Raw genomic sequence first — 68,278 nt, forward strand, 5'->3', positions numbered from 1 at the left:
GGGTCGAAATAAGCGCAGGGAGATCACCCAGCCATTACCGTCACCAGCAAAACAGACTTGACTTAGGGAAATTAGTTTATTACCAATCAAATTAGAGTAGGATAATAAGAAATAAAACCAAATCTTAAAACACCTCTGCACCCCTCCCTTCTTCCTGGGCTCAGTTTTACTCATGATTTCTCTCCTTCCTCCCCTCCAGTGGTGCAGGGGGCAGGGGATGGGGGTTGTGATCCGTTCATCACCCCTTGTCTCTGCCGCTCCTTCCTCCTCAGGGGCAGGACTCCTCACACTCCTCCTTGGCTCCAGCGTGGGGTCCCTCCCACAGCAGACAGTCCTCCATGAACTTCTCCAACGTGAGTCCTTCCCACAGACTGTAGCTCTTCACAGGCTGCTCCAGCGTGGGTTTCCCATGGGGTCACAAGTCCTGCCAGCAAACCTGCTCCAGCCTGGGCTCCTCTCTCCACAGGGACACAGCTCCTGCCAGGAGCCTGCTCAGCGCGGGCTTACCACGGGGTCACAGCCTCCTTCGGGCATCCCCTGCTCCAGCGTGAGGTCCCCTCCAGGCTGCAGGTGGGATCGAGTGCACCCTCAGCAAGTTTGGTGATGACGCTGAGCTGTGTGGTGCAGTCAACACGCTGGAGGGAAGGGATGTGCCATCCAGAGGGACCTGGACAGGCTGGAGAGGTGGGACCGTGCAAACCTCATGGAGTTCAACAAGGCCAAGTGCAAGGTCCTGAACATGGGTCTGGGCAATCCCAAACACAAACACAGGCTGGGTGAGGAGTGGATTGAGAGCAGCCCCGCGGAGAAGGACTTGGAGGTATCAGTGGATGGAAAACTGACTGTGAGCCAGCAGTGTGCACTCACAGCCCAGAAAGCCAACTGTGTCCTGGGCTGCATCAAAAGAAGTGTGGCCAGCAGGTGAGGGAGGAGATCCTCTCCATTTACTCCGCTGTTGTGAGACCCCACCTGTAGTGCTGTGTCTAGCTCTGGAGAAGAGAAGGCTCCAGGGAGACCTTACAGCGGCCTTCCAGTACTGGAAGGGGCTACAGGAAAGCTGAGGAGGGACTCTTGATCAGGGAGTGTAGGGATAGAATGAGGGGAAACAGTTTTAAACTGAAAGAAGGTAGATTTCGACTAGGTAGGAGGAAGAAATTTTTCACTGTGTGTTGAGACACTGGCCCAGGTTGCCCAGAGCAGCTGTGGCTGCCCCCTCCCTGGCAGTGTTCAAGGCCAGGTTGGACGGGGCTTTGGGCAACCTGGGCTGGTGGAAGGTGTCCCTGCCCATGGCAGGGGGTTGGAACCGGATGATCTTTAAGGTCCCTTCCAACCCAAACCATTCTGTTATTCTCTGATACCTGCTCCACTGTTAACGTCCACGGGTGCAGGCACAGCTGCCTCACCATGGTCTTCTTCACGGGCTGCAGGGGAATCTCTGCTCTGGCACCTGAGGCACCTCCTCCCCCTCCTTCTTCACTGACCTTGGTGTCTGCAGGGCTGTTTTCCTCACATATTCTCACTCCTCTCTCCTGCTGCAATTGCACGTTTGGTTTTTCTTTTTCTCCCTTCTCAAATATGTTATCCCAGAGGTGTTGTCACTGTTGCTGATGGGCTCAGCCTCGGCCAGCAGTGAGTCCGTCTTGGAGCCAGCTGCCACGGGCTCTGTCAGACACAGGGGAAGCTTCTAGCAGCTTCTCACAGAAGCCACCTCTGTAGCCCTGCTGCTACCAAAACCTTACCACGCAAACCCAGTACAGACACCTATAGGTACTTCAGAACTGAGACTTTTTAGGATGTTAAGAGAAAGAGCCAAAAGTTCTCACAGCTGCTGTTCTCAGGACACTGATCAGTGAATCTTTCAACCTGTGCTCACCAGTAAGACAAAGTGAAAACTATACCAATGCTTAGTGGCTGTTTGTCACACCAGCTGTTGACCTTACTCTGTTAAGGAAGAACTAACATAAGCAGATTGTAAACCACTTCTTTAGATTACCTAGTAAATATACTTCTGCATTTCAGGAGTAGGGAACATTCAGGCTTGGGAAACACCCCCATAATAGCCTGACTGGACAAAATTTTTATCTTCCTCCACCAGAAAGACAATGAGAAGCACATCTTTCTTACAGAGAGCCAGATATGACTGCTGCCACAGGCTTGTTCCTCACCTTCTTGGGGTCAGACTGGAGATTATCACTTCTCAATTCCAAGGTTTTACCAAATGGCTGGTAGTCCAGCAGCCACGTAATCTGGTTCATCAGTGACCACAGTTGCTCAAATTCTGCTTATGTGTCATCTCAAAATGCAGTAGGTACATTTGGATAATCTCAGACTGCTTCCTAAAAGGAGGATTTGGGACTCTGGTGGGGAGGCAGTGAGTGAGTGCATGCTGACAAACATGTGCACTGGACCAGTTACTACTGTACAGTGATGGATTTGCTGGGACAATGAAATATCTTGGCCATGAAAATCAGTTCAACACAGCTGACTGGGGCAAGTGCTGTTCTAATGCACTGCTGTAAGAAAATCTGGCACCAACCTCTAGGGAAATCGTCAGAAAAAAACCCCTCAGACCCCAAGTATAGTTAAAGGAGAGGAAAAACAGAATGACTGATTCCAAGGAGAGACATCAAAGTTAGTTTCATCTGCAGTTTATCGGAGACAGGAAATATAGAACATAGACATATGCAAATAACTCTAATGACATTCTCATCTAGCAATTAAGAGGTTAAACTACATAATCCCACCTGCAAGCCTGCTTTCTTTTTTAAAGATTTAAGTAGTCTGTGTCTTCTGCTTCACCAGTCTTCCCTCAGATTATTATTCCTGGTACTGGCAACTTCCCATCTCTCTGAAGTAGGATATAAAGGGGGTTAGCTGTTCTGATCCAAACCATCTCAGTGCCCTGTGTGAAGATCTGCAGATTAGTCAAATGTGTTAGAGAAAAAAAATCTTTTTAAGTGGTGAGTGATTGATGCACATGGCCCCAGCTCACGCTCTCTACAGTGGTGATCAGAAGTCCTGCGTTACACTGTGCTGCTAACGTCCTTCTCTGTCGAAGTCTTGCTTCTGTCAAGGGAGTAAGGGCTCGAACGTGTTGGTTCCTCAGTAAAGGCACCTTCCAAGATTCCTTGCACTGTCTGTCGTGCCTTTGCCCTGAAGTCCCGCCCCACAAAAACATAGAGCAGAGGATTGATGCAGCTGTTGGCGTAAGCAAGTGCTGTAGAGAGGTGATCCCAGAGGACTAATGACTCCCTCAGTTCTATTCCAAGAGTAGATACAAGGGGCAGGATCCCAACTACATGGTATGGAGCCCAGCAGATGAAGAATGCAGCTACCACAAGCACAATTGTTCGCAGCATCCTGTTGCGTGGCTTGTGAAACTGATTTGCACGTGTTCTGAAAGCAATAAGGGCATAGCAAACTGCCATTATGCCAAAGGGCAGTACAAAGCCAAAAACAGCCCTAGTGATGTTTATTACCAGTAAGGCAAGGGATCCAGAAGAGCCTTCATAGAAATTTCCCCAAGAGTAATTACCATTGTAGGCTAAAGGTGAGTATTCTTCCAATGGCACATTTACAGAAGCATTCATATAAACCTCGTCATAATAATCCATATAAACCTCATCATCTCCAAAACTGTACCCACATTCAGTTTTGCCATCACGAGTGCTAGTCTCACGGTAGTGGAAGACAGGACAGCAGAAAATGAAGGCCAGGATCCAAATGCCACCGCATATTAGTGATATAAATTTCACTGTTCGATGATTTTGACACCAGACCGGTTTCATCACAAGGAGGCACCGGTCAATGCTGATGGCCATGAGTAGGAAGATGCTAGCAAACATAGTGAAGATTATGACTGATGGAATGACTTTGCAGAGGAACCAACCATACGGCCAGTGCTCATGGAGGATCAGGTGAACAATGGAAAATGGCAAGGACAAGCAGCACATGAAGTCAGCCACGGCAAGGTTTAGGAACCAGACAATGTTCACAGACCTTTTCATTTTCAGACCAGCTACCCAGATCACCAGTCCATTGCCTGGGACACCTATGATGAAAATGATGATGAAGATAGCAATGGAGACAATGGACTCTGATGCATAATTTGCAGCAGCCTGTTCATGTGAACTGCTATTACCCAGGAGTTCAGGCATTCTGTAGCTATAAAACAGAAAACAAATTAGTAGGCAATTCACACCCTCCTCCCCAAATTCTCTTTATCTGTACTGAAGCATCTCTGAGAGTACAGAGCTGTCAGTGTACAAAGACATCGGACTATGCAAATTTGTGCCAAAGGCTTTGCTAGTCTGACTATTAAACACCTTCATCATACTCATGGTGGCTAAACTACATAAGCCCCACTATTCAAACAGGGGCGATGTAGACACTTAAATTCTCCTATCTCTGCCACCCCCTTTGATTTCAGTCTGGTTCTTTTTTAGTCTCCACTCTATAAAGTGGAGACTCTATTCACAAGCCCACACTGTCACCAGGTGTCTTTCCTGATTGACTCCCAGCTTTGTACACACTTTTCTCCAGAAAGGTAAGTCAGTCAGCATTTTAGTTACTTTTCCCTTTAAAATTAGTGATTCCTTCTGACATAACCAGTGAAATAGGTTAAGTTAAGAAAGCAATGCTTGTCTTAATGAAATAACCCTGCTCCACTTTCTGGACATTATAAATAGATCAGACAGGACAGCAACTCTGTTTGCTAAGAGATATTTTTAGGGAAGACTCAGTAAGCATTTCCTTCTCCCTGCTTTTGTTCTGAGCTCTCTGCTGGTTCCTTGGAAAGGCAGAAATTTAGTTGTAGAAAGAAAAAGTAAAATACAGAGTAATAGCAGTAATGTTCTTGAGCCATTCTAGGTATAAGAAAAGGTGTCTTAGAGCAAGACAATGAAGCTGAGACACAGAATGCTGTGACATTTTAAAACTATGAGAATAGTAGTGGAAAAACTTTATTTTTCCATTCAGTTATTCTTGGACTTAGTAAATTTAGAAAGGAAAGTAGAGGAACTCTAGCAAAGTTAATACAGAACTAAGAAAAAGAGCCTGATCATCCTTCAGGCATTAATAACATTGTTTATAAAATCCCTGTTAACTAAACCCTTGTCAAATCAATGAATACAGTTGTGTTGCTGAAAGGTCCCTAAAAGCATTACCAGGATGCAAGCAACCTGCATAGGTAAGAGCTGAATACAGCCTGCAGAAGCAGCGGAGGAGACGTGAATAAGACAAACCAGACTGATTCTATTTTAACCTCTATTATGCCAGTACTTAAATGCCAGTCAGGGACTGCTGTGTGCAGGACTAAATATCAATATTATTTAAAAGAAAGAGAAAGAATTATTTCTTGCTTAACACATAGTCTAAACGTGGGGCAATGCAGAAGTGTTAGAACGGCTTCACCATGAAGGAAATTAGCTAAACAGTTGTAACAGACATTGTAATTTACCACTTTTTGGTAACATCTGCTAAGAGGCTTTTAGGTGAGGGTGACCTGCAAGGAAAGCTAAGAAAGAAGTCACTGGAAGGCAGATGGGGCTTAATTTAAAATTCTAAGAAGTTCCTTCCATTTCCTGTGGTCTTACTGATATATGCAGAAGTGACTTTTACAGGCACAACTGGAGAAGAATGCTGCAAAAGCTGAATCTTGCTGCATTCTCATATAGCTACAGATGATCGTATAAAGGGGATAGGGAGTCAAGGAACGCTGTAAAGATAGTAATACAAATACTACTCCAAAGCAAACTGAGGGATGAATCAATATGAAGATACTGCCCACGCAATGTTTTCAAGAGTGCTAAAAGGGCTGCTATGTGGTTATGAAAATGGAAGGGGGAACTGGAGGGGAGAGAGAGGTTTTCAGGAGTGAAGAATAAGAAATTGCAAGTTGAAGAGGAAAGCAGAATTCTGCAGTTTGTTATACCTACCAGATATTTCGGTGTCTCAGGGAGCAAGTACCATTATCGGTCCTGTCTCTAGAGTGACTGAAAAAAGAAGCTCACATGACATTTTTAGGAACTACTTTTTTTTTTTTTTTTTTTTTCCTGTATGTGTGTGTGTGTGCTAAGTATGTTCTTCCACCCTGACAGAAACCTTAGAAAGATTCATAATTGAAGTTTTAGATATGACTGGTTGACAAAATAAACAGAAAAGAAAACCACAAGAAGCTGTCCCAACAATGACAAAATAATAGTGCCCTGAGTCAAAGAACGATAGAAAGCCAGGCAATGATAGGCACAGACATATACTTCACGACAGTTTCCATAGGACAACTGAATCAGATGTCTTGTCTGTTGGCATAGCGCTGACCTTTGCTTGATGTAATTCATAATTCCAAACCCTGCCATGCCACCATCAGGTGTCTTGTAGCCACTTCCATGTTTTATCAGATCAGCACGTTCACAGCTAATCCCATTTCTGGGATTCTTACCCATCCAGATCAGCTTCTGTCCCAGTTTGAGATAGTTTAGTTCATCAGATACACTGTACACCAGAACACTGTACTCAGCAAACCATAACTGGTCATGTCAAAGGGATTTTAATCTGATTTTTGGCCTTTCAGGGTATTTTTTTTTTTTTTAAGAAAGACGGAACTTAACTGATGAAAAGTTTGAAGTGGTTAACTGGAATAGCACAAAATGTGGCAAGACTATAAAAAGAAAAGACATCTAGGGCAAGGCATTTCAAATGTGCAACAATGGGGCTCCCCCTCACTCCTCCCAGTCTGGGAAATGAAGACTGCTAGCAGAAATGACAAAACCCAGACATACAAGAATCAGCCCTGGTTTGGTTTGGAAAATGAACTGGGGTGGAGCAGAGTTCTCCTCCTGAGTGTGTCTTTGTGAAACACACAGATGCTTCCTCCAACACAAAACTAGTGAAAACAGAATCAGGAAGGCAGGCCAGGGCTGGGATGTACCCCCAAAGATGGATGGGCTGTCAGCAGCCTACCAGGAAAATTACTCTAGCTGCATCTTATCCTCAGCTATCCCCTTTCCTGGGGGACCCCTCAGACCCAGATGGGAAGTGTTGATACTTCTATTGGCTCTTGTTGATCAAGGGATGTGCCACCTTTTCACCACCTTGTGACTATCTCTAGTCAAACTCTCCTTTGCAGGAAGGTCCTTCTCCACCAGTTGGCCAGCTCTGATCCTCACAGTTCAAACATCTCCCCTGCAGCCAACCTTGACACAGCAAGCACTTGTCTTTAGTCTCACCCTGGACAAGGACGAGATGATGTGGTACCTCTCTGTATAGGTTTGCAGATCAAGGAATCTTTTAAACAGTTTGACTAGTGAAGCGTTTTGCACCTCATCAAAAAAAGCCTAATGATGTAGACACTCAAAGGAGATGGTAAGAGGAGGAAAAAAAAGACATTTTTGTTTCATAAAAATGGTCACTTAGATCAGACCAGACCTTTGACAGTAATCCCAAATTACCACACGGCATTCTTCTCTTCTGGATCTCTCTCTTCCCCTCATGACAAAAAAAGTTAGCTTAGAAAGACTAATTCAGAGCATCACAGAAGAGTTTAAGTTGGACAACTGTCTGGACACTGCCTAGCTCAACCCCACTGCTCAAAGCAGGGTCAGCTAGATTGCCCAGGACTGTGTCCAGTCAGGTTTGAGTATCTCCACAGAAAGAGACTCTACAAACTCTCTGGGCAACTTGCTCCAGTGTTCAACAACCCTCACAATAAAAAACTGTTTTACTGTGTTCAGATGGTTCTTCCCGTATTTCCGTATGTGCGCACTGCCTCTTGTCCTGTCACCAGGCACCACTGAGAAGAGTCTGGCTCTATCTCCATTAAACACTGGGTAGAGGATAAACTCCCCCTGAGCCTTCTCTTCTCCAGGCCCAACAGTCCCAGCTCCCTCAGACTCTCTTTGCATGACAGATGTACCAGACCTTTAATTACCTCCACGGCTCTCCACAAGTTTCACTCCACTTTGTCCATGTCTCTCTAGTACTGGGGAGCCCAGAACTGAACCCAGCACTCTAGATGGGGCCTCACCAGGGCTGAGGGGAATGATCATTTCCCTTGACCTGCTGGCAACATGCCTCCTAATCTAGCCCTGGCAGTCATTTCTTTGCTGCAAGGGTGCATTGCTGGCTTATGTTCAGCTTTTTGTCCACCAGGACCACAACATCCTCATTTTCTGCCCAACTGTTTCCAGGTGGTCAGTATTAGTGCGTGGGGTTGTTCCTCCCCATGTGCAAGACTTGACACTTCTTGAATTTCATGAGGTTCCTGTCTGTCCAGTTTTCCAGCACATCTGTCCAGGTTCCTCTGGATGGTAGCACAGACACCTGGTGCATAAGCCACTCCTACCAGTTTTGTAACATCTGCAAACTTGTTGAGGGTGTACATTCCTTCATCATCCAGATCATTAACAAAGAGTTAAACAGTACTGGAACCAGTGTTAACCACAGCTGGACACCGCCAGTGACTGGTCTCCAGCTGGATTTAGTTCCCCTGGTCACCACCCTCTGAGCCCAGCAGTTCAGCCGCTCGCTGAACTCCACCTCGCTGTCCACCTGTCTGGCCCATACTCCATCAGCTTGTCTCTGAGGATGTTCACATTGATGTTTATCTTGATACAGACTCAGCTGGCCACACGACAAGTTGGCTAAAATCTTAATGCAAGTTACCATTTATATTGCCGTTTCAGGTTTGTTATTACAAAACTGCACCAGTCTATCAGTTATTAGTTACACCCATATACAATTCTAAAAATGTGATCAGTATATTTACAAAAGCCTTCCTCATGCAAGGGTATGCAGGTTGTCTCCAAAATACTTTAGCAAGGACTAAGAATTCCACTTGTATTTCATATTTCTACTTCTTCTGCAGAGCTTTGCATCCCCTCTCACACCTCCCATTTGTTTCTCTGCCTGTGGTGTGACTAGCTAGCTATGATCTCTTGCAGACCCTGAATATTCCTTGTGTAGATGGCAAACCCATCTTCCTTAAAAAACCTGTCCAGAACACTCCCTATAAACCTTAGCCATAAGTAGCCCAGCTGTTTCTCTAGGAAGCATACTGCAGTGGCCTGGTGGCTGGTCTTTGCCACGTGCTTGTTTTCATCGTCACAACTGCACACTTGGTTTCATAGGGACTCCCTAGCAACATCAACTGCCTGCAGGGTTGCCCTGCACTGTTATTCCTCAGACTCTCCTCTTCAGAAAATCTGCTGAATGACACCAAGGCATTTTTGTGCACTGCTGAATAAGCTCAGCTCAGCACAAGCTTTGGACACCACGCAGGGAACAAAGCTTGGCAAAACTGGTACATACATAGATCATATATAATTAAAAAGTGGCTCTTCACAATAACAGGTTCTCAGTACTGGGTAAGTTTTTGGGTCAGATGTTTTGCCAGGGCATTTTCAATGAATGAAACAGCATTTGAAATAGTATTTGGACTGTTTTGTAAAAATGTCCATCTTGGGATTAACCATTATTTAATGAGTATTTTTGTGAGACTGGTTTCCCCTGTTCCTTCTGTGCAGAGAAGGAAAATTCCAAATGTTGGGTCCATCCATTAAGTACATTCCCGGAAAATGCCTTATTTGTTTTCTTAAATAAGCAAAGTAAAAGCCCAAATAATTATTCTGCATGTTTTATTATGAAGCTACCTGCTGATTGGCATGAACTGTGCATTTTTTCAGAGTAAACATTTAGTACTTTTAGAGACTCAGTCACTGGCTGCTGCATAGCAGTAAACTTCAACGCTAGTCTTTACTGAGAAGTCACTATTTAAAAAAAATAGCAGTTTAAATGCTACTAGTCCTGTCATAGTTGATAAATAAACTAGTATCTATACACTTATTTTGGACTCATTTCTGGGAAACCACACTCCCAAAATTAACCTTTATGTAGCAGGCACTTTCAACACTTCCACCTGCTACTTCCTGTAATGGTTTGTGCTGTTTTATCTTTGGTTTGCTGTTTTACCAAAGGCCTGATCCCAGAACCACAGGCCACACAAAATTCCATTTTCACTTAAAACCTACATATTGGCCCAAGGTGTCAGGGAAGAAAACTATGTCGGGGAGAAGCACCCAGGCCCACTGCCGAGGGCACGCAGGGATCCACCCCTGCCCCCCCCCCGATATTCATGTGGCAGCACAAAACCCAGCCCTGTGTTTCGGCATGGTGTAAAAGACTGCCAATATTACACAGCCAGACTGCTGGAATTAAGGCAAAGAGGTTAATGAGAGGCAAACCTTTGAGAAAAACAGACCTACCTAAAGAAAGCCTATGAAACAGTACAGATTTACACTTTCCTAGGACACCAGCCAAGCAATCGGTAGTGTAAGGGCTTTATGGGCCAGGGGTTTGGGGTGCATTTGTTAGCAATATTTTACAGACTTCCCTTCTACGGATTCATCTAATTGCTTTTTTAAAAGTTATTTATATTTTGTTTACCTGTACCATCCCTGGAGCCAGGAATCTAATTGTGCAATATAAAAAAGTGTAATTTTTGTTTTCAAACTTCTACCTGATCATTTCATTTGATACCTCCTAGTTCTTTTGCTATAAGAATTCATGTCACCTTCTCCATGTGTCTCTCATACTACCGCTTAGATATGTCTTCCCAAGGTGAAGCATTGTCGCCTATTTAGCTTGTCCACCAAAAGAAGCCATTTTCAGCCATGGCTGTCTCATCATAATTTTCTATATAATTTCTGATTCTATAATTAAGATTGAGGACCACTACAGCATTCAGTATTCAAGAAACAACTGAAGACTCTTATATTTACCTTTTGAATAGCATCGCATGTTGACACGGTTTTTCACAGTGACTGCTAAGTTGTTTGATTTGAATGGTAATAACTTATCTAGAGTACATTGCTCTGTATGTATAGTTATGGTTGCTTTTCCAAACTCAGTAATTCACAATTACCAATATTAAATTTCTCCAGGCTCTTTATTGTGCTGCCATTCAGATTGCCACAATCCTCCTACAGTTCTTCTAGGAGAGCATCTAAGACATGAGCATGGCAAAGAGCCAACTTTTATAAGGCATGTGAGGAAAGATGCACAAGCAGCACCTGAACACCAGGAATACATCTCCCATTCAATGTCACTGAGACTTAACCAGCAGAGAATGTAACACCCTTCTGTCTTTTTCAAACAAGCATCTCTGGACCAAGAAAATACAAAGCACTGCCAAGAACAGCTAATTTTTTGCTTTTTTTTTTTTTAAGGATTAAGCAGTGAATTAAATATTTCCTTGAAAAACGTATTTAAATTCAGACTATGAAAGCAACGGAGGATCCATATTCTACCCACACAGAAATCTTCAATGAGTGAAAACCAAGCAATAGGCGAAATCTTGAATGGAACTCCCCAGTGTGCGAATAAAAAGGGCTACACAAGTAGGGTAAAATGGACAGTTCATGACAATCTGCAGGTAGCCTCTTAATAAGCCATGCAATAGAATCTTTTGGGGTTTTGCTTTGCTTTTTTCTTATTTAAGAAAAAAAAAAATAAAATAAGGCACTGTCCAGGAATGTGCTTAACGGACGGACCCAAGCTTTGGAACTTTCCTTCTGTGCACAGAAGGTTCGAGGGGAAACCATCTCGGCGTGACACCGGCGCCTCCTGCTCGGTGCCACCGTGGTCTGGAGCCCCCGGCTGGCGCCGCCCCGCCGCGCACCGGCCTGGCGAGAAGCCGGCAGCTCAGGGCCTCTCCGGGCCCAGCGCCCCCTCCGCCCGCCGCTGTGCCCCCAGCCCTGTGCAGGGCGTCCCCACCACCCAGGACGGGAACCTGGCCTCCCCAGGGGCGCGTTCGCCCGCCCGGCTCTGCCAGCTCCCGACATGGCTGTGCCCAGCTCCAGGATGGCGCCCGGCACCGCTTCACCAGCCCAAACCAGAGATGGCCGCGCCAGGCACTGTGAGGGAAACTGCCAGGGCCCAAGATGGCGCCCCGCCCCGCTGCTGTGTCAGAACCGGCTCCAAGATGGCCGCCTCCCCGCTCCCGCGCTTTGCTGCCAGGATCTAAGATGTCTTCTCCTACGCCTTGACGTGGCTTGTTCCCCGCCCAGCCGCCCCCGCGCCCCTAGGCGGTGTCTGCCCTCATCAAAGATGGCGGTCGGAAGCGCTCCTGGTTCTTAGGGTCCCACCCCCCGCTCCTCGCCGGGTTGTTGGGGTTCGCGGCCGAGATGGCGGCGGCTGAGCTGGAGTACGAGTCCGTTCTGTGTGTGAAGCCCGATGTCAACGTCTACCGCATCCCGCCGCGCACTTCCAACCGCGGGTACAGGTGAGGGAGCGTGCGGCGCCCGGGATGGCCCCGGCCCGCGGGCAGGGCGGCCGGGAGCTGGGCCCGGGAAGGGGCGGCCTCGCCCCGAGCGGGGCCTCGGGAAGCCATGGCCTGCGGCCGCGGGCGGGTCAGGCTGTCCCCTGAGGCCTTTCAGCCCACGGGCTGCAGCTCTGGGGGATGTACCGGCTCTCGTACGTGGTCTGCGCCTGAAAGCGGGAGGCTTTGCTCCGTGCTGTGGCGAGCAGGGGCTGCTCTGTTAATTGTGTGTGGGAGGCGAGGGCACCTGAGCACCCTGCGCTTCCCGCAGAGCTGCCCTCTGCTCCGTTTGCCCGGTTCCCTGGGATGTGAGACTGGTGTGGTATAACGGCATGTTGAATTCGGCCTGTTGGCTCTTGCAGTAGCGGGGAGAAAGCCTGCAGGGGTTCAGCATGATTTTTAAGAAGAGGTTGGAGGACCAAGAATTAGAAATGCTTTCCCTCTCTTTGGCTGAAACCAGTGGAGTGTCACTTATAAGCTGTGCCCACAGACTTGCAGGAGAAGGGGGTTTGTGCTCTGAAGTGCTAATGGGTGTTGGTGGTACTTGCTGAACTTGATAAACTGCTACTGCCCTGGATGTTTGCGCGGGGCCACTGGATGTTTGCGCGGGGCCACTGGATGTTTGCGCGGGGCCACTGGATGTTTGCGCGGGGCCACTGGATGTTTGCGCGGGGCCACTGGATGTGTTTGTTTCCAGTTGTAAAATCCTGTAGGTTGGAGTTTTTATCTCTTTTCTTTTTTCTCGCCACAGCAGTATGTAGCAGAGAGTTTGATGGGCTAGTCAGGATGGCTGTGAGTGATGTTTTACCTAGTGTAAGCTAGTTGCCTCTAGGTTCAGAGGTACTTGATACTATTCTGGAACAATAGGGTAGAATAGTGGAGAGGTTTTTCAGCATGCTCTTAACTAATTTTTGAGGTCTGCCTGATGCTCACAAATCACTTAGTTGCTTTTGGGTTTGCGTTCTAGGTGAGTTTCTGTGTTTCAGTCTTCCCTTTTCTACAGGCTTATACAGGTAAAAACAAGAGTTGATGTTCTCTGCTCTGTGTTATTTCTCCTTACCCAGAGAAAAGAAAGGCCATGTGTATCCATTGGCAGCAACAGACAGGAGCTGAGACCTCATATATTGTTTGGGGAGAGAAATGGAATAAGGCAGCTGCAGGTGTTGAAGGTTTGCGAGTAGAGACTTTTGCTGAGATGGTCTGGCAGAAGTGGAGGTGTTGATGTATGGTCAGTGAACAGTTGCTTTTCTTTTCAGGGCATCTGACTGGAAACTGGACCATCCGGACTGGACAGGGCGGCTTCGTGTCACCTCCAAAGGCAAAACTGCATACATAAAACTGGAGGATAAGGTTTCAGGTAAGGGAAAGGCTGGGGCTTGGCAAGGCTGTGACTGTGATTGCTGCTTATGAGCCGTGCTTCTAAGCCTGCTCAGAGCTGTGCATAAAGCCTTGGCCACGCTTTAGTAAGAGGCTGTTCTTGTTAACACCCAATTCTCTGTCTTCAGGAGAACTCTTCGCCCAGGCTCCTATAGATCAATACCCTGGTATTGCAGTAGAGACTGTGGCAGATTCCAGCCGCTATTTTGTCATTCGAATTCAGGATGGAACTGGTGAGTTGAGGAATCATGTACATGCCAAGTGCTAGGGGTGGAGGAGACTTAGCCTAATGGAGCTGGGTGCATGCTGGGTGGGTTGAAAGGGTGTTGGGAGTGCCAAAAAGTCTGGATAGGGTGCCTGGAGGGGTAGGAAGGCAAGGTTAACAGAGGAGGGTTCTCTACATTGCACAGAGTCTTGGGGCTGGGAAGTAACATTGAGATTCTGAGAGCTCTGCATGGGAAGAAGAGTGTGTCCTGAAAGCTAGGAACAATGAGCTGCTGGTGTCCAGCTGCAGGTGTGTCTGAGGGAGGTAGCACAGAGTGGTTTAGGAGAAGCAGAAGGATTTTGGAGTGAATGAACACAAGGGCCCATTTGCAGGGCACCTCCAATGACTCCTCCTGTCTCCTTGCTAGGACGAAGTGCTTTTATAGGCATTGGCTTCACGGATCGTGGTGATGCCTTTGACTTCAACGTCTCTTTGCAGGATCACTTCAAGTGAGTGGTGCTTTTCTGGAATGCTGTCTTTCCTCTGGCCTGTAGAACATGGCGGGTGGTGGTGCATGTTCATTTAGCGCAGGCTTCCTTGGGATGGTCATGAAACCCTACTCTGGCTCCATCAGGGACGCTTGAGTGTGCTGCCAACTGTCATGCAATCTGAGAGTCCTGCAGGGTTAGATCTTAAGTCTTAAGCTTAGGTTCTGTGATGCTACAGGTGCAGTGCTAGACAGTCTCTTGGGTTAGTGGTGGTCCCAGTTTTTTGCTGTGTTATGTTGGGAGTAGGGAGGTAGCTGATTTGACAAGGCAAGGTAGTTCTTTGGAGGGATGGGGAGAAGAACCATGCATTTTTCTAAAACCCTGTTCCCTTTTGCCACAGGGTGTTATGTCTTCCTCTTTTCTTTTTAGGTGGGTGAAGCAGGAGACTGAGATCTCCAAGGAGTCCCAGGAAGCTGACACACGTCCCAAATTAGACTTAGGGTTTAAGGAAGGGCAGACCATCAAACTGAACATTGGGGTAAGCAGCCCAGATTACCCTGCTTCTTTCTCTGCATATGCCAAAGGAGACTCTTCCTCACTTATCTTTTCTTTTTATATAGAACATGACGACAAAGAAAGGAGGAGCAGCCAAGCCCCGTGTGCCTGGATCGGGGGGCCTAAGCCTGCTGCCACCTCCACCAGGAGGCAAAATTGCAGTCCCTCCTATACCTCCCCCTTCCTCCACAGCCATTGCCAACCATGTCACACCACCACCCGTGCTGAAATCCAGTAATGTGAGCAGTGCAGGTAAACATTAGTGCAGAGCAAACAGTCTGTCAGACACTTGCAGGTGCGTAGAGAGGACTGAGGGGACTTCAGGGAACCAGTGTTCAGTGTAGTGCCAGCCTTCCCCTGTGAGACATGTTGTGTCCTGAGGGGTTTGCTCTCTTTGACCTGAGGATCTCCATGCTTGTTTAATAGTGCCTGCTTGTTCTCCTTGCAAGGAGGACAGTGTTGTATCTCCTGTCCTTGCAAAAGGAGAAACCAAGTAGCTTGATCAAAACAATCTTGGTGGGCGTGGGTATGAAATTTAAATAGTTAGATTTTTCTGAACACACATGTGGTTTAGGGACACTGTCAGAGCTGTGTAGGGTGTCTGAAACAGTGCTGCACAGTCACTTGCTTTCTTCAGGAAAAAATACAGATAAACTTGTGGTTGTTGTTGAAAGATGCAGGAAAAGCACTTCTTGAGTGGCTATGAAGAGAGAGAGAGGAACCTTTAGTATGAGCAGCAGAAGGAGGTGCAAAGTATAGTGGGATTGTGGGTATAGTGGGTTGTTTTTAAAATGTATATTATTATATAAAAGTAATACATAAAAAATATATGTTGAACTTCATGCACGTGCTATATATACATGTGTATGAAGTTCAGCATGGCAGAGTTCAAGGTTCTGCACCTGTGGTGGGGCAGTCACCTGTATCAGTAAACACAAGGGATGAATGGATCATGAGCAGCCCTGCAGACAAGGACTTGGGGATACTGGTGGATGAGAAATTGGATTATGAGCCAGCAATGTGCGCTCTCAGCCCAGAAAGCCAACCCTATCCTGGGCTGCATCAAGAGCAGTGTGGCCAGCAGGTTGAGGGAGGGGGTTCTCCCCCTCTACTCTGCCCTAATGAGACCCCACCTGCAGTGCTGTGTCCAGCTCTGGGGTCTCCAATACAAGAAAGACATGGACCTGCTCAAAGTGGGGTCCAGCAGAGGCCATGAAGATGATCAGGGGCTGGAGCACCTCCCCTGTGAGGACAGACTGAGAGAGTTGGGGGTGTTCAGCCTGGAGAAGAGAAAGCTCTAGGGAGACCTTATAGCGGCCTTCCAGTACTTAAATGGGCTACAGGAAAGCTCTATCAAGGAGTGTAAGGATAGGACAAGGGGTAACAGTTTTGAACTGACAGAGGGTAGATTCAGATTAGATATAAGGAAGAAATTCTTTACTGTGTGTTGAGACACAGGAACAGGTTGCCCAGAGCAGCTGTGGCTGCCCCCTCCCTGGAAGGGTTCAAGTCCAGGCTGGGCAGGGCTTTGGGCAACCTGGGCTAGTGGAAGGTGTCCCTGCACATGGCAGGGGGGATGGAACTAGATGGTCTTTAAGGTCCCTTCCAACCCAAACCATTCTGTGATTCTATAACGGAGAGGCTGCTGCAGTCTTCTGGATGCTGTACTAAAAGTGTGACCATCCAGAGGTGCCTGGTGAGCTGATGATACTCTTGTGAAGGCAGAAACTTTAACAGTGCTGTACACAGATCAGAGTGAGAAGAAATCACACAGACTTGTACTGTTAAGGTGATGCCTGTTAGGCCACTGTTACGATTGCTGAGCTTGGGCCGAGTCTGAGCCTTACGTCTACTGGGAGAGGCAATAGGTCAGAAATCTGTCAGTTTTTTATGGTAGGTGGATACTGTATAGTTCTTGAAGACAGCGTACCCCTGCAGCATGAGCTGGAGGCTCCATGCAGGTTCAGGAAAAGGAGCTGCAGTTATAACAAAATCCTTAAAAACTCTGACTTTGTTCTTCTGGAGGAAGAGCTGAGTCTCTTCAAAGATTCTCTGCCCCTGCATCCAGCAGTTTGTGTAAGGTGACAGTTTAAATGCCTGTGGGGTTTTCTTCTTGATTAGCTTGATTTGTTTTGTTTTCCTTCTACCTTAGATATTCTATTAGACTTAGATGCTCCTCCATCTGCATCCAAGGCACCAGCATCAGCTTCCACAGACCTCTGGGGAGACTTCAGCACTGCATCCAGGTAAGGTGTGATGAAGGGAACTGCACACAAGAAGGGTGGTGTTCTGATGGACACTGGAAGAGCCCTAAGTTAGTAAGTCTTACTAGATCTGCTCCTTTGATTCTCCTTTCTTTATTTCAGTGCTGTTCCCAATCAGGCTCCTCAGCAGTCCAACTGGGTCCAGTTCTGAATGGTCAAAGCAGTGGAATGGGACAGACTGATGACCAAGAGGCTCTAGAGGCACCAAATGGGATCAGAGGGGACACAAACCTCTCTAGTCTTCAATCAAAAACAAATCGGGACAATCCTCATTTTTAAACCAGATCTTCAGTCAAAACTTACTATTTTTTATCCCACAGTGAAACCACTGAACCTAAAGACTCCTTGCAAAATGGGCAAGGAGGAGAGAGGTAGCCTCATCTCTTCCACCCACTTGGCCATTACATGGTACATCCTAGCTCTTTTTCCCTGTCTTTCCATACAGGGAAAGCAAGAATCCTGAAGAAGGTGGGTACAGGGAAAGGCTGGGTAGGTGCCTCTGGGTTCCTTGTCCTTTAAGTTTTCTCTGGTTAGACTGTTGCATTTTGTGGCTGCTTTCAGTAGTGACTCACAAGCCTGTAGCTTGGCCTGCAGCGCTGACAGCTGCAGTTGGCTGCAGCTTGTAAACAGAAGCTGTAAGGAGACAGGTCTTGTCTCAACACAAAACCTTCTTCTTGATTAATTAACATCTGTGGTGAGGAGTGAACCTCCCCATGCACGCACTACTCTTCCTCTCTTTGGTGCAATTCTTGATAGTGCTGGATGTCCCTGTGCTCTTGTGGGAGGAGTTGTGCAAGTCCTTGAGTAGACCTGCAGCCACTGCGCTGTACCTCTGGGTGGGCACCCCATCTTGAGGCTCCTTGTGTTTGGCTTGCAGGTTCACTGGAGGAACTTCTCTCATTTTTCACTCCTTTCTCCTTCCTGCCTAGTGCAAAGGCCTCATTTGTCATTGAGCTGTTTTAACTGGAAATAGCTTTAAAAAAAAAAAAAGCCTGTTTTTATAATTTGGTAGTTACTTGCACTAGATGACAACCAGGTAATCCCACCACTGAGCATTTCATGTTCCTGCATCACTATCCTGAGCCCTGGCCTTGTGTTGTGACTTGGCACTGTGTTACAAGTACTGCATATCCATACCACAGTAAGAACAACGATGGGACAGTGGATTATTCTCTGGTGAAGGGACAGTCTCCTTCCCGTTTTCAGCTCACACTTAACCGTGTGGGCAAGAAAATTACAGTAGGCCCAACCTTGAGAACTGTGGCAGTGAAATTCTCCCACCTGTGTTCCTTCTTGTGGGTTTTCTTCTGAAGCTGACTTTCTAGGGATGTGAGCTGGTTATTGTAACTTAGATTTTTTTTTTAAATTATTTTATTTTTAATGTGCCCCAAACCCCCTTGTAACTCCTGTGTGGTTTAGGATGTTAAAAAGAGGTAAAAGGCCCTTACTCTCTGCTGTTCTCTTTGGGAGAGTTTCCTCAGGCCGTTTGATCTGGACACTAATCCATCTTCAGCAGCTATGGGAGTGGTCTGGGTTGTAAGTCTGCTGATTACTCTGGGCAAAGCCTGTGGGCAGAGTGTAAACCTCACAATGCTGGCTACCTTCTGTGCTAGCTGATAAGCCAAAACACTATCTGGCAAAGGGGGGGCTTGGTGGCTCTTCTGCAGCTGTACCTGGCTACCAGAACACTAGGGTTTTGGTTCTTCCTTGGAAGGCTTCTTCCTGTTTTGAACATTCAGCCAGCAGCAACACTTTTGTAACTGGGATACACTCTGCTAGCATACCTGTGCAAGTAAATTTTTCCCTTTGGGCAAAGATTTCCTGGTGAGGCTTTTAAAAGGGAATAGTTGGCTGTATGCACCTTGTACCTGCGAAGGTCTCTTGTCCTTTCTGTCTTCTTATTACACTGAGGGCATTTTGGAGACAGTTTCACTTAGACCATCGTTCTGGGAAGCAAAATGCTTGAAAATAGCTCTAAAGCTGCTACAGTTCCACTTGTGGAAGTGGGGACCAGACTGCTCTTGGATGTATTTTAAGTAGTCATTTAATCCTGATCCCCTGGCTCTCTTGGTGTTCCCCCTTGCCACCCCTTCCCCACTGTCATAGTCACTCCTTCATTCTCATTGTACTTAAACTCCCTGCCTCCTCTGAATTTGTAGGTGGCTATAATCTGCTAGCAAAGTCATGGACTCTGCTGGTTGGCTTTTTGTTTTCCCTGTTGTTTTTTTTTTTTCCTCAAAACATTGTGAGGTCCTGTCATTTCAACTATGTATCAGTTCCCCAAACCAAGGAAGTTCATGGCACCAATTAACAACTAACTAGGAGCCTCTTCTGTATTGTCTTAGTTAGTATTCTGGAGATAATATATTATGTATTTGAAAATCTGAAGAAGCAAAAATTAAAGATATATGTATATAAAGCATAAGATGTACTGGTGCAAATGGTAATTAAACAAGTAATATTGGGGAAAAGAATGTCATGAGTCTTCTAAGTTGTCAAATTGTTGTTGCTTTGGAAGCCCTGCAATTTGAAGGGCAGTTTGTCTTGTTTCCAGCAAGATCCTGGTAGCCTACTTATCCTTCTGCAAGTGTGTTATGGCCTGCACACTGGGCAAGAACAACTTTGGGAGTGAATGGGTTCAGGCTCTGTCTGGGCAAAGAAGCAGGAGTGTGGAAGAAGGACATGAAAATGACCTGTGGTGCTTCCAAATGGGGTAAAAAAACCAACCCCAAACCCCCCAGAATCTATAATGGGGAAACAGGCCTGACTGTAGGGGTGTCTGTGATGCTTGGTAAGAATGTGGATAAAACTAGCAAGTGAGAAAACTTAGTTGCCCTGCCATTTAGCTTTCCAGGTGTTAAAGGCTTCTACACCCTGCAGATGTTTGAAGAACTAATTCTTGCAACGCTTGCAGATGGGAAGCAGCCTCTCTGCTGACTGCAGAGATGAGCAAGGTGAGCTGGGTGGGCCCTGTGTCTGGGAGCAGCAGGGACAGGCTGCTTGGAAGGGGAGAGCAGGCTGGAAGCTGAGTCACAGCAAGGCAGGCAGGGACAGTGGCCCCAGTGCCAAAGGCACAGCCCCACAGTACCTGAGCAGGAGGATTGGAGCGGGTCAGGCTGAGGGTTTAGATCATGGTACATGGCCAGGTGTGGGTGTGGCTGCACTACCTCAGTCACGGATCAAGGGTGAGACCCTTAGCTGAGATTAACTCAAAGGCAAACCTTGCTGAGGTTTCTCAAAGCCAGACACCTGTATTATTTAAGCTGGACCTGAGTCCAGGCAGACAATCCCCCAGAAGATGGAGAATATGCTCAGGGCCCTGACGTTCTACTATCAAGCCTGCCCACAGCCAACTTGCACAGTCATGCCTGCTCAGTGTTCCTCTGCCAGACAGCAAAGCTCTACATCTGTTGTGTGAAAGTACAACGGAGGTCTTGTGATCTGGGTAAAGATGACAAGTCTTAACCTTTTAAGTCAGCTGTTTGAATGGCACCAGTAAACGCTGGTGCCATTGTCAAAACATTCTAGCAGCTGTGATGGCTGAAGAATAATTCTACATTCTTCATATCTAGGAGCAAAGATGTTGCCCTGTTTTGGTGAATAGGGTGGGTGTGTTGTGTAGGTCTTGACCAGGCAGAAGATGAAGGGTCTTGTCCTTGAGCTATAGTGAAGCTTCTCTGACTTTTCAGTAGGTACTTACAGCAAAAGGGTTGAATAGTCTTAAGAGGGTATTTCTCCAGACTAGGAGGATTTTCAGGTGAGGTGTAGCTAAGGGAGATGCTGGAATGTGCTCCTGTTTGTGCATAGAGAAACACAGGGTACTGCAAAGCAGTTCAAAAGGGAGAGCTTAGTTCTTTCTGGAGATCTTTCAGGTCCCCGGGGCTTTCCTTGCAGTGAGATCTGCTAGAACACAGCAGCTTGATGTGTCTTGTATAAATCCTCTCTCCCTTCTCCTTGGTGACTGTCAGGAACGGTATTTCTATCCCTAGTGGAAGAAGTTGGTTGTGATGGTAAGTTACTGGTGAAATGGCTTGGCCTGCAGTTGGACTGGCTGAATCCTTCCACCTTTTCCTGCACTTTTTGTTGCCAGTGGCGGCTTCTAACGTTGCAGAAGCCAGTGTGCAGGCTGCTTGAGACCTACAGTCTTTCATGTTGCAGACAGTAGCATTCTCTAGGTAAAGGATTAAGGCCAGGCCTTTAATGTGGTTCAGCAGCTCGGACTCATTATCTCCTGAACATTTATTATGTTCCACATAATAGATCAACTGATTTCCTTAGGCGGCTGGGAAGAGCTGTCCTCAGTCTGAGAGGGACAGTGGCCAAAGGGGGAGAAAAGTTCATGCCAAACGGGAGACAGGCTGTAGCATGTAGAAAGTCAAGAAACAAGTGTCAAAGGGAAGATCCCAGTTTTGTCTCGCTGTCATTTCTTTTGCAAGAGCTGTATTGAGCTGGGATGTGAACATTCCCTCCCCTTCCTTCATTAATTCTGTTCTACAGTCTGTGACTTAAAACTCCTGTCTCACAGCTGTGCAGTAACTGTTCCTATAGCCACACAGTATGGATTGCAGGCACAAACTCCCTAGCTTTTACAGAGCCTTGATGATGTGTCTGGGGAAGAAGACACGGAGAGGAAAACATGTCCACTGGAGGAAATCAAACAAAATAAAAACCAAACAAAAAACCAATCCCCTGAAGTCTTCCTGAGCTTTGATGGGGGAGGAACAGGATCTGAACCTGAGCTCATCTTGTTAAATCGGCATAAACCTGCACAGCTCTAGGAGGGAGCCCAACTGGGCTTTTAATGCATAAAACCCGAGCACTGGGGCCTATGTAGTTAACACACCTTGTAACGCCTCAAGGTCTAGGCAATCCATTGAGTGCTCATTACATTATGTCAACAGTAGATTCTCAGTCTAGAGACCATTTTAGGTCTCTTTCTTCCAAGTTAATAGCTTTGCCTATGCTAGTAGTTAGGAAAAGCACATTGCAGGATGTAGTACCCTTCTAGTTTGATAGCTTAATTTTGCCAGCTGCCCTCAGCTATAGCTGTGTGTCCTCATCCAGAGCTGGGGCTCTGACAGATGTTCACTGCGGCTGCCTCTGAGCATGGGAAGGTCAGTCAATAGCAGCTGGTGCATGTCATGGCTCAACCAGAGCCACGTTTTGCCACCTGTCGCTGCTGGGAGGCTGTGGTGAACTTCTTCCATCACTTAATGTTTGGGGCAGGCCAGCCAGGTAACTTGCAATGGCCTGATTTCCCTTTTCTTTCCTGGCTGTTGTAGGAGGACAAACTTCTGTGTTGGGGCAGAGGCAGCTGGCTTGCTGAGGAGACCAGCTTTTTAGTCCTTGAGGCAGTCTGAAGAAACATTCCCTGAAGGAGAGAGCTGCCTGTAACTTGCAGCCTTTGTGTTGAGTCTTGTGTTTAGATGTAAAGAGATGTGGTGCTCCCCCGCCCTCCTAGCCTGGCCTGCAAGTCTGGCTGGGTTGGTGACACCTGCGACCAAGGGCTTGCAAGTTCAGCCTCACCCGTGACCGTGTGCTGCCATCTTCTGCTGAATCACCTTGTGCAGGGCTTCTGGCAACCCTTGGGCTCAGCCACCATCTCCAGGGATTGCCAGAAGCCCCCAGCTTCTGGGAGGGGGGGATGCAGGCAAACATCACCCAGGACCTGGCTAGCACTGCTGAAGTGCTCTCTGAAAAATTGCAGCTGGCATCTGTCAGCAAGAGCATGCTGACTCCTGGGTTGGCCTGGGAGGGATGTGGGCAAGGGATGGACACATCTGGAGGTGTTCCCAAAAGCATCTAAGATGGGAGGGAAAGGAAGAGGTGTCTTGACTTTAGCATACAGGAGGCACAAAGGAGTAGGAGGTAAGCAACCATAGGATGCCGGATCAAGAGCTTTGGTGGGTCTGGTTTAAAACAGACCAGAAGAGCTTTGAGTAACAGCAGAGTTTGTATTTACTGAATGCTTCCCTCAGTCCAATAGCAGCTTTGCCTTCGTGTCCACCAGTATCATGATTTGTCATTCGAATGCTTTCCTAAATGACTTAAAACTGACCCCTGGTAAAGTTTACAGAAGCATGGCTTAAAGATTTTTATTTTTTTTCTTCATCTCTCTTGACAGTTTGGCAGTAATGGAACTGGTGCTTCCAGTGTAGCCATATTCTGCTATCTGAATGCCCTCTGTGCTTCAGTGTCCTCCTGCACAGAGAGTACAGTGTAGGGCTGGAATCGAGATGTCCCAGGGCGGGCACATATCTCCTCTTGTGGATACGTGTGTGTATGTCTGTTGTCTTTAAAGTTTAACCCATAGGAACTGAAGCCCTCCTAGTCTTTTTTTTTTTTTTTTTTTTTTTTAAAGTGAAGTCTAAACACTTGTCCATAAGCACTGATTATGATGTGAAGCAAACTGTTCAAAGATGTGAGGAGGTGCTACATCAGTAGCACTACACAAACTGTTGCTTTGGTTAGCTGGCAAGGACAAGGAGCTGGATTCCAATAAGCAGCAGGGCCAAGAGGACAGCAGTAGAATAGGTGCTAAGGGGCTATGGATATGTCTGGCCCAGAGTTAGGGGCTGGTGTCACTAATCCCTAAAGCTGAAGTCAATACCATGGGTACATGTACAAATCATGCTTGGAAATGACCACTGCGTACTTTTTGGGTAGAAGAACAGGAAAAGTCCTTAAGCAATACATTCCATACCAAAATAAGGTTACTGTAAGCCAAGAACCTGCCCTGAGTAGCCTGATCTAGCTTCAGAAGTAGCCTTGCTTTGAGCAAGGTCTGAATGAGATACCTCCAGCCTGAACTATTTCCTAGCACAACTTTTGTGCTAGGCTGTGGTGAGGTGGGTCCCGCAGTGGGCCAGCAGCGTCTGGTGAGACATCTGACACAGGGTGTTGGTAGGTGGTGGGGAACGACGAGGTCTGACGGTGATCCTTCAGCTCAGGAAGAGCAGAGGCTGTGCAAGGGCCAGCATGATGTGCTGTGCCTGCCCTGTCTTAAAAGTGATAAATATGAAAATAAGCGTGGACTGAAGGCCGAGTCTAGGAGACAGGCCACGGTGCTGCGGGCCAGTGTGAGTCAGCAGGGAGCACTTTGCCTTCTGTGTCAGTGCTGGCTGCAGCTCCGGGCCTGTGAGGAGCTGGCAGCAGGGGCCCTTCGCCCTCTGAGTCAGTCCCGGCTGCGCCAGAGGCTGGCACCCGGGAGCGCAGTTTGCCCACCCTTCACTTTGCTGTGCCGGTGCTGACTTCAGCATCCTAGCGTGGTACAAGTGGGTGACGTGGGCATCTGGAGAGTGTGCCCTTCAAATACAAAGTGCCCTTCCCCACCCAACTGTGCTGACACTTGTGTCCTGTGTGCAGTTTGAACCCCAAAGCTGGAGCCCTTGCTGCCTGGCATTAAAACTTCCTCGGCTTACTTCGGTGATGAGGTGCCAGGGAGCATCCAGCTGAGTTGACTGTACTCCCTGGGTTTAACTCAGCTTTCTGCAGGTGTTTCCAGATGCCTTTTGACTTGTCCCCTCCTGATGCCTAGGACGGCTGCACTGCTCTGGAGGCCGGTGGTGTCCCTCACCCCGCTGCTGGCCGGCAAGAGCACAGTGTGCGATGGGCGCAGAGGCTCCGAATGGCGTGCAGGGACTTCTCAGCTATAAGGCTCAGGGTAAGGGTCAGCACAAGCCATTTACAATCTTCCTGATAGATCTACTCTTGAGGATAGGAGCAGCGTGAGGAAGCCACACGATGTCCATGCTGAGGCAAGCTCTGCAGGGCCTGAGGTTTGTGCTGCTCTTCCAGTGCCATCTGGTGGGGCAGCACAGTCAGTGCAGCTCTCCCCAAAACCCCTCTGAGAAGGCTTTGCTGCGTTCTCTTCATGTACATGGAGAGGATGTGAGGATGTGGAGGGAAGCAGCTTGAGATCAAATAAGTAGCCCTAAGGTTACAGCACGGGTCTGGATGACCTTACCGGACAGCCCCCATGCTTGCTCAGTGACTGTGGTTGTTTTCTATTTTTGTGCTTTTCTTTCCACTCCCCCCATGCCTGCTTCAAAAGAAGGATTAGGTGCATTCACCTCACTGGGCAGAGGTGTGGCCACACTGAATTCAAGACCCATCTGATCCTTGGACAGAACCAACAATGAAGCATGAAGGATTGCTTCTATGGGGAGGTGTTATGCCACAGCTTGTCCATGCAAATTCCATGTGGCCATGCTGAGAAGCTAAACCTCACAGCCCTGCCTCTGAAACAGGTCCCTGGGTCTGACCAGGACTTGGATCTGGCCCGGGTTTGGAGTCAGATGTGCAGCTGTGGCAAGCAACTGCAGTACCTGCATCTGATCTCCCACAACTTCTAGCTTTGAGAATTGTGGCTCAGATCCAAAAGAAGAGGGGGGTGAAGGTGTGATGTTCCCAGTGATGGCATAAAACAAAGCTGTGGGCTAATCCATCTGGATGTGTCCTCTGTTGGCTTTGGTTGGATAATTTGTTAATTAGGGGAAATAAATGTTATGTATCTTTTCTAAAGAAACAATCCTGGGTTAATGGTGTATGTAAAGAGGTGGGCTGGGGCTTCTGGTCTGTTTGAATGTTCCCTGGATACCGTTCTTCCTTCTCTTATTCCTTCCCCTATACTTGTGGGATTTGGGGAACCTATCACCACAGGTGAGCTCATGACTTTGCTTTTCCAAAGCTGACTGAGTTTGGGCTCCCTCAGCTCAGATAGTTTTGGCACATGGACTGTTCTGCTTGAAACCCTCAGCTCTTGCTAAAACTTGGCAGAGATGTGGACAGGGAAGAATGCATGAAACCTTTTGCGGAGGAACATTTCTTTCTTATCTCTCCTACTTTTATTTCCTTGTGCCATGCTTGGCATGGTACTGTAACCGTAGCATTTTGGGGAGCTGCTGGTCTCTGTGAAAGTATTAAGAGTGTGACTCTAGGTGTTTTTGCTGAAGATACAAAGTGTTGCTGCTGACTCAGGCCTGCCTGTGGTGAAGTGCTGCCACCTGCCAGAAATTAGTGTGGCTTTGCAGTGCTACCTTCTGTTTTATCTATTCCACTCTCTGCTCTCGCCTCTCTTTCTCACTCTCCATTCATTTTTTCTCTGTTTCGTCTTCACCCCTAGATGCTCAAATGTCCTTTCCTCTGAGCTTTCACAGCTTCATACAACCCATTTATTCCTAAAGTTTCCTACTACATCTGTATGGCACCCCACTTCACCTTCTGGCATCAGCAGGGGTGGCTGCCTTCCAGAAGAGGTTTCTTCTCTCTGCAGCTCTGGCCAGTGCTGTCAGCCATGGGCGAGAAGGGCACAGGATGCCTTTCTCTAAGGTCCCAGCAGGCTGCAGTGCTGCCACACCGTTCTCTGGAGCTGGGGGAGCTCAGCTCCTGCAGTGAGAACTGCAGCACCCTGCCCTAACCAGTTCCTTGCAGCAGGGTATGCAGTGGGATTATTTATTGCTAGATTCCCTCTAACCAGCCAAATCCCTCAGGAGTTCTCAAGGAGCTCTCCACTGCCTGCATCCTTTTGATTAGATATCTGCCATCCCTTACTAATGTCGTGCCTTGGGGCCCCATTCTTCATGCTTCAGTGCCTTTTTATGCTCTTCCCTTGGCTGCAAGGGCTCCGCTCTCCCTTTATTACCTCCATGGCCTTAATCCCTAGGAGAGGAGCAAGGTGGTGTGGAGGGGGAAGACCAAGAGGGTGGCATGCATTCATTTCTGATGCTCTTCTCATCCAGGTGCAGGGACAAAAAGTCAGGATTGGGTCTAGACTGTCTTTATCTGAGTGACCTGGAGGACTGCACTAGCCAGAGGTGCCACAAGAGCAGGTGATGGTAGGACTGTCCTATCAGCGGGCAGCTTGGGTCCAGGTAAGACCGGAGCAGGCAGTTTTATGGCAGGACTGGGTGTGGGCAATGTTTGTATAAGGTCTTGTGGGAAGAGGTCTTGTGAGAAGGTCTTGTGCTTTATTCAAGAAGCTGAACAAAACTATGCATAAGGCTGAGTGGTGATAAATACTTAGTTACATGAATGACAGTAGATGGAGAGAATCCAGTTTGGCTAGAGGAATTCTGCTCCCCCCCCCCCCCCCCCCTTTCTGTTTTTCTGCCTTTCTTGCTCTCTGCTTTGCTTACCAGGATGCAGCAAGCTGCCTTCCCTGTGTCTGTACTCAGGGGGAGACCCCACAACTGGCAGAACAGCCAAGGTGTTCACCCTGAAAGACCACTCTTGTACCCAAGGTTGCCTCAGCTGGCTGGAGGAGCTGAAGCCTGCTCAGAGGATGAGGGTCACATCAGCAACACCCTTCATGTTGTTGGCTACAGAACCTCAAGCTGTGCTTTTAGCACCTGACTGTCTCCTGACCAACCTCCACCTGATAGGCGCTTTGGACAAATAATCTAGAAAGATCATACTGATGTCAGTGCCTGAAGAATAAAAACAGAGCGAGCATACAACATGTTCTTTAATGTTTTGCCCCATTCCAAATGTTATCAGAATAGGAACTTGCCAAGCAGAGGATAATTACTTTGCATTAAGTAAACCCTCAGTGCATTTCTCTCCCATTAATTTTTTTCCAGTTTCCACCTTTAAGCCAAGTAAGCTTTCAAATGCCCAGCATCCTGGGTTAAGGAGTTCATTGCCCAACTTGGTTTTGTGAAGAACCACCTTTCTTCATTAAGTGACCCCCGTTCTCTTCTATTAATGCTCTGTAGTTCTTGTATTAAAAGAAACAGAAATGACTCAGTCATCACTCAGCCTTTCCTGGATGATTTTTGTAAACCTCTCTCTCTTCCCATCCTCAGGGTGCAAATGTCCTATCTCAATTTGTTGTTCTTTATGTGGCAGTTATGCTATACTTTTTTTCACCCTTGTCTTTCTCTGAGCCTTTTCTGGATCCACTGTATCCTTCTTGAGATGATTTGAGTTATGAGGATGTAATGATACAGTGCCATAACAATATCTAATGTTCTCTTCTTTTTTCTACTATGCCTGATGTTTACTTTGCTGTTCTTTCTGCCTCTGAAGAGATTTTCTCATACAACTGTTAAAATCTGACATTTTTCTTTGCATGTGCCAATAGTTACCTCAGAGATCATTATTTTATGTGTGAAGTCAGGGCTGATTTTCCTAAAGTGCATTGCTTCGATACCCACTTCCCTAAAGAGCATTGCTTACCTACACAGGACTCTGTCCTTTTGTTACCCTGGTACTCAGTCTTATCCTTCTCCAGTTCTTTGCAACTGGCTCTTGAATAACTGCCCTGAATAATTTGGTATCATTAGCAGATTTTATCATATCATTCCTCTTCACCAGGTTGATTAAGGAAATGTTAATGTGTGTCCTATACCGACCTGGCAGAGTTCTGTAGGTGTTCTCCCTCCATTGAGGAACTGTCCATTAATTCCTATTCACTTTTCTGTCTGCTTACTATGAAAAGATCCGCCTTGTTATTCCATGGCTGCCCACTTTCCTTAGAAGTTTTTGCTGAAGAACTTCATGGGTAGCTAGATTGTTCTCATGCATGTGATTACTGACCCCTTCAAAGAACTACAAGAGGCAGGATTTACTTACAAGAGTTATATTGACGCTTCCCAAAGTACATCATACTTACACACATTCCATTAGTTTCATTCTTCTGATAAAATTTCTATTAACTTGTCCACTACAGACGTCAAACCTTTAACTTCCAAAATCTCCCTAGACTTCTCCCCTCTCCCCCTCTTTGGTATATTCCTTGCCATCCTGCCATTTGCTGATTAAAAGGTAAGTTTAACGCAAGAGACCACCCACTGCTATTAGCAACTGTTTCACCCCCGAGTTTCTTGGGAACCTCTGGGACCATCTTGCCCAGACCTACTAATTCCATTCCTTTTGCACAATCACTTTTATTTTGGATAGGTCTCTATAGTTTATCTAGAGATAGATAGTTTAGTCCCCTACAAAACACAGTTCTTGTGGGAATTTCTTCCACTGTCACAGATAATTGATTTAGCTTTGTTTCAATGTCCTTGTTCCCTCTGACTGCTTCTTTTATACCCTGCTCTTCAGCTGTCCTTAAAATTTGTGAAAAGGTTTCTGCTCTTAGTAGCCATAGGGAAGAAATTATTGCTAGTTCTGATGGCTTCTGCTAGTTGTTTTTCAGACTCTTTTTTACCTTTGCTTTGTTGTGATTTTATACTTATTGGAGGTCATGATCATTTCAATTTTCCTCATTCAGATGGAAGGTCAACTTGTTGAAGAACACATACTAATAACTCTCAACGTTTTAGCTGTGTCAGCTTCCTTTTGCCTTTTGTCAAGTCTTCTAAAGAGGTATTAGGTATTAGCTTTGGGCTGCCAATGTTGATGTCCTTGTGTAACCTCTATGCTATTTGTGAGGACTGAATGCCCTCAGCTGCCCCTCTCCATTCTGACTGGCTTCTAACAAGTGTCTCACTTCCCTGCAGCTTCCACCACAGCTGTGCTCAACTTCAGAGGGGATTTTTTTTGGAATGTGTTGGGTCATAGCTTTAGGATTCAAGTCCTTCTCTTTGCCTATGAATTCAATTTTAACTCAACTGCTTCAGCTTGATTTTTCAAAAGAAGCAAGGCACATGCGACGGTGCCGTCTCCTCTGCTGTTACATGGGCCTGCCTGCAAAATTAGGTGAAATCGGCTGTGAGGTGAAAGCCTTGTAGATACTACCTTACTCAAAATTCATTGACAGGTAGGGAAGAAAGAGCATTAGTACCTCTTTCTGATTGTGTCATCTAGGCAACCACCTAAAGGCAGCAGCTGGAGCATGAGTAAGGAGGGACAGCAGGACTGTTGTGGTGAGCAAGCACACAAGTCCTAGAAAGGAGCTGGGGCTTCCAAGGTGTGTGGGAAGTACTTGGCAGTGCTGAGTGGGGTTGAGATGAAAGATGTCTGTGGTATTGTGGGCGGATGAGGGTGTGCTGCATGGGGTGGGCAGAACACAGGTAGAAGGGGAAGGGAGGAACTGAGGAACAGCAGTGGAAATGCAAGGAAACAAAGTGCGAGTTTGGGTTTTTTTTAAGCAAGGTTCTATTTTTTTTTTTTTTTTTCTATTTTCAGCCCCACAACTAACTGCTGGGCTCAATTCTCCCCATCTCCTACCCATTTACATGCCATCAATGCCTATGAAATTGAAAGCACAGATTCTACCCTCAGAAATATCACCTCACTGTTGTTGCACAAGAACCCATCATCGTATCCTATGGAAGTATGATTCAGGGTTGAATTTTGACAGAAAATAACAACTCTGATGGCTGAAAAGGAAGAATTGAGCTGTCTCCTGGTGTTCAAGTGCAATCTGGTGGATTCTAATAAAATCAGCAGCTAGATCCTGAATTTACATTTGAAATGCCTCAGCTGTGTTTGGAGATGTGTTTCAATGGCAAAAACCTCATGAAGCTGCACTGTGACTTCCTCTCTGTCTGCTGATTGTATTTCCTGTTTCTTCACAGTGGAAAGTTTGAAACCCTGCCAGGAAGCAAGCCTTTTCCCCATGAGTCTGAGTCTGTTGTGGTTTAGTTGGCTGTGGCGGAGGGGGAAAAACACAGAGGATTACTCTGGTTGAAATCTCATCATGAAATTTGAGGGCATAACTAGGTTTCAGCAAACGCTTAGGGAGGTTTAATTCTAGTTAGAAGGTGAAGCCTGAAGGCAAAGGAAAGTGCTGGAAGGATGTTGGAAAGAAAAGCAGGCAGCATACATCTTCTCAAGGAACCAGACTTCTGGCCTGCACTGCTCTTCTTGTATAAAAGTCACCCTCTTTGCACACAATACAAAAAGGACAGGTGAAGCCAGCTCAGTGCACAGGAGATATGAGGAGGCTCCTTTGTAAAGAAATCCAGCTATATATGCCCCATTCTGTTTAGGGGCAGTTCTCCATAATCTATGTGCAGATGTCCACTACATCCCTCCCTCGTCCTCCACGTCCTGCCACATTGTTCCCCTCTGTTGTCTGATGCATGTTCTTCCTTGCACTGTCCTGTCTCCCCTCCAGCTCTGCCCTGTGTACCCTCCGTGCTAGCTCCCTGGGTGTTCTGTGAGTGTCTCATTCTGGTCTGCCTTGAGGAAATTCCAGCTAGCAAAACCAACCAAGCAAACCTTCCTCCTTCTTCCTTCTGGTTGTTTTGGAGACCTTACTGAAAATGATCAGAAGGCTGGAAGACCTCTCCTATGAAGAGAGGCTGAGAGAGTTGTCCTGCCTGGAGAAGACTTCAGGGACACCTTATTGCAGCCTTTCAATATATAAAGGGAACTTTTAAAAAAGATGGAGAAAGACTTTTTACCAGGGCCTGTAGCAACAGGACAAAGGTTTAAACTGAAAGAGGGTAGGTTTAGATAAGATGTAAGGAAGAAATTCTTCCCTGTGAGGGTGGTGAGGCCCTGGCCCAGGTTTCCAAGAGCAGCTGTGGCTGCCCCCTCCCTGGAAGGGTTCAAGGCCAGGTTGGACGGGGCTTTGGGCAACCTGGGCTAGTGGAAGGTGTCTCTGCCCATGGCAGGGGGGATGGAACTAGATGATTTTTAAGGTTTCTTCCAACCCAAACCATTCTATCTGATGACTGAACCCTTCTCACCCCTTTTCTCCAGGGTATCCTGACTCATTTGCATTTCTTCTAAGAAGTCTTTCTGATTCAGCATGTATCTCAGCTGCCATTTCCCTTGTCTCCTTTCAACATCTGCCTCAGCTTGAAATCAGACTAAACAGTAGTCTGACATTTTTTCCCAAGGTAATATAGGCCTTTACTAGAAAGCAGCAAAGGGAGATAAATGAAAGTGTTGAAGAAAAAAATAGAAACCAGCCCTTTCAGCCTCAGAAATGCAGCCTGACTCCCTGAAGCAAGCACTTCTTTGAACTTCCACAGGCTGTAAATCAGGTTGTGATAGAAAGGTCTCTGTGTGTGCTCTTTCCAATAACCTCTCAAACCATCAACCCCATTTTTTTTTATTCCACTTTGCTTGTTCTCCTCCATGACCCTGGCTTCATCCTTCTCTACTTCTCCTTGGATGTATCAGACTTTTGATTATTTATAGTCGTCTGCCTAAGGCTGCAACTTCTCAGTCTCACTTCTATAGAAACAGTTCCTTGTTTGAGATATGTTCTAGTGTTAGCTGCCAGCTGGGGCTGACTTCCCGGGATGAGTTATAGCATGGAATATTTGATGTAGCAAATGCAGCTTAACCACAAGAGACAAGTGAGGGCAGAATGCATTTTGTACTGGGCTGTGCTGCAGGTCAGACTGGGCTAAAACCAATGATAGCTCCAAACTTAAGAGCAATGGTAGAATTACTAACAGACAAAGAAAGGCATGAAGATAAGGGAAGGACAGAGAGTTAGAAAAGAAGTGTGGAAAAAGAAACAACCAAGAGATGTTAAAAAGGAAGCCTACCAGCTGAGAATTTGACATGGGGAAGGAGGAGTGCAACTTCCTTTTCAGTTAAGTTCTCATTTTAGTTTTCTCTCTCAGAAGTTTCCATAGTGCCGGGGCTGATTTCCTGGGCTAAGAAACTGAAGATCTGTTCCAAGCATTTCTGAGCTCTCCGGAATTCTCAGGTTATCACCAGTGCTTCCAGTGTCCAGCACAACCTTCTTTGACAGACAGAGGGTGAATGAGCAGATGGGAAAGGCGCAGTAACTTATCAGTGTCTCCCTTGAAAACCAGGGACCTCAAAGGCTGACCTTTTATGTGGCAAAACTAAGGACAAAGGGACAGGGACAGTGTTCACACTGTGATTAAATGGCATCGGAAATCACCTACGCTGAGGTGAAGTTCAAGAATGCATCCCCGGCTGCAGTGGTTGAAGGTAAGGAATGGATGGGTTATTCAGGGGAAGGGGACCTGGAGGTAGGAGGGCTGAAGAACAGGGAATGGTGACTTTTCCTTCTGTGACTGTTTCCTACCTGGTCTTGACAAATTGGTGAGAAAAAGGAGTTGTCTACCACTACATGAGCAGGAGACTGGAGGACTTCTGAAGTAAGAGGGTCAAGGAATGTTTACAGGAGGAGAGGTGGGAATCTTTAGGTGGTTGGAGTTGCAACATGAACGAGGATGACTACCAGGAGCACAAACAGTCGGTTTCAAATGAGCATTCAGCAAGGAACCTACCTGGGCTCCCTTAGTCCCCTGGTTGCAACACCAACAGTGGCAAATGATAGAGGGTCCAGGATGGGTACTGTGCAGTAATAGTGGTTAGCTCTGGCACAATGCAGTTAGTAGCTGCCTCCTTACATGTTATGTAGTCTTGGTTGAGAGAATAATTTCTGGACAAATACTGAGTATGAACAATAGGGACTATGGTTTATTATAAACCATTTGATCTGTTACAAAGATGTAGGGACTACCAGGGCAGCAAATGGCAGTAAATAAGCCCATGCCCTGGCTGCTCCTGCTCTTGCCTCTCAGAGTGAGGCTGCAGGTTCCTGCTTACGGAGAGAGCAGCAGTAGAGAACAAACATGCCTCCTTACAGTAGAGCCATCGGTTGCCCTCTACAGTTTTGTGAGATGTGGCACTGGCTGCAGAAACTTACAGCCCCATTGTCCTTGGCTGATTGAGAAATGGTCCTTGGAGAAGAGAGACCCAAAAGTTAAAAGTAAGGATGGGCTTGAAGAAAACACTTTCAAATACACAGAGGAAGGATCCCATTCTGTGACTGATGTTTACCACTCCTGAAATATAATTAACACACCAAAACCACAAATTTGTATTGCTGTTAAAAATCACGGTTGTAAAATTGTGTCTCTACTAGCGTTTGTGCAAATTTAAGGCGTGTTCTCATCAGTATGTGTTCTGTAGTCATTATGCCACAAGTAGGAACACATAGACTCATTGCTTCCACCCTTAGACACAGGACCCAACACATCAGCAGTTTCCAGAGGTGTGAAAGTATGTGTGTGTAAAAAAATGAACGAATAAATAATTATTGCTGCTAGAGTTACTAACTTGCCTGTTTACAGCTTTACGTCAGTTTTACAGTCCCAAGCAGAGCAGGCATCAGCTCCAGGTTATTCCTTGACTGCTCTGAGGCATGAATCATGCAAATAAAGAATGTGCATACTCCTCACTGCCTTGAAAGCTCGCTGTTTTCAGCGCACCAGAGTTAGCTGGTGATGGATTTACATGCTGAATAACCAGCATATGCTCATCATGTCTGTTGTATTGTGATCATTCTGGACGTATTGCAGACTAACTGTAGGAAGCATGTTGCAGGGAGATGAACTCACTGAGTATGCACATCATCTACTGCATTTCAGTTGTGTTGGTGAGGTGCATGCATACTGGCAGGGCTCTCTGTGCCACCTGGGTGTGAGGGTGGGATGCGCAGGTCTGACTGGGCACAGGATGAACTGTCAGTCTGTGGACATGCAGCACATCAAAAAATCATTTGGACTGGGCGGATCTATTGTCTGAAGTAGGTGTCTGGACTCCAGAGCATGATCCAGGTTCTTGTTTTCACTACATACATTTCTGGCTAGAAGAACATGATTTGGCCAGGGAAATCTGTGTCTTGTCTGTCTATGAAGATTTTCTCTTCTGATAATGAAAGATGATGCTTTTTTTCCTGCTGTAACAACCTCCTACAAGTCTTTGGGAAGTAGTCAGTGGGCTTCCCCAAACAGCAGCTTACTGGAAGTCTTGCTTACTAGGCATGACTGGCAGGCACGCTTGGGATTCTCATGCTGAACAGTGAATGAGGTCTCTCTAAAGCTTTTCATTAATATCAGTCTCTCCCAAAACTTCTTTACTCCTGCCCTGCAGTGGTGTGCTGCTGTCTTTTTACCCTCCTGTTTGCCCCGTCTTGTGTACCTGCCACAACCTAGGATAGTATTTAACAAGTGTTTGTTTCTGCTTCCCTGTGACCCATTCTCCTGTCTGCTCCCAAACTTCCTCACTACTGGCAGTATTTCTCTATACAAAAGTCAGGCCCTGCTAAGTCTGAATCTGAGTGGGATGCTTTACTCAGGCTGCTGGACCCAGCCCTCTGTTCTCCCCAGCCATCCAGCCTTGTACAACTTAGTTTTACTACAGCAAATCTATAAACCCTGGCTTGGAAAGCAGAGATGGATGGGATTTTTTTTTTTTTTTAAAATCTTCCCATGATTCTGTGCCATCATAACTTTGTACATTTTTTGCCTCCTGTCCTCATTTGGCTTATACCAACCTTCTTCTACACTGAAAATCCCAAAGCTAAAGAGGAACTGAAGCAGGTGAAAAAAAGTTTTCTGGGGAGAAGTCAACATGAAATCTTGATATGAATGCCTCAAGTATTACAAATAGAGCAATGTTGTACTTGGCAGCTTTGGGCCTCATCTAGAAAGACATGCTTTCACTCCAGATTTTGGGGCCATGTGACCAGTAATTAGCACTGCCAGCTGGGCTGGGGCACTGTTGCTGAACCTGACCTTCTCCAGAAACCACAGAGATCCCCTGCTCTGTCCCAATCTTCCCTTCTCCCGAACTGTGTAACTTCCACATCAGAACTGAAATTGCATTTTTCTGGAGCAGCTCTCCCTTGAGTTGTACATCCTCAGTTATGTGGACTGACTGAAGCATAGTTGACTGCTGGGTTGTATTGTTGTATTTGCTGTGTTCCTTCACTTTTAGTACCTCCTGAGACAAAGAAGCATGAGCCCCGTCCCCAGAAATACCCCCAGTGGCTCCCGTGGCTGATCTCGCTGCTGCTCCTCTTGGTGTGCGTTGCCCTTGTTATTGCTCTCCTTGGTGAGTATGTGCAGGTTGGTAACAGGAGAGAGGTCTGGGGGAAGTGCTGGGAGAAAAGCAGAGAAATCAGAGCCCAGAGGGGAATATTTTCCAACCAGGAGGGCGTTTCTACTCAGGAACAGTTTTGTCATGAGAAAGGATGCAAGCACAAACATTTTGGCTCAGAAAACCAGAATGTTGAATATTGGAAAGGTATGTTTAGGAGTATAATCTTTCCTGACTACTTAAACATTGAGGATTTAAAGGTACAGTTGTGACATGGCACAAACTTCTCTCTTGCAGGGTAGCCAAACCAGATGTTTTGGCCAACTAGTATGTGGGAGCTAGGACTACCACAGCACTATGGCAGATGGTTCTGTTATACCCATTCTCTTTCTTAGAATGATGGAAAGAGTTGGGTGGGAAGTGCTTTCTGGAGATCTTGAGTCTAATGCCCTACTTTAGGGGCAAGAAGCACGGTCATCTTCAGAATTTCAGGGTTGTTTGGACTTTCTATAAGGTCTCAGGCTTCTCTACCCTGGCTTTGTATATGTGTACATACATCCCCCAAATATTCCACTGTTTACCCTGAGGCCTTTTCAGTGTTCCCAGATTACACCATCCCTTTGGAACTGTGGAACAGTTAATCTATCTTCATATCACACAAAAAAATTAATTACAGAGGGGGGAAAAAACTGGAAATGGGAGCACAAGTGTCTGTGAAGGCAGATGCATCTGCACTTGAGCTCTCTAAGGTACTTGGACACAATTTGTGTCCTAATGAAAAAAATGGCTTTTCACAGTCCTGTCATCTCCAGGATTAAATGTGTGGTGCAAACTCTCACACCTTTTTAGTGTTAATTGCAGAATACTAGAATAATTCATAAAAAGTTATTCTTGCACACAATGTTTGTGGAGACTGTGATCACTGTTTTGTTCTCATTCTCTGCTAAAGATCATTCATGGCATGTTTGCACAAATTGCCAATAAAGATGATGGATTCTGGAGGAGTCGTGTTGTCAGGATAAACTGCTGTCCTTCTCTTTGCTGTCATTAGTTCCCGAGTGCCGGAAGTTTGTATTGCTTTCTTCCCAAATGTATAACTTTTCACAGTATTCTGTCAAATGGTTGAGAAGGTTTAGGTTGGGCTGTCAGAGTCTGATACAGTCTGGCCAGGTTTTTTAAGATGTTTCACACCTTCCATGTGAATTTCAAACACTCTGCCCTGTGTAAAATGGTAACATATTTAATGGTAAATATTCCAATCTAAATTAATGGATGTTGTGTAGGATTTTGATTTAGCAGAGTGATACAGCAATTTATTTAAATGAAAACACAAGTACAAATGGCACTTAACAGACCGTAGCAATCACAATGCACAGATGAATCACAATAAAAATGTGGTTCTCATTGTCAGTCTTTGTAATATGCTCAACACTGAGACACTGGGTGTCCCCGAAGACCAAGGAGGAATATGTGGGTTAAAGCCAGCTCAGGCCCATTGCTATCTTGAGAGATGTTTTCGTTAGTAATTCAGTTTTTTACACTATTTTGGCCTAAGCCATGTATACACTCACTCTATGCTTCTCTGGCTGACTTAGGGAAGACATTGCCCTCGTTTTGATCTTTAGAGGGGTGAACACAGCTTGTCAATACACTCAGCTGATGCAACTGGTTGATTCACTCAATAGAACTCGATAGGAGAAAGTCCATCATCTGGTCTCCTTTGTGTTGAGAAGAGGTCAACTTTCTTGCCAACAGGTGTGGCCAGTCAGGCATCAGCCTTGCCCATCTCCTCCTCCATTATAGGAGTTCTCTGATCAGGCCCAGAGGCCACTATGATTACCCTGCCCTCTGCATATTAATGATACTTCCAGACGAAACTGTTGATAATAATAGAGAACTATATTACTTAGCACACCCTGAACATCTTCCAAATAATATCCCTGAGTGTTTCAGTGAGTTAGTGCTAAGTCCTTTGGGTTGTGGATGTGGCCTGCTGACACCTGTCACCAGTATTATTATTCCCCAGCTATTTAGTAAGATTTAGGAGTTTACCTTCCACCCTGGTTGCAGCAGCTCTAGCTCTATGTGATTCCCTTTACCTGGACGGCGTTTGTTGCTGATGAAATAGCTGAATCTGATGTGTTACTCATCCAAATTCCTATTGATGTCTGTTTTAGGAAGAGATTATGTGTGCCACTGAAGTGCTGCTTTTTATTCACCGACTGTAAAGAGATTTAGACAGGCAGCTTGGCTGTAGGTATCTCCACGGTAAAAGCCTATGGTTGGGTGGAATCAATCCCAGCCTCTCTGGCATGTCCTCGGTGTGATGCCCTTCCTGTGGTCCTTCTGCTGTCTGACATGGGAGTTTGTCTCTTTCTGGCTGGGAAGGCAGCCACACCACTTGTTCGGTCCAGTTTTCTCAGAGCCGTGGACCAGGGATCCCCTAAGCCCAGCCGTTCAGCTCCACAGCACCCAAGGGGGCCTGGTGTCAGCTGCTCGGTGCTGGGACAGACTCTGTTGACACGCCAGAGGCCAGCTATGGCCACCAGGCACTGCTTGGGTGGGTCACAGGCTTCTCTAGCTTTGTTGGCCATGTCGTCCTGTCTAGATCTTGTCAGTCAGGGGCAGAGGAGTCCTTGCGGGCAGCTGTGGGCTGCTGGGAGCAGAAATGCCCCTTCCCTTTGCTGAGAGGATGGCAGTTACCGGTTGTGAAATGGAAAGAGACGGCCCCAGGAGAGGCGATGCTGGGACAGTGCTTGGTTGGCAACTGGGGAAATGAGAGTGGAGCCCAGAGGTGGTGTGTGAGGAGCTGGGAGGAAGGGGTAATCCTGCCGCCTTTGCTCTCCCTTTCCAGTTGCTCCCTTCTCCCGGAAGGGTGACCAGCCCACAGCCCTGCAGCAGGCATTCACGGAGTGGCGGTGCATCTCAGCGGAGCCACAAGGCAAAGGTCAGTAGTGCTGGCAGGGGTGCAGGAGGTCTTTGGGAGGGGGACAGTGGTTGCTGCGGTCTGCTGTGACAGCCAGCAGCAGAGGGAGCAGCCCCTGGAGAGGCAGAGTCCAGAGGAGAGAGGTGGGGAGAGAAAGGGTTTCCTGCTCTCAGCGTAGGGGGAGGAGAGGGCCCTGTTAACGCTCTGCTGGAGGGCAGGGTGGCTGTGCAGTGCAGCTCCAGGCAGGGAAAGGGGCAATATCCCCTGTTCCCTGGGGTAAGGGCCTAAAGGAGACTGTACAAGGAGAAGTCAAACCAGATCACCACAATAACTTTGTCAAGACCTGAGACCGTTTTACAGGGATTACCATGGACTTCTGTACACAAAGCTCACTGGTCGTACTGCAAAGCCATGGGATGGTGCAATATCTGTACTATCCCTGTTTTTTCAAGTGCTTTCTGTCAGGAAAAGTGGCCTAAAGAGATTATGAACATCATCCATGGAGAACAGGGGCCCTTGCAATCCCCATCTCTCTTGTTATTCGCATTCACCTCTGTGGTCTCTCCCTGCACAGAGCGAGGCTGGACGTGCTGCCCGAAGGGCTGGAAGAACTTTCAAAAAAGCTGCTACTATATCTCGGATGATATGATGTCCTGGGCTGAGAGTGTGCAGAACTGCACGGGGATGGGCTCCCATCTGGTGGTGATCAACAGCAAAGCGGAGCAGGTAGGTGCATGGCCCAGAGAGGGGCAGAGTGGCCAGAGACACAGTGCCAGGCCCTGGAGGGGACTCAGAGCCCTCCTTGTCCTGCAAGGGCGGGGAATGTCCTTTCTGCATCCTCTCTCTGCTCAGTCCTGCACCTCATGGGCATTGCACTCTCCCTGATTTACAGGTTTTCCTCTCCAAGGGGCTGCCAGCCACTTCAAAAGGACCGAATTTCTACATTGGTCTGAGGGCAGAGAAGGTTGGCGAGTGGCACTGGGTGGACCAGACTCCATTTAATGTGTCAGCAGCGTGAGTATCCCTGGGTGGAGAGAGTTTGTTGTGGCTCCTGGTAGTGTGAGAAAGTAGGGGAGAAGTGAGGGTGTCTGTTGGTGCATGAGAGGGAGGTGAGACAAAGGCTTGTGAGAGGTCAGTGATGGATCAGGAGAGGGCTGTGTGGGACACCAGGGTCACACGGCCCTATCCCTGTTATTAATTAACTACCTGTGACGTGGCCATCAATGCTGTAGGCACAGAAGCAGCTGCATCTCACCAGCAGGAAGAACCCTTCAGAGATGGCCAGCCTTGCCTGACCTCCAGAGTGCCCCCACCATGCCTATGTGCACCTGTATGCACTGAGCAGGGCCCTGTGGTGTTGCCCGTAGGAAGAAGGCAGGTTTCCAAGTAAGAGTGGTGCCAGTGGGATATCAGAGTGGGAGGAAGGATGTATGGTTTCTGTCCATGATAAGGAAGGCATCCACAATTTTTCTCTCTCCACCCTTGCATCCTGCTGTGGCCTTCCCCAGCAGTGCTTTACAGAGTACACTGGCGAGTTACACGTCTGTCTCTATCTCAGGTTCTGGAGGAAAGGTGAACCAAGTAATACAGTTGATGAGAAGTGCGTTGTAATCCATAGGCCTGAAGCACCACCCAACAACTGGAATGATGCCAGATGTGAGAATCATCACCGAGTTTGTGAGGCTGCTGCAGTAACTGTGTGATGGAGATACCCTCACCCTGAGTAAAACTGAGAGAGGAGCAGTGAGCTGGGAACAGTGCAGGGCTGTGTTGGGAGGGGTGGGGGCCCTGGAGCCTGCATCTTCACTGCGCTGGGTGGGACGATGTGAGTGGAAGTGCCATGACCCGGTGTCCAGCATCCCCAGTGCACGTAACGGCTCAGGGACCACAGGAAGGCTCAGGCTCATCAAAGCAGGTCCTGGGCTCTTGTGTCCTCTGCTCTCTGAGTGGGACCAGCAGCCACTGACCAAAAAGAGTTTAAGTTCTCCAGGAAGATGACACAGGAAAGGAAGACAGAGGCTCAGACCTGCGATTTCTTTTGTCTCCTTGAGCAGAGGTGTCTGCTTTTTGCTGAGTCAAACAGAGAATATCCTCTAGTTGCACTGGTTTTGCTGAACAAAACTTATTACTTATATAAGAGAAAATACAATATTAGATTGATGAAAAATTCTCTGTGCCATGTGTCTGTCTCTCTTTTTCTTTCCATCTCTAAGCTGTAGGTGTTTTTTGTATCATAGAATCGTAGGATCACAGAATGTTTTGGGTTGGAAGGGACCTTAAATTTCATCGAATCCCAACTTCCTGCCACAGGCAGGGACAACTTCCACTAGATCAGATTGCTAAAAGGCCCGTCCAACCTGGCCTTGAACCCTTCCGGGGAGGGGGGGGACGGGGCAGACCTAATTTCTCTGGGCAACCTGTGACCGTGTCTCAACACACTCACAGTAAAGAATTTCCTTCTACGTAGTCGAAACCTCCCCTCTTTCACTTTAAAACTATTACTTGTTTTCCTTTCACTACCTGCCCTTGTCAAACATCCCTCCTCCTTTTTCCTGTAATGCCCTTTCAGTACTGGGAGGCCACTCTAAGGTCTCCCCAGAGCCTTCTCTTCTCCAGGCTGAACACCCCCAACTCTCTCAGCCTGTCCTCACAGGGGAGGTGCTCCAGCCCCTGATTATCTTTGTGTTCTCCTCTGGACCGTCTCCCGTGGAGGAACAATCCACAGCGCCTTTCTCAGCCACTTCCCTGTATGCACTACGGGGACCTTCCCTCCTCCCACAGTATCTAGGGTTTTGTCTGGGCAGGACCAGGATCAAAAGATGTTGCTGTGCCCCCGGGATACAGCCTTGCTACACAAGTACTGCAGCAGAGGTTGTATCCGCCCAGTGAGAGGAAATGGCTCAGAGACAACCTGCCTGCACTGTTCCCTTGCACACAGCCAAAGCTCTGGAGGGGCCTGGGCACAGGAACCACTTCTAGGGATATTGTGCGTGTCTGCCAGGCCATGCTTGACCTGGAGCTGTCTCCAGCGGCAAAATGACTGGCGTCTTCAGTGTCACCTCGAGGAAGAAGTCCTCTTCCCACCTCAGAGCTGTTAAGATTTTCCTGATGCAGCAGCGCTCCTGGGAGGCCAACCCTCGGTGGTCCCTGTACGGGCATTCCCGCCCAGGCCAGACCGTGCTGAAGAGGCAGGGCTGCTGCTGCTACATGAAGTCCCTTCCACTAGTGCATTGCCTACTGAATTGCCTTCATGTCCTGCTGCAGGCCATAAGCCACCATGGATCCCACCTTTTCTCTACCCCTTCACACTTGCTGGCTGCTGTGCTCTCAATTTCTGTTTGCTTCAGGAAACATCATGTGCCTAAGCTTTCCCAACCAAACAGTGCCAGCTGCCCACAGGGCACTGGTGTGCATCTCCGGGATGGGTGACTCTGTCCTAGCTATGAAAGTGAATCCTCTCTGTGTCCCAAAGAGACGGGAGAACTTGTACTGGAGGAATGGTGACCAGGAGATTGGGCTTCCTAAGCCAGTCAATGTTCTGTAACAGCAGTGGCTGGTGGCAGGAGCTGCTGAATCCTGTAGCCCAGCAGAGGCAAGGCTGCTGCAGCTCCATGTGCCCAGCTCAGACGGCAGTGAGACTGAGCGTGGATGTACAATATGGGCATACACAGACACGTAAGGATGTGTACATCTAAGCAACCACACAGGTCAACAGAGACACAAAGCACTGACACAAACACAAACAGCATGAGCAGCCTGACCCTGTTCCCGTCCCTGCCTGCTAGCAGGCTTTCATCCTGCCAGCAGAAAAAATGTGTCTTTACACATATACAACATGGCCCTCCCCAGCAGCAAGGCTTAGTCTTTCAGTCTACCCACAGCTGGCCCCTGCATCCCCTGGTCTTCCCTGAACTCGGTCTTATGACAGACACAAAGAGAAAAAAAACTCTCTCCAGAAGCTGGTCAAGACTTCTGTTCTGCCTGGGAGCTGCCTTGGACAACTGGGCCTCTCTTCCGTTTTCAGGGATGAAGTTCCTGGCGTTTGTAACTGCCTGATGATGTTCAAGCACGTAATCTGACAGGTACCCACCCCACTGGTTTTTGCAGACATTTCCTTGGGTGTAGTGTTGACCCTTGACTTCATTCCAGAGGGTACCATCAGTAACACAAGTCGACACGAAGCAGTGTCACAGACAGCTGTCAGAAAGTGCTGGTCAGCAGAGACTTGTGGTGGTATCAGGGAACTGGAGAAGTGCAGCGCTGGAAATAGCCTCCCTTCCCCTTCCTGGTCCTCGCCAGCTTCACAGTGCAGAGGTGCAGCTCATGTAGAACAAAATCCTTCCCTGCTGCCACTTGAGTTGATGTCCCCCAGTGTCCTCTGGTGGGAACATGACCACTGTGCTCTTCATGGCCTCTGTGGCTGAGATGCTTCCCCCCCCTCCAACTGCCTTTTCCCAGTGCCAAGCCTCCTCTTCCCTCACTGGTCCTACTTAACAGGTTTCTTTTCACCTTTTCTCTTACTTTGCCTCGGACTTCTCCCATGCCGCTCTGGCTAAGCCCAACGCTCTAGCTGTGAGCAGGTCAGCACAGTTAACCTCTTTCCTCCTTTTTGCATGTCTTGTCCCAGAGTTAACATGCTTTCCCTGGACACCCGCTGTTGGACAAGGAGTTTCCTCCTCTATTCAGGGAGTTTTATGAGGGCCAAGCTCACCCCTGCAAAGCAGCGTTTTAGTCACTCCTCCCAGGGTTTATCTCCATGTTGATTTCTTCTCTATGGTGTAATTGTCCATGTCTGCCTTGCAAGGATTTTACCTTCTCTGGTTTTAGTTAATTTCTCTGGTTTCCAGATCACCTGTCCTCCCAGATTCATTCTTGGCCTGTTGGCTTGTCCCTTCTCAAGTTTTCATGGCTATTTCTGCTCTTTGACTGGTTACTGACTTTTCTTCCTCTCAGAGCTTTTGTTTTTGCATTAGTGCACCGAAAGAGCACAGCACATGCATTGCTTCCTTCCAAACAGACCCTGAAAAACTGGATAGGGAGCAAAAGAAACCCAGTGGTGTTCTGCCATAGTGAGTCGACTGCATCCTGTCACTCCACAGGATGGCTCTCCATCTTCCTTGAGAGTTCCTCCTGTACAGGTGTCCTGGGGTGAGGCTTTCCTCCTGAGCCATGCGGAAGATGAGCTCTCATAGACCCAGGTCCTGCCTGTGCTTACATGCTGTGATTTCAAGAAGGGTGACTTCTGACAGTACCCCCTCCTGACCCTACGAGTGAGGGCCTCTTCATTTCAAAGCTAGGAAGTACCCTCCCTAGTGGCACAGCTCTTCTTAACCCATCCTGGGGTCGTGGACTCGGGTCTGCCTGGAGGGGACCTCCTTGTCTGGGGTCTGTAGCGATGTTGCCACTAGTTTCTGGCTTTTGCTGTGCAGGGCTCCCCTTGAGCCCTCACTCTGTGATAATTCTTGCCACACAAGAAGAAGAAGGAGCACTTTTCTTTTCTTCCCACCTCCAGCAAAGAGCCAAACCAACAGAGGGGAGGTTAAGCCTGCAGCAGTAAAACTAGCTAAAGGTCCACCATCCTTGAATGACAGAGCTGACCGGCAGTTCCTTCTGCTCAGTGTGGAGAGCCTGGTGTGAGCTGCAGTGAGCAGCACCATCTGCCAGGTCTGCACATGGCCCTCTTGCCTTGACTGGAGAAAGAAGGCAGGCTCCTGTGTAAAACTGATGCCAGTGGGATTAGTGGAGTAGGAGGACAGGGGTGATTCATCCAGGGGTTTCTGGATGTATCGGCATCTGGAAGAGTCCCTCGCCATGCCCCTCTGAGCCCTGGACCCCCATGTCCTGGATGTGACCTTTCCCGGCACTGCTTGGAGGGCCACGCTGGAGGGTAACATGTCTCCAGTTCTGGGGGCCTGGGGAACCAACTGATGTGACTGGCAAAGCGTGTATTGTAATCCACTGGAAGTCAGAAGTACACCAGAGGTGGAACAATCCTCCAAATGAACAACAGCCATTGCCTTCAAATTTCTGAAAATGCAGCATCAACTGTCTGATGGAAGAAACCTCATCCTGAGAAAAACTGAACCCGAAAAGAGAATATTTTGAATGGCTGTGAATGCTGGAACATACACCTTCACTCTGCCGAGTGGGAATATTGAGTGGAAGCAATATGGTCAGGCAGTTGGTGAGCACCAAACTTCCCTTCTCCAGGCTGAACACTGCCAACTCTCTCAGCCTCTCCTCATAGGAAGGATGCTGTGAATGCAAATCACTCTGGGAATTGAAAAACTAAAACTGTCTGAGGTGGCGTTTGCCCCAAACACACTACTCTTAAAGCAGAACATGGCCACCAGCTTAACAATAACCAGGGAAGTAGCAAAAAGCCTTGGAGACAGACAAGAGTCAGTCTGAAAACAAAGTTTCGAAGGAACAAGAACATTTTTATCAGAGAGAAGAGAGAAGTGGGAAGGAAGTGGCCATTGATGCCAGGTTTGATAGCTGCCCCGCAGCTTTGCACCCTCTGTCTGTCAGACAGCATCCTCCCTGTTGGGTGCTGTGGGTGGCCGCATTGCTGGCAGTGAGGGGGGCAACATGTACACACCCACAGCTTCAGCGTGCATAGGTGAGCTCGTGCTTTCTCACTGACCTGTGGGTTAGCAGGCTGTAGGAAGTGGCGTGGATGCACACGAGCCCTACACCTCCAGCAGGAAGCGTGTGAGAATAGGGGAACCCTTCCTCCCAGAAAAGGGGATGTGTTCTTGCATCCTGCACTTCCTGTGGAAGGAGTGGGAGGTGACACAAGTAATCATGAGAATATGTGTGTGTATGGGGGGGTTAGAGCTCTTGGGGATTAGTTATGAAAAGATGTTTAGAAATTTGTAGGTGTTTATTAATATTTTGTGTCTGGTGTTGTGCTTTATGCGTTGGATTGCTGATACTGATCCTGAATATACGGGTCGCGGTTTGTCAGTTATTCATGTCATGAATGAATTGGTAAACTGCTGAGACCCATCCTGATTAGATTTAAACCACCTGAACGGAACACATTTTCATTCTGCCAGTTTTGTACCCTCTGCATTGTCTGTCCTGGTCAGCTGAAGTCAGCTCCCTGCCCATATGAGCAAAAGCAGGTATATTTTAGAGCAATAACAAATACAATGCATTCTCCTTGGGATGCATCAGTGGTGCAATTCAGTTCTGTTCAACAGCATGACGGCTGGGAACTGTTATAAATGTCACTTGAGAATCTCTCACTGCACTGTGAATCCAGTAGCTAGTGCCTCCTAGTAGCTCATACCTTCTATGACAATACCAGCAAGCACGGGTAGGGACCGTCCCTCCCATGCCACAGAGCTGTTGGATGATTTGACCCTGCCCGCAGCCTGTTGTGCAGAAAAAACATACTCAGAGGGTATTTTCTACATACAATTTAGGCTTCTCCTCATTTGTAACCCGTTTTGTTCCCTGCTCTTCTAAGACTTCTACTGATATGCTCGTGCTTTGCTTTACCTACCCCATTTCTTCCTCAGTGCATCCACGCACGCATCGTCACAGGGAGAAACTAGCTGATGGAACACGGAAGAGCAAAGGCTGCGAACCCACCCCAGTCCATTCAGAGTGCAATGAGATCCAGTCGGGATTATTTGTTCTTAGAGGTATCCTTAGGGACACTTTATCCTGCGGAATTTCCAATCAAGTCGCTTTGAAGAGTGCCTGAACCACCACGTATGGCTGTGCCTTTTGTAGATGTGTCCAAGTGAAACTTCATGACCTGTAATGCGCAAGGATTCTGGCACCATCCAGTGATCCCTTCTGGCCTCCCGTCCCATGATGACAGGTCATATGTAATCCCTCCAATCTAAGCTCTATTCTCTTTTCCTGAGCAAGTAGTTACAAAGAGGATTGGCAAAATCTTTGTTGAGCTCTGAGGTACAGGGCTCTGGCTTCACATGAGCCCAGACTGACTCACCGAGATGCTTTCCTGCCGCTTTTTGACTCCCTTTTGCAGGACGCTGTGAGTGGGTTTAGCCCTATGCTTGCAAACAGCAAGGCATTTTCCCACACATACTCACTCAGCAGGAAATAACAAACATCAATAAAGTCTAGTAGTATGTCCTATGAAACTGCTTGACTTTATGCAGAAGGCAGTTGTTAGGTGTGGGGTGATGGTACTATTCATCTGTTTTCATTTGCCTCTGTGGATTCCTGTGTCGCAACAAACATCACGTGAAATGTCCTGGCAGAGAAATGATGAACGATCACCACGTGGGGTGGGGAATACCCAGGACACGGCTTTTTCTGCAGGCTGGGTTAGAGACCCTGAAGGCTCCTCACCAGTGTGGGAGCTGCCCGAGTGCAGTGTCCTGTGCAGGAGGAAGACACTGGTAACGTGGACTCTTGGAGAAGAGGGAGACCAGAAGAGATAATGAATCGCCAAGGGAGTGTCAGTCCCGGAACTGCAGGTAACCCCAAAGCCTTCCTTTCTGTCCTCCTGCAGAAGGAGGAGGAGCTGGGGTGCAATACAGAGCTGGGATAGACAATGGGCATGGTACGGTGGCTGGCCTCATAGCAGGAGAAGGGGCTTGGGACAAGAGCAAAGCAACAGACGAGGGAACCGGGGAGTGCCTGGACTGGGAGAAGGACCTTTCTCCCACAGCTGGGGCTGCCAGCCCCTTCAGTGTGTTCATTCTGTAAGTGACGGGACAAAAGAGGGCTGTCCTACTATCATTATCCAGGTGAAACTATCTGCATCAAGCCCAGCACAAGTCCCTGCTCCCGTCTCCGGTGACTCTAAGGAGAACGGAGCTCTCCCAAGAGCTCCAAAGTGCCCGTTCTCCCTGTGGAAACAATCTCTTCTGTGTGTCTGCCTCTGCAAACACTGAGCTGGACCGTCACTCCTTTGAGTGGCTACATGCTATTGCATAAAAGGGCTTGGGGAAGAGAGGCAAAATAAAGGGAGCTAAGAGAAAGAAGCTCTGAGGAGAGATGAATAGGAGGGCGGTAAGGACAGAATGTTCATTGAAAGACAGAGGTAACAAGGGCAAGAAGGAAACTGTGCTGAGGAGAAAGGAGGCGTGATGGGACGAAGAAAGGAGGAGTGCAGTTTGGGAAGAGTAGAGGCAGGGCTTGTGATTGATCAGAAGTGAAACCCAAGAGCAGCTTCAGGGCAGCCCCTGTGTTGCCCTACTCTGTGGGTCTGACCCACTGCTAATGACGGGCGGCAGGACCTGGTTACAGCAGGACCTGGTTACAGCACCTGTGGGTCTCCCCAGTCCTTGGAACAAGGGCCCCAGCAGGTGGTTGGGGTACGGAGCCACCTGGGTGATCCTGCCCCTGACACTGGCTTGAGGGGTTCCCACTCTTGCCTTGTGTTTTTCAGCCCCAGCAGAAGAGAGAAGCTGCTCCTGGATGAAGCCCTGGCTATTCCTTGTTTCTGCCCTTGCCATCAAAACTGCCCTTGTCACTGTCTACCTTGGTGGGTTTCAGGGTCTCTTAATTTTTCTGGGGTGAGGGGAGCACTTGACAGCTCTTGGTCAGATGGAAGCGTGGTGTCGATGCTATTCTATCTGACAGCAGGCCAATGCCTTTTGCCAAATCAGCCTTTTCTGCTTCCCCTCTCCCACCTCTGCCCTCTTAGTCAGGGAGTAGGGTCCCTTCCACAGTTCAGGTTTGTTCCCTGCAGGGCCTTCCCACTGCTCCTCTCGCTTTCCCACCTGCCTGAGTAAAGCCCGTCCTGGATAAAACCAGTCAGTTTCTCCCCTCCCACCAAGAGCTGAGAAGTCTCTTCAGTGTCAGAGGGCATCTGAGGAGGTTCCCCACAGGCTGGCTCTTGGATGTTGGTTCTCCTGCTCTGGGCTCTCAGAGCTCCCTGTGGCAATGTTGCAGGCAAGGAGGCGCTGTGATGTCCTTGAAAATACTGCTGCCAGGCTGCCCATATTTTAGCAGGGTGGGGGTGAATCCATTAAAATGCTGCCCTGGAATATCCTATCGCTCTGTCATGACTCTTGTATGCTTCTTCTTATCTGCCTTGTGTGAGGCCTCGATACTCAACGGTTCTACGCCTTCCTGTTAAGGGTAAAAGTGCTGCTCTAAAGCTGCAATGCCCGGGAAGAGCAAGAGAGGGTGTAGCTGTGGGGGTTTTTTAATCCGTTGTGTGACTTTCTGGCTATAAGGCAGATCTCTGGGAAAACCTGGCTAGTGTAAGGAAGTGCCTGTGGTGGCGGCAAGGCTGTCAGAGCAGCTTACTGCACATGTCTGTCAGTCTGCATCAGCTGAGAGCTAAACTCTTGGACAGCACTTCCCTGACGGAAGCGTTCCCAGAGGAGCGTGAGCCATCCTGCTTTCTCGGGAAGGGTAAGGCAGAAACTGTGTCTCTCGCCAAGCAGAAGTTGCATGGACATGGCAGAAGGGAGAGAGAAAGGGAAAGGCACTTGAGGCAGGGGCCTCGTGACAGGAGCCTGTCAGGCTGTTGACAGCTTCACTTGTGGAGCATGGACGAGAGCGTTTACCCCTGTCCAGATTATGAGTGTGGTTCAGACTCCTCCCCTAGCGCCTGCGACCCTACATTGTGCTCACAGAAATGAAATACATCACATCTTGTTCAAAAAGAGGATTTTTTTTCCCTCACAGAAGAGGGCTAAATGTGATGACTGTAGTGCAAGAGACACTTCCAAGGAAAGTCCTATTATCTGTCCACTGATAGGATATCCTTGGGTTTTTTAGATATTTCACACATGGAAGCTTTAATCTTTAACAGCAATTTTACTTATCCAAGTTAACTGATGTTTTATAGGTTTTATCAGTGTGATAAAGCAAGGCATTTAAAAGCAAACACAGCTGAGGCAACTGGTTGATTCACTCAACAGAACTAGATAGAAGAAAGTCCATCGTCTGGTCTCCTTTGTGTTGAGAAGAGGTCAACTTTCTTGCCAACAGGTGTGGCCAGTCAGGCATCAGCCTTGCCCATCTCCTCCTCCAATATAGGAGTTCTCTGATCAGGCCCAGAGGCCACTATGATTACCCTGCCCTCTGCATATTAATGATACTTCCAAACGAAACTGTTGATAATAATAGAGAACTATATTACTTAGCATACCCTGAACATCTTCCAAATAATATCCCTGAGTGTTTCAGTGAGTTAGTGCTAAGTCCTTTGGGTTGTGGATGTGGCCTGCTGACACCTGTCACCAGTATTATTATTCCCCAGCTATTTAGTAAGATTTAGGAGTTTACCTTCCACCCTGGTTGCAGCAGCTCTAGCTCTATGTGATTCCCTTTACCTGGACGGCGTTTGTTGCTGATGAAATAGCTGAATCTGATGTGTTACTCATCCAAATTCCTATTGATGTCTGTTTTAGGAAGAGATTATGTGTGCCACTGAAGTGCTGCTTTTTATTCACCGACTGTAAAGAGATTTAGACAGGCAGCTTGGCTGTAGGTATCTCCACGGTAAAAGCCTATGGTTGGGTGGAATCAATCCCAGCCTCTCTGGCATGTCCTCGGTGTGATGCCCTTCCTGTGGTCCTTCTGCTTCTGACATGGGAGTTTGTCTCTGTCTGGCTGGGAAGGCAGCCACACCACTTCAGCTCCACAGCACCCAAGAGGGCCTGGTGTCAGCTGCTCGGTGCTGGGACAGACTCTGTTGACACGCCAGAGGCCAGCTATGGCCACCAGGCACTGCTTGGGTGGGTCACAGGCTTCTCTAGCTTTGTTGGCCATGTCGTCCTGTCTAGATCTTGTCAGTCAGGGGCAGAGGAGTCCTTGCGGGCAGCTGTGGGCTGCTGGGAGCAGAAATGCCCCTTCCCTTTGCTGAGAGGATGGCAGTTACCGGTTGTGGAATGGAAAGAGACGGCCCCAGGAGAGGCGATGCTGGGACAGTGCTTGGTTGGCAACTGGGGAAATGAGAGTGGAGCCCAGAGGTGGTGTGTGAGGAGCTGGGAGGAAGGGGTAATCCTGCCGCCTTTGCTCTCCCTTTCCAGTTGCTCCCTTCTCCCGGAAGGGTGACCAGCCCACAGCCCTGCAGCAGGCATTCACGGAGTGGCGGTGCATCTCAGCGGAGCCACAAGGCAAAGGTCAGTAGTGCTGGCAGGGGTGCAGGAGGTCTTTGGGAGGGGGACAGTGATTGCTGCGGTCTGCTGTGACAGCCAGCAGCAGAGGGAGCAGCCCCTGGAGAGGCAGAGTCCAGAGGAGAGAGGTGGGGAGAGAAAGGGTTTCCTGCTCTCAGCGTAGGGGGAGGAGAGGGCCCTGTTAACGCTCTGCTGGAGGGCAGGGTGGCTGTGCAGTGCAGCTCCAGGCAGGGAAAGGGGCAATATCCCCTGTTCCCTGGGGTAAGGGCCTAAAGGAGACTGTACAAGGAGAAGTCAAACCAGATCACCACAATAACTTTGTCAAGACCTGAGATCGTGTTACAGGGATTACCATGGACTTCTGTACACAAAGCTCACTGGTCATACTGCAAAGCCATGGGATGGTGCAATATCTGTACTATCCCTGTTTTTTCAAGTGCTTTCTGGCAGGAAAAGTGGCCTAAAGAGATTATGAACATCATCTGTGGAGCACAGGGGCCCTTGCAATCCCCATCTCTCTTGTTATTAGCATTCACCTCTGTGGTCTCTCCCTGCACAGAGCGAGGCTGGATGTGCTGCCCGAAGGGCTGGAAGCGCTTTCAACAAAGCTGTTACTATATCTCAGATGATAAGATGTCCTGGGCTGAGAGTGTGCAGAACTGCACTGGGATGGGCTCCCATCTGGTGGTGATCAACAGCAAAGCGGAGCAGGTAGGTGCATGGCCCAGAGAGGGGCAGAGTGGCCAGAGACACAGTGCCAGCCCCTGGAGGGGACTCAGAGCCCTCCTTGTCCTGCAAGGGCGGGGAATGTCCTTTCTGCATCCTCTCTCTGCTCAGTCCTGCACCTCATGGGCATTGCACTCTCCCTGATTTACAGGTTTTCCTCTCCAAGGAGCTGCAAGCCTCTTCAAGAGGACCGAATTTCTACATTGGTCTGAGGGCAGAGAAGGTTGGCGAGTGGCACTGGGTGGACCAGACTCCATTTAATGTGTCAGCAGCGTGAGTATCCCTGGGTGGAGAGAGTTTGTTGTGGCTCCTTGTAGTGTGAGAAAGTAGGGGAGAAGTGAGGGTGTCTGTTGGTGCAGGAGAGGGAGGTGAGACAAAGGCTTGTGAGAGGTCAGTGATGGATCAGGAGAGGGCTGTGTGGGACACCAGGGTCACACGGCCCTATCCCTGTTATTAATTAACTACCTGTGACGTGGCCATCAATGCTGTAGGCACAGAAGCAGCTGCATCTCACCAGCAGGAAGAACCCTTCAGAGATGGCCAGCCTTGCCTGACCTCCAGAGTGCCCCCACCATGCCTATGTGCACCTGTATGCACTGAGCAGGGCCCTGTGGTGTTGCCCGTAGGAAGAAGGCAGGTTTCCAAGTAAGAGTGGTGCCAGTGGGATATCAGAGTGGGAGGAAGGTTGTATGGTTTCTGTCCATGATAAGGAAGGCATCCACAATTTTTCTCTCTCCACCCTTGCATCCTGCTGTGGCCTTCCCCAGCAGTGCTTTACAGAGTACACTGGCGAGTTACACGTCTGTCTCTATCTCAGGTTCTGGAGGAAAGGTGAACCAACTAAAATAGATGCTGAGAAGTGCGTTGTAATCCATAGTCCTGAAGCACCACCCAACAACTGGAATGATATCAGATGTGATCATCATCACCGAGTTTGTGAGGCTGCTGCAGTAACTGTGTGATGGAGATACCGTCACCCTGAGTAAAACTGAGAGAGGAGCAGTGAGCTGGGAACAGTGCAGGGCTGTGTTGGGAGGGGTGGGGGCCCTGGAGCCTGCATCTTCACTGCGCTGGGTGGGACGATGTGAGTGGAAGTGCCATGACTCGGTGTCCAGCATCCCCAGTGCACGTAACGGCTCAGGGACCACAGGAAGGCTCAGGCTCATCAAAGCAGGTCCTGGGCTCTTGTGTCCTCTGCTCTCTGAGTGGGACCAGCAGCCACTGACCAAAAAGAGTTTGAGTTCTCCAGGAAGATGACACAGGAAAGGAAGACAGAGGCTCAGAGCTGCAATTTCTTTTGTCTCCTTGAGCAGAGGTGTCTGCTTTTTTTTTGAGTGAAACAAAGAATATCTTCTAGTTGCACTGGTTTTGCTGAACAAATACTTAATTTTATATATGAGAAAATAGAATATTAGACAGTTGAAAAATTCTCTCTGCTGTGTGTATGTTTGTCTTTCCCTCTCTAAGCTGCAGGTGTTTTGTGGAATCATAGAATGACAGAATGTTTTGGGTTCCTCAAAGATCATCTAGTTCCTTCCCTCCTGCAAAGGGCAGGGACACTTTCACTAGCCCAGGTTGACCAAAGCCCCGTCCAGCCTGGCTTCGAACCCTTCTGGGGAGGGGGCATCTACAGCTTCTTTGGGCAACCAGTTCCAGTGCCTCACCACCCTCACAGGGAAGAATTTCTTCCTTCTATCTAGGCTAAATCCACCCTCTTTCAGTTGAAAGCCTCTTTACGTACTGGGCTTACTTCAGCAAGTTTGTTTCTGAACATAAGCACACTTGATCTTGCTTTGTTGGTGCTCTCATGCATTCTCCATCCTGCTACAGGTAGCTGGTTGCTTGTAAACCCAGGCACTTTCAGTGCTCCCAACGTGTGGTTTGCTGTGTTTCCAACGCTGAGACAGGAGCTGTAATGAGTTTTTTATGTGGTATAATTCTGCAGAAAAGCTGGTGAAGTTTTATCTTCCAGATTCTGGCTTTGAGCTTCTCAGAGCCTGAGTATCTCTGAGGGAACTTGCATTCTATGGCTTCTGCTGCAACCTTGAGTCCTGCAAGACACCCTTTGTGTTGTATTGTACCTACAGTACAATAAGGAAATAAGGAAAGTATTTTAACTACAATATTTTCCTTAGTTCATGTTCCATTGGTCTTGCCTGTATCCGTGCCGTGCCTCTTGACTCTTGTCTACACTGCAAGGGTCTGTGAAAGTAGATTCAGGGTTCTGCAGTGCCTCCTCCAGGAGTGAACTTGTTATAATCAAGTACCACTGTCTTTAGCAGTTCAGGGGCAGGAGTCCCTGACGGTTCTGCACTGCCAAGTACCACCATATTGTCCCAGCACACTGATCTGACACATGTATTTGGGAAGTACAGTAACCAAGGGTCACTTGTGAAGCTCTTCATGACTGGAGCGGGTAGAAAGAATCTGAGGATTAGTAGTAAGTATCTGAGGATAATTCCAGCACTGTGGAAAGACGTACAGAAAGACTGAGCTCATTGATACATGCTCTCCACAAGCATGCTGCTAGTGTTTATGGAGTAGGAAAGAGAAATAAGTTCCTGCCATTTTGGAAAGATATTTGCAATGGTTCCAGAGCCTTCTGCTGAGGAGGTAACCTCTCCTATCACTGGTCCCAGCTGCCTGGCACCAGGATTGCGGAGCAGTTTCTGTGCAGAGTTTGGCTACTGTCATCAATTTGAGACCCTTTATCCCAGAGAGGGGCAGAGCTGTTAGTCACCTGAATGTTGTGAGCTCTGCTGTTGGTTTGCTGGGAACAGTAGCTCAGTTTGTGGTGTTGAAAAGAAAGTCGTTTGCTTTCTTTCTGCTTGAGACCCTGTGCACACATCACAGTGAATTCATGTGAGGGTCCTTGCACAGACCGTCATCTTGGTCAAGTGGCCTGGTGTGGGAATGAAAAATTGATGGTTAACAAAATGTAAACCGTCCTTGAGGTGAGAAAAAGGAGTGTAGATAAATGAGGCAACATTACGGAAAACCTTCTTGCAAGTGTGAAGAACAGCAAGTTGGAACACCAGCAGCAGAGCACATAGTGAGTGTGTGAGCAGTAAACAGACAAAACCTGAAGGTCAGTAGGATGTAGAAGTGGAAATGAATGTATGTAAACAAGTGGTAATAAACTGGGAGCTTGCATATGGTGTGGTGGCATTTGCTCTTGGCAATGCTCCCTCTTCAGCAAACGGGAGTGAGTTTGTCAGGATTCAAAGCGTTGCCCCCATCCCAGTGGTTGCACGACAGGCAGCCTGGATAGGAACAACTGATAAAAAAGGAACATGAATGAAAACCACTGTGGGAATTGAATAACTAAAACTATCTGAGGTGGCGTTTGCCCCAAACACACTACTCTTAAAGCAGAACATGGCCACCAGCTTAACAATAACCAGGTAAGTAGCAAAAGGCCTTGGAGACAGACAAGAGTCAGTCTGAAAACAAAGTTTCGAAGAAGCAAGAACATTTTTATCAGAGAGAAGAGAGAAGTGGGAAGGAAGTGGCCGTTGATGCCAGGTTTGATAGCTGCCCCGCAGCTTTGCACCCTCTGTCTGTCAGACAGCATCCTCCCTGTTGGGTGCTGTGGGTGGCCGCATTGCTGGCAGTGAGGGGGGCAACATGTACACACCCACAGCTTCAGCGTGCATAGGTGAGCTCGTGCTTTCTCACTGACCTGTGGGTTAGCAGGCTGTAGGAAGTGGCGTGGATGCACACGAGCCCTACACCTCCAGCAGGAAGTGTGTGAGAATAGGGGAACCCTTCCTCCCAGAAAAGGGGATGTGTTCTTGCATCCTGCACTTCCTGTGGAAGGAGTGAGAGGTGACACAAGTAATCATGAGAATATCTGTGTGTATGGGGGGGTTAGAGCTCTTGGGGATTAGTTATGAAAAGATATTTAGAAATTTGTAGGTGTTTATTAATATTTTGTGTCTGGTGTTGTGCTTTATGTGTTGGATTGCTGATACTGATCCTGAATATACGGGTCACGGTTTGTCAGTTATTCATGTCATGAATGAATTGGTAAACTGCTGAGACCCATCCTGATTAGATTTAAACCACCTGAACGGAACACATTTTCATTCTGCCAGTTTTGTACCCTCTGCATTGTCTGTCCTGGTCAGCTGAAGTCAGCTCCCTGCCCATATGAGCAAAAGCAGGTATATTTTAGAGCAATAACAAATACAATGCATTCTCCTTGGGATGCATCAGTGGTGCAATTCAGTTCTGTTCAACAGCATGACGGCTGGGAACTGTTATAAATGTCACTTGAGAATCTCTCACTGCACTGTGAATCCAGTAGCCAGTGCCTCCTAGTAGCTCATACCTTCTATGACAATACCAGCAAGCACAGGTAGGGACCGTCCTTCCCATGCCACAGAGCTGTTGGAAGGTTTAATCCTGCCCGCAGCCTGAGGTGCACAAAACGCCATACTCAGAGGGTCTTTTCTACATACAATTTAGACTTGTCCTCATTTGTAACCCGTTTTTTTCCCTGCTCTTATAAGACTTCTACTGATATGCTCGTGCTTTGCTTTACCTACCCCATTTCTTCCTCAGTGCATCCACGCACGCCTCGTCACAGGGAGAAACTAGCTGATGGAACACGGAAGAGCAAAGGCTGCGAACCCACCCCAGTCCATTCAGAGTGCAACCAGATCCAGTTGGGATTCGTTATCTTTAGGGGAATCTTTAGGGACACTTTATCCTGTGGGGTTTTGAATCAAGTTGCTTTGAAGAGTGCCTATACCACCATGTATGGCTGTGCCTTTTGTAGTCGTGTGCAAGTAAAATTTAATGATCTGGCACCGTCCAGTGATCCCTTCTGGCTTCCAGTCCCATGATGACAGGTCATATGCAATCCTTCCACCCCAAGCTCCATTCTCTTTTGCTGAGCAAGTAGTTACAAAGAGCGTTGGCAAAATCTTTATTGACTCTGGGGTAATGGACTCTGGCTTCACATGAGCCCAGACTGACTCACAGAGATGCTTTCCTGCCACTTTTTGACTCCCTTTTGCAGGACGCTGTGAGTGGGTTTAGCCCTGTGCTCGCAAACAGTGCAGGTATTTTCACACACATACTCACTCACCAGGAAAGAACAAACATCACTAAAGTCCAATAGTATGTCCTATGAAACTGCTTAACTGTGTGCAAAAGGAGGATGTAATACCTGGAAGGATAGTACTCTGCATCTGTTTTCGTTTCTCTCTGTGAATTTCCGTGTTGCAACAATCCTCTTGTGAAATGTCCTGGCAGAGAAATGATGTGCTATGGGGAACACCCAGGACACGGCTTTTTCTGCAGGCTGGGTTAGAGACCCTGAAGGCTCCTCACCAGTGTGGGAGCTGCCCGAGTGCAGTGTCCTGTGCAGGAGGAAGACACTGGTAACGTGGACTCTTGGAGAAGAGGGAGACCAGAAGAGATAATGAATCGCCAAGGGAGTGTCAGTCCCGGAACTGCAGGTAACCCCAAAGCCTTCCTTTCTGTCCTCCTGCAGAAGGAAGAGGAGCTGGGGTGCAATACAGAGCTGGGATAGACAATGGGCATGGTACGGTGGCTGGCCTCATAGCAGGAGAAGGGGCTTGGGACAAGAGCAAAGCAACAGACGAGGGAACTGGGGAGTGCCTGGACTGGGAGAAGGACCTTTCTCCCACAGCCGGGGCTGCCAGCCCCTTCAGTGTGTTCATTCTGTAAGTGACGGGACAAAAGAGGGCTGTCCTACTATCATTATCCAGGTGAAACTATCTGCATCAAGCCCAGCACAAGTCCCTGCTCCCGTCTCCGGTGACTCTAAGGAGAACGGAGCTCTCCCAAGAGCTCCAAAGTGCCCGTTCTCCCTGTGGAAACAATCTCTTCTGTGTGTCTGCCTCTGCAAACACTGAGCTGGACCGTCACTCCTTTGAGTGGCTACATGCTATTGCATAAAAGGGCTTGGGGAAGAGAGGCAAAATAAAGGGAGCTAAGAGAAAGAAGCTCTGAGGAGAGATGAATAGGAGGGCGGTAAGGACAGAATGTTCATTGAAAGACAGAGGTAACAAGGGCAAGAAGGAAACTGTGCTGAGGAGAAAGGAGGCGTGATGGGACGAAGAAAGGAGGAGTGCAGTTTGGGAAGAGTAGAGGCAGGGCTTGTGATTGATCAGAAGTGAAACCCAAGAGCAGCTTCAGGGCAGCCCCTGTGTTGCCCTACTCTGTGGGTCTGACCCACTGCTAATGACGGGCGGCAGGACCTGGTTACAGCAGGACCTGGTTACAGCACCTGTGGGTCTCCCCAGTCCTTGGAACAAGGGCCCCAGCAGGTGGTTGGGGTACGGAGCCACCTGGGTGATCCTGCCCCTGACACTGGCTTGAGGGGTTCCCACTCTTGCCTTGTGTTTTTCAGCCCCAGCAGAAGAGAGAAGCTGCTCCTGGATGAAGCCCTGGCTATTCCTTGTTTCTGCCCTTGCCATCAAAACTGCCCTTGTCACTGTCTACCTTGGTGGGTTTCAGGGTCTCTTAATTTTTCTGGGGTGAGGGGAGCACTTGACAGCTCTTGGTCAGATGGAAGCGTGATGTCGATGCTATTCTATCTGACAGCAGGCCAATGCCTTTTGCCAAATCAGCCTTTTCTGCTTCCCCTCTCCCACCTCTGCCCTCTTAGTCAGGGAGTAGGGTCCCTTCCACAGTTCAGGTTTGTTCCCTGCAGGGCCTTCCCACTGCTCCTCTCGCTTTCCCACCTGCCTGAGTAAAGCCCGTCCTGGATAAAACCAGTCAGTTTCTCCCCTCCCACCAAGAGCTGAGAAGTCTCTTCAGTGTCAGAGGGCATCTGAGGAGGTTCCCCACAGGCTGGCTCTTGGATGTTGGTTCTCCTGCTCTGGGCTCTCAGAGCTCCCTGTGGCAATGTTGCAGGCAAGGAGGCGCTGTGATGTCCTTGAAAATACTGCTGCCAGGCTGCCCATATTTTAGCAGGGTGGGGGTGAATCCATTAAAATGCTGCCCTGGAATATCCTATCGCTCTGTCATGACTCTTGTATGCTTCTTCTTATCTGCCTTGTGTGAGGCCTCGATACTCAACGGTTCTACGCCTTCCTGTTAAGGGTAAAAGTGCTGCTCTAAAGCTGCAATGCCCGGGAAGAGCAAGAGAGGGTGTAGCTGTGGGGGTTTTTTAATCCGTTGTGTGACTTTCTGGCTATAAGGCAGATCTCTGGGAAAACCTGGCTAGTGTAAGGAAGTGCCTGTGGTGGCGGCAAGGCTGTCAGAGCAGCTTACTGTACATGTCTGTCAGTCTGCATCAGCTGAGAGCTAAACTCTTGGACAACACTTCCCTGACGGAAGCGTTCCTAGAGGAGCGTGAGCCATCCTGCTTTCTCGGGAAGGGTAAGGCAGAAACTGTGTCTCTCGCCAAGCAGAAGTTGCATGGACATGGCAGAAGGGAGAGAGAAAGGGAAAGGCACTTGAGGCAGGGGCCTTGTGACAGGAGCCTGTCAGGCTGTTGACAGCTTCACTTGTGGAGCATGGACAAGAGCGTTTACCCCTGTCCAGATTATGAGTGTGGTTCAGACTCCTCCCCTAGCGCCTGCGACCCTACATTGTGCTCACAGAAATGAAATACATCACATCTTGTTCAAAAAGAGGATTTTTTTTCCCTCACAGAAGAGGGCTAAATGTGATGACTGTAGTGCAAGAGACACTTCCAAGGAAAGTCCTATTATCTGTCCACTGATAGGATATCCTTGGGTTTTTTAGATATTTCACACATGGAAGCTTTAATCTTTAACAGCAATTTTACTTATCCAAGTTAACTGATGTTTTATAGGTTTTATCAGTGTGATAAAGCAAGGCATTTAAAAGCAAACACAGCTGAGGCAACTGGTTGATTCACTCAACAGAACTAGATAGAAGAAAGTCCATCGTCTGGTCTCCTTTGTGTTGAGAAGAGGTCAACTTTCTTGCCAACAGGTGTGGCCAGTCAGGCATCAGCCTTGCCCATCTCCTCCTCCAATATAGGAGTTCTCTGATCAGGCCCAGAGGCCACTATGATTACCCTGCCCTCTGCATATTAATGATACTTCCAGACGAAACTGTTGATAATAATAGAGAACTATATTACTTAGCACACCCTGAACATCTTCCAAATAATATCCCTGAGTGTTTCAGTGAGTTAGTGCTAAGTCCTTTGGGTTGTGGATGTGGCCTGCTGACACCTGTCACCAGTATTATTATTCCCCAGCTATTTAGTAAGATTTAGGAGTTTACCTTCCACCCTGGTTGCAGCAGCTCTAGCTCTATGTGATTCCCTTTACCTGGACGGCGTTTGTTGCTGATGAAATAGCTGAATCTGATGTGTTACTCATCCAAATTCCTATTGATGTCTGTTTTAGGAAGAGATTATCTGTGCCACTGAAGTGCTGCTTTTTATTCACCGACTGTAAAGAGATTTAGACAGGCAGCTTGGCCGTAGGTATCTCCACGGTAAAAGCCTATGGTTGGGTGGAATCAATCCCAGCCTCTCTGGCATGTCCTCGGTGTGATGCCCTTCCTGTGGTCCTTCTGCTTCTGACATGGGAGTTTGTCTCTGTCTGGCTGGGAAGGCAGCCACACCACTTCAGCTCCACAGCACCCAAGAGGGCCTGGTGTCAGCTGCTCGGTGCTGGGACAGACTCTGTTGACACGCCAGAGGCCAGCTATGGCCACCAGGCACTGCTTGGGTGGGTCACAGGCTTCTCTAGCTTTGTTGGCCATGTCGTCCTGTCTAGATCTTGTCAGTCAGGGGCAGAGGAGTCCTTGCGGGCAGCTGTGGGCTGCTGGGAGCAGAAATGCCCCTTCCCTTTGCTGAGAGGATGGCAGTTACCGGTTGTGGAATGGAAAGAGACGGCCCCAGGAGAGGCGATGCTGGGACAGTGCTTGGTTGGCAACTGGGGAAATGAGAGTGGAGCCCAGAGGTGGTGTGTGAGGAGCTGGGAGGAAGGGGTAATCCTGCCGCCTTTGCTCTCCCTTTCCAGTTGCTCCCTTCTCCCGGAAGGGTGACCAGCCCACAGCCCTGCAGCAGGCATTCACGGAGTGGCGGTGCATCTCAGCGGAGCCACAAGGCAAAGGTCAGTAGTGCTGGCAGGGGTGCAGGAGGTCTTTGGGAGGGGGACAGTGGTTGCTGCGGTCTGCTGTGACAGCCAGCAGCAGAGGGAGCAGCCCCTGGAGAGGCAGAGTCCAGAGGAGAGAGGTGGGGAGAGAAAGGGTTTCCTGCTCTCAGCGTAGGGGGAGGAGAGGGCCCTGTTAACGCTCTGCTGGAGGGCAGGGTGGCTGTGCAGTGCAGCTCCAGGCAGGGAAAGGGGCAATATCCCCTGTTCCCTGGGGTAAGGGCCTAAAGGAGACTGTACAAGGAGAAGTCAAACCAGATCACCACAATAACTTTGTCAAGACCTGAGATCGTGTTACAGGGATTACCATGGACTTCTGTACACAAAGCTCACTGGTCATACTGCAAAGCCGTGGGATGGTGCAATATCTGTACTATCCCTGTTTTTTCACGTGCTTTCTGTCAGGAAAAGTGGCCTAAAGAGATTATGAGCATCATCCGTGGAGCACAGGGGCCCTTGCAATCCCCATCTCTCTTGTTATTCGCATTCACCTCTGTGGTCTCTCCCTGCACAGAGCGAGGCTGGACGTGCTGCCCTAAGGACTGGAAGCGCTTTCAAAAAGGCTGTTACTATATCTCGGATGATAAGATGTCCTGGGCTGAGAGTGTACAGAACTGCACGGGGATGGGCTCCCATCTGGTGGTGATCAACAGCAAAGCAGAGCAGGTAGGTGCATGGCCCAGAGAGGGGCAGAGTGGCCAGAGACACAGTGCCAGGCCCTGGAGGGGACTCAGAGCCCTCCTTGTCCTGCAAGGGCGGGGAATGTCCTTTCTGCATCCTCTCTCTGCTCAGTCCTGCACCTCATGGGCATTGCACTCTCCCTGATTTACAGGTTTTCCTCTCCATTTTTCTGCAAGCCTCTTCAAGAGGACCGAATTTCTACATTGGTCTGAGGGCAGAGAAGGTTGGCGAGTGGCACTGGGTGGACCAGACTCCATTTAATGTGTCAGCAGCGTGAGTATCCCTGGGTGGAGAGAGTTTGTTGTGGCTCCTGGTAGTGTGAGAAAGTAGGGGAGAAGTGAAGGTGTCTGTTGGTGCATGAGAGGGAGGTGAGACAAAGGCTTGTGATGGATCAGGAGAGGGCTGTGTGGGACACCAGGGTCACACGGCCCTATCCCTGTTATTAATTAACTACCTGTGACGTGGCCATCACAGAATCACGGAATCACAGAATCATCTAGTTTGGAAATGACCTTGAAGATCAACTATTCCAACCCTTAACCTAACACTGACTTTTCTCAACTACACCATATCCCTCAACGTTATGTCGGCGTGACTCTTAACCACCTCCAGGGATGGGGACTACATCACCTACCTGAGCAGCCCATTTCAACGCCCAACAACCCGTTCTGGAAAGAAATACTTCCTGACACCTAGTCTAAACTGTCCTTGGCGCAGCTTGATGCCATTCCCTCTTGTCCTGTCACTTGTTACTTGGTTAAAGAGGCTCATCTCCAGCTCTCTGCACCCTCCTCTCAGGTAGCTGTAGAAGGTGATGAGGTCTCCCCTCAGCCTCCTCTTCTCCAGACTAAACCCCCCCAGTTCCCTCAGCCGCTCCCATCAGACCTGTACTCCAGACCCTGCACCAGCTCCGTTGCCCTTCTCTGGACACGCTTGAGTCATTCAATGTCCTTTTTGTAGTGAGGGGCCCAAAACTGAACACAGGAATCGAGGGGCGGCCTCCCCAGTGCCGAGTACAGGGGTGAGATCCCTTCCCTGTCCCTGCTGGCCACGCTATTGCTGACACAAGCCAGGATGCCACTGGCCTTCTTGGCCCCCTGGGCACACTGCTGGCTCCTGTTCAGCCGGCTGTCAATCACCCCCCCAGGTCCCTCTCTGACTGGCAGCTCTCCAGCCACTCCTCCCCAAGCCTGTAGCGCTGCTGGGGGTTGTTGTGGCCCAAGTGCAGCCCCCAGCATTTGGGCTTATTGAAACTCCCCCAGTTGGCCTCAGCCCATGGCTCCAGCCTGTCCAGGTCTCTCTGCAGAGCCTCCCTACCCTCGAGCAGATCAACACTCCCACCCAACTGGGTGTCATCTGCAAACTGACTGAGGGTGCACTCGATCCCCTCGTCTAGATCATCAGTAAAGATGTTAAACAGGAGTGGCCCCAAAACCCAGCCCTGGGGGACACCACTCGTGACCAGCTGCCAACCGGATTTAACTCCGTTCACCACAACTCTCTGGGCCCGGCCATCCAGCCAGTTTTTTACCCAGTGAAGCGTGTCCCCATCCAAGCCACAAGCAACCAGTTTCACCAGGAAAATGCTGTAGGAAACGGTGTCAAAAGCCTTACTAAAGTAAAGGTAAACAACATCCACAGCCTTTCCCTCAGCTAATAAGCAGGTCACCTGTCGTAGAAGGAGATCAAGTTTGTCAGGCAGGACCTGCCTTTCATAAACCCATGCTGACTGGGCCTGATCATCTGGCTGTCCCTCATGTGTTGTGTGATGGTACTCAGGAGGAGCTGCTCCATCAGCTTCCTGGGCACCAAAGTCAAGCTGACGGGCCTGTAATTTTCCAGATCATCATTCTGACCCTTCTTATTAGATGGGTGTCACACTGGCCAATTTCCAATCTGTCAGGACCTCCCCAGTCAGCCAGGACTGCTGGTAAATGATGGAAAGTGGCTTGGCGAGCACCCCAGCCAGCTCCTTCAGCACCCTCGGGTGTATCCCATCCGGTTCCATAGACTTGTGTGTGTCTGTGTGATGCGATGTGATGGTCACTGACCATCTCCTCCTGGAATGCAGGGGGGTCGTTCTCCCAGTCTCTGTCTTCTGGCTGAGGAGGCTGGATTCCCTCAGTACAGCTAGTCTTGCTATTAAAGACTGAGGCACAGAAGGCATTAAGCACCTCAGCCTTCTCCTCATCACTTGTTACCATGTCTCCTCCTGTGTCTAGCAGGGGATGGAGGCTCTCCCTGGTGTTTCTTTTGCTGTTGACATACTTATAGAAACATTTCTTGTTGTCCTTGAGTGCTGAAGGCTGAAGGCAAAGAAGAAGCTGCATCTCACCAGCAGGAAGAACCCTTCAGAGATGGCCAGCCTTGCCTGACCTCCAGAGTGCCCCCACCATGCCTATGTGCACCTATATGCACTGAGCAGGGCCCTGTGGTGTTGCCCGTAGGAAGAAGGCAGGTTTCCAAGTAAGAGTGGTGCCAGTGGGATATCAGAGTGGGAGGAAGGTTGTACAGCTTCTGTCCATCATTAGGCATCGGCAATTTTTCTCTCTCTCTCCACCCTTGCATCCTGCTGTGGCCTTCCCCAGCAGTGCTTTACAGAGTACACTGGCGAGTTACACGTCTGTCTCTATCTCAGGTTCTGGAGGAAAGGTGAACCAAGTAATACAGTTGATGAGAAGTGCGTTGTAATCCATACTAATTCAGCACCAGCCTACAACTGGAATGATGTCAGATGTGAGAATCATCATCGAATTTGTGAGGCTGCTGCAGTAACTGTGTGATGGAGATACCGTCACCCTGAGTAAAACTGAGAGAGGAGCAGTGAGCTGGGAACAGTACAGGGCTGTGTTGGGAGGGGTGGGGGGCCCTGGAGCCTGCATCTTCACTGCGCTGGGTGGGACGATGTGAGTGGAAGTGCCATGACTCGGTGTCCAGCATCCCCAGTGCACGTAACGGCTCAGGGACCACAGGAAGGCTCAGGCTCATCAAAGCAGGTCCTGGGCTCTTGTGTCCTCTGCTCTCTGAGTGGGACCAGCAGCCACTGACCAAAAAGAGTTTGAGTTCTCCAGGAAGATGACACAGGAAAGGAAGACAGAGGCTCAGACCTGCAATTTCTTTTGTCTCCTTGAGCAGAGGTGTCTGCTTTTTGCTGAGTCAAACAGAGAATATCCTCTAGTTGCACTGGTTTTGCTGAACAAAACTTATTACTTATATAAGAGAAAATACAATATTAGATTGGTGAAAAATGCTCTGTGCCATGTGTCTGTCTCTCTTTCCATCTCTAAGCTGTAGGTGTTTTTTGTATCATAGAATCGTAGGATCACAGAATGTTTTGGGTTGGAAGGGACCTTAAATTTCACCGAATCCCAACTTCCTGCCACAGGCAGGGACAACTTCCACTAGATCAGATTGCTAAAAGGCCCGTCCAACCTGGCCTTGAACCCTTCCGGGGAGGGGGGGGACGGGGCAGACCTAATTTCTCTGGGCAACCTGTGACCGTGTCTCAACACACTCACAGTAAAGAATTTCCTTCTACGTAGTCGAAACCTCCCCTCTTTCACTTTAAAACTATTACTTGTTTTCCTTTCACTACCTGCCCTTGTCAAACATCCCTCCTCCTTTTTCCTGTAATGCCCTTTCAGTACTGGGAGGCCGCTCTAAGGTCTCCCCAGAGCTTTCTCTTCTCCAGGCTGAACACCCCCAACTCTCTCAGCCTGTCCTCACAGGGGAGGTGCTCCAGCCCCTGATCATCTTCGTGTTCTCCTCTGGACCCTCTCCCGTGGAGGAACAATCCACAGCGCCTTTCTCAGCCACTTCCCTGTATGCACTACGGGGACCTTCCCTCCTCCCGCAGTATCTAGGGTTTTGTCTGGGCAGGACCAGGATCAAAAGATGTTGCTGTGCCCCCGGGATACAGCCTTGCTACACAAGTACTGCAGCAGAGGTTGTATCCGCCCAGTGAGAGGAAATGGCTCAGAGACAACCTGCCTGCACTGTTCCCTTGCACACAGCCAAAGCTCTGGAGGGGCCTGGGCACAGGAACCACTTCTAGGGATATTGTGCGTGTCTGCCAGGCCATGCTTGACCTGGAGCTGTCTCCAGCGGCAAAATGACTGGCACCTTCAGTGTCACCTCGAGGAAGAAGTCCTCTTCCCACCTCAGAGCTGTTAAGATTTTCCTGATGCAGCAGCGCTCCTGGGAGGCCAACCCTCGGTGGTCCCTGTACGGGCATTCCCGCCCAGGCCAGACCGTGCTGAAGAGGCAGGGCTGCTGCTTTGACTGCTCTTTGACTGGTTATTGACCTTTCTTCCGCATGGGGCTTGTGTTTTTGCATTAGTGGACTGAAGGGGACATTCTTTGTCTCCTTCTGAACAGACCTGAAACTATCTGAGATGGCATTTGCCCCAAATGCACTACTCTTAAAGCAGAACATCACCACTAGCTTAACAATAACCAGGGAACTGGCAAAAGGCTTTGGAGATGGGCAATTGTCAGTCTGAAAACAAAGTTTCGAAGAAACAAGAACATTTTTATCAGAGAGAAGAGAGAAGCGGGAAGGAAGTGGCCGTTGATGCCAGGTTTGATAGCTGCCCCACAGCTTTGCACCCTCTGTCTGTCAGACAGCATCCTCCCTGTTGGGTGCTGTGGGTGGCCGCATTGCTGGCAGTGAGGGGGGCAACATGTACACACCCACAGCTCCAGCGTGCATAGGTGAGCTCGTGCTTTCTCACTGACCTGTGGGTTAGCAGGCTGTAGGAAGTGGCGTGGATGCACACGAGCCCTACACCTCCAGCAGGAAGCGTGTGAGAATAGGGGAACCGGTCCTTCATGGTTTGTCAGTTATTCATGTCATGAATGAATGGGTAAACTGCTTAGATCCATCCTTAATTAGATTTAAACCACATGAGCTGAGCACATTTTCCTTTCACAGTCTTGTACCCTCTGCATTCTCTGTCCTGGTCAGCTGAAGTCAGCTCTCTGCCCATATGAGCAAAAGCAGAATCACAGAATCATCAAGGTTGGAAAAGACCTTGAAGATCATCCAGTCCAACCATTAACCTCACACTGACAGTTCCCAACTATACCATATTCCTCTGCACTATGTCAATCCGACTCTTAAACACCTCCAGGTTTGGGGACTCCAACACTTCCCTTGATAGCCCGTTCCAATGCCCAACAACCCCTTCTGGAAATAAATATTTCCTAATATCTAGTCTAAACCTTTCCTAGTGCAACTTGAGCCCTTTAGTTCTTACCCTATCACTTATTACTTCATTAAAGAGACTCATCCCCAGCTCTCTGCACCCTCCTTTCAGGGAGCTGTAGAGGGCCATGAGGTCTCCCCTCAGCCTCCTCTTCTCCAGACTAAACCCCCCCAGTTCCCTCAGCCGCTCCCATCAGACCTGTGCTCCAGACCCTGCCCCAGCTCCGTTGCCCTTCTCTGGACACGCTCGAGTCATTCAATGTCCTTTTTGTAGTGAGGGGCTCAAAACCGAACACCCGAATCGAGGTGCGGCCTCACCAGTGCCAAGTACAGGGGTAAGATCCCTTCCCTGTCCCTGCTGGCCACGCTATTGCTGACACAAGCCAGGATGCCATTGGCCTTCTTGGCCACCTGGGCACACTGCTGGCTCCTGTTCAGTAGGTCACTGACCATCTCCTCCTGGAATGCAGGGGGGTCGTTCTCCCAGTCTCTGTCTTCTGGCTGAGGAGGCTGGATTCCCTCAGTACAGCTAGTCTTGCTATTAAAGACTGAGGCAAAGAAGGCATTAAGCACCTCAGCCTTCTCCTCATCACTTGTTACCATGTCTCCTCCTGTGTCTAGCAGGGGATGGAGGCTCTCCCTGGTGTTTCTTTTGCTGTTGACTTATCTTGTTGTCCTTGACTGCTGAAGCCAGATTAACTTCTAGCTGGTTTTTAGACCACCTGATTTCCACCCTGCATAGACTCACAGCATCTTTGTAATCATTGTGAGTCACTAGTCCCTTCTTCCAAAGGCTGTAAACTCTCCTTTTCTCCCTGAGTTGCAGCCAAAGCTCCCTGTTTAGCTAGGGGGGTCTTCTCTGCCACCGGGTTCTCTTATAGCACCTGGGGACCTCCTGCTCCTGAGCTGTTAAGACTTCCTTCTTAAAGAGATCCCAGCCTTCCTGGACCCCTACACCCTTCAGGACCATCTCCCAAGGGATCCTGTCAAGAAAGCGCCTAAACAAGACAAAGCCCTTTGGAAGTCCAAGATATCAGTTCTGCTGCCCCCTCTCCTGGCCTCTCTAAGAATAGAGAAGTCTATTTTTTTCTAGCTGTGCCCTAGTCAGTCTCCAACCTCCACATCATCCACCAGTCCTCTGTTCACAAAGAGGAGATCCAGCAGGGCACCTTCTCTGGTCGGTTCACTCACCAGCTGTGTCAGGAAGTTGTCTCCCACATATTCCAGGAATCTCTGGGACTCGTCCCGCTCTGCTGTGTTGTATTTTCAGCAGATGTCTGGGAAATTAAATTGTCCCACAAGAACAAGTGCAAACGATCATGGGATTTCTCCTAAGTGCCTATAGAATATTTCATCCACCTCTCTGTCCTGGGTGGGTGGTCTATAGTAGACTCCTACTACAATATCTGCCCTGCTGGCCTTCCCCCTGATTCTAAAATGAAGACACTCTACCCTGTCTTCACTACACTTGTACTCAAAGCAATCATTACAGTCCCTAACATACAGCGCCACCCAACCACCTCTCCTTCCCTGTCTGTCTCTCCTAAAAAGCTTGCAGCCATCAACTGTCACACTCCAGTCATGGGAGACATCCCACCATTCTTCTGTAATAACCACTACATCATAATTTTCCTGTTCC

At 48.5% G+C, this 68,278-nt stretch overlaps 5 protein-coding genes across 5 annotated transcripts; 4 read left to right on the top strand and 1 right to left on the bottom strand.

The window, feature by feature from the left end:
- Nucleotides 1-3,010: 3,010 nt before the first annotated feature.
- C3AR1 (complement C3a receptor 1) lies at nucleotides 3,011-4,157 on the bottom strand. The gene has a single exon (XM_074901236.1). The coding sequence runs from the start codon at nucleotides 4,155-4,157 to the stop codon at nucleotides 3,024-3,026; it is 1,134 nt and encodes a 377-aa protein (XP_074757337.1). The 3' UTR covers nucleotides 3,011-3,023.
- A 7,927-nt stretch (nucleotides 4,158-12,084) lies between these two features.
- Nucleotides 12,085-19,663, top strand: NECAP1 (NECAP endocytosis associated 1). Its single transcript, XM_074901886.1, has 8 exons — nucleotides 12,085-12,277; nucleotides 13,570-13,670; nucleotides 13,819-13,923; nucleotides 14,323-14,404; nucleotides 14,813-14,921; nucleotides 15,004-15,190; nucleotides 17,091-17,184; nucleotides 17,305-19,663. Exons 1-8 carry the CDS (start codon nucleotides 12,180-12,182, stop codon nucleotides 17,351-17,353), a joined length of 825 nt encoding a protein of 274 aa, XP_074757987.1. The 5' UTR covers nucleotides 12,085-12,179; the 3' UTR covers nucleotides 17,354-19,663.
- Nucleotides 19,664-32,767: 13,104 nt separating this feature from the next.
- Nucleotides 32,768-40,942, top strand: LOC141958454 (C-type lectin domain family 4 member A-like). Its single transcript, XM_074901237.1, has 6 exons — nucleotides 32,768-33,018; nucleotides 35,818-35,934; nucleotides 38,774-38,866; nucleotides 39,420-39,571; nucleotides 39,738-39,859; nucleotides 40,404-40,942. Exons 1-6 carry the CDS (start codon nucleotides 32,952-32,954, stop codon nucleotides 40,546-40,548), a joined length of 696 nt encoding a protein of 231 aa, XP_074757338.1. The 5' UTR covers nucleotides 32,768-32,951; the 3' UTR covers nucleotides 40,549-40,942.
- A 6,222-nt stretch (nucleotides 40,943-47,164) lies between these two features.
- On the top strand, nucleotides 47,165-52,990 carry LOC141958360 (C-type lectin domain family 4 member D-like). Its single transcript, XM_074901150.1, has 6 exons — nucleotides 47,165-47,307; nucleotides 48,225-48,320; nucleotides 50,824-50,916; nucleotides 51,470-51,621; nucleotides 51,788-51,909; nucleotides 52,454-52,990. Exons 1-6 carry the CDS (start codon nucleotides 47,271-47,273, stop codon nucleotides 52,596-52,598), a joined length of 645 nt encoding a protein of 214 aa, XP_074757251.1. The 5' UTR covers nucleotides 47,165-47,270; the 3' UTR covers nucleotides 52,599-52,990.
- Nucleotides 52,991-58,892: 5,902 nt separating this feature from the next.
- Nucleotides 58,893-64,216, top strand: LOC141958361 (C-type lectin domain family 4 member D-like). Its single transcript, XM_074901151.1, has 5 exons — nucleotides 58,893-58,995; nucleotides 60,621-60,713; nucleotides 61,267-61,418; nucleotides 61,585-61,706; nucleotides 64,072-64,216. Exons 1-5 carry the CDS (start codon nucleotides 58,893-58,895, stop codon nucleotides 64,214-64,216), a joined length of 615 nt encoding a protein of 204 aa, XP_074757252.1.
- The last annotated feature ends 4,062 nt before the right edge of the window (nucleotides 64,217-68,278 follow it).

This window comes from Athene noctua, chromosome 3 (genome assembly GCF_965140245.1).
Source record: "Athene noctua chromosome 3, bAthNoc1.hap1.1, whole genome shotgun sequence".
NCBI classification, from domain to species: Eukaryota; Metazoa; Chordata; class Aves; order Strigiformes; family Strigidae; genus Athene; species Athene noctua.

What these genes read in the sequence shown, in the direction of transcription:
- C3AR1 (XM_074901236.1), bottom strand. Translation starts at nt 4,157, where the DNA reads ATGCCTGAACTCCTGGGTAATAGCAGTTCACATGAACAGGCTGCTGCA.
- NECAP1 (XM_074901886.1), top strand. Translation starts at nt 12,180, where the DNA reads ATGGCGGCGGCTGAGCTGGAGTACGAGTCCGTTCTGTGTGTGAAGCCC. An exon ending in ACTTCCAACCGCGGGTACAG is followed by an intron (nt 12,278 to 13,569) that starts GTGAGGGAGCGT and finishes TTTTCTTTTCAG; the next exon opens with GGCATCTGACTGGAAACTGG. An exon ending in TCTTTGCAGGATCACTTCAA is followed by an intron (nt 14,405 to 14,812) that starts GTGAGTGGTGCT and finishes TTTTCTTTTTAG; the next exon opens with GTGGGTGAAGCAGGAGACTG.
- LOC141958454 (XM_074901237.1), top strand. Translation starts at nt 32,952, where the DNA reads ATGGCATCGGAAATCACCTACGCTGAGGTGAAGTTCAAGAATGCATCC. An exon ending in CCCGGCTGCAGTGGTTGAAG is followed by an intron (nt 33,019 to 35,817) that starts GTAAGGAATGGA and finishes CTTCACTTTTAG; the next exon opens with TACCTCCTGAGACAAAGAAG. An exon ending in CCATTTAATGTGTCAGCAGC is followed by an intron (nt 39,860 to 40,403) that starts GTGAGTATCCCT and finishes TCTCTATCTCAG; the next exon opens with GTTCTGGAGGAAAGGTGAAC.
- LOC141958360 (XM_074901150.1), top strand. Translation starts at nt 47,271, where the DNA reads ATGAATCGCCAAGGGAGTGTCAGTCCCGGAACTGCAG. An exon ending in TGTCAGTCCCGGAACTGCAG is followed by an intron (nt 47,308 to 48,224) that starts GTAACCCCAAAG and finishes TGTGTTTTTCAG; the next exon opens with CCCCAGCAGAAGAGAGAAGC. An exon ending in AGCGGAGCCACAAGGCAAAG is followed by an intron (nt 50,917 to 51,469) that starts GTCAGTAGTGCT and finishes CTCCCTGCACAG; the next exon opens with AGCGAGGCTGGATGTGCTGC.
- LOC141958361 (XM_074901151.1), top strand. Translation starts at nt 58,893, where the DNA reads ATGTCTGTCAGTCTGCATCAGCTGAGAGCTAAACTCTTGGACAACACT. An exon ending in TCAACAGCAAAGCAGAGCAG is followed by an intron (nt 61,419 to 61,584) that starts GTAGGTGCATGG and finishes CCTGATTTACAG; the next exon opens with GTTTTCCTCTCCATTTTTCT. An exon ending in CCATTTAATGTGTCAGCAGC is followed by an intron (nt 61,707 to 64,071) that starts GTGAGTATCCCT and finishes TCTCTATCTCAG; the next exon opens with GTTCTGGAGGAAAGGTGAAC.